The sequence below is a fragment of the Capricornis sumatraensis genome, chromosome 2 (assembly GCF_032405125.1).
Source record: "Capricornis sumatraensis isolate serow.1 chromosome 2, serow.2, whole genome shotgun sequence".
NCBI lineage: Eukaryota > Metazoa > Chordata > Mammalia > Artiodactyla > Bovidae > Capricornis > Capricornis sumatraensis.
Genome location: NC_091070.1, coordinates 210,007,134 through 210,072,997, shown reverse-complemented (window position 1 = coordinate 210,072,997; position 65,864 = coordinate 210,007,134). Strand labels below are relative to the sequence as shown.

Below are 65,864 nucleotides of genomic sequence, written 5' to 3'. Positions count from 1 at the left end.
TTGGACAGAGCTCCCCCGGCCTTGGGCCCTGAGCGCCGGTTTTGAATTTCTTGAGACCGGGAGGGTGGGCGAAGATCGCCAGGGCGGCCACCTTCTCCTCGCCAGGGCGGAGTGCTCACGTGCCCCTAAAGGAGGAAATTGAAAGTGTTTGTCGCCTCTGTCCTGCCGGACTCTGTGAGCCTGTGGACTGTAGCCCGCCAGGCTCCTCTATCCATGGGATTCTCCAGGCAAGATTACTGGAATGGGTAGCCGTCCCTTCTCCAGGGGATCTTTCCCATCCAGCGATCGAACTCGTCTCCTGCATTGCAGGCAGATTTACCCTCTGATCCACAAAACCCAAGCCGAACTCTTTTAGAGCAAACTCTGGGCTCTTACCTGGTGGCTCAGATGGTAAAGCGTCTGCCTACAATGTAGGAGACCTGGGTTCGATCCCTGGGTTGGGAAGATCTCCTGGAGAAGGAAATGGCAACCCACTCCAGTACTCTTGCCTGGAAAATCCTATGGAAAGAGGAACCTGGTAGGCTACTGTCCATGGGGCCACAAAGAGACACGACTGAGTGACTTTACTCACTCACTTGGGCAGACAGGCCTGTTGTTGTTTTTAAGTAATTTTTAATATGATCATCACATTAGCTTCAAAATTATTTATATCATGTAATTTTACCAACAAAAGCCAAAACACAATTTTCAAGTTAAATCAGATTTTCCATTCTAATAGACTTTCTCAGTAAGTTCAAAGGAATTGGCAGATTTGTGACCCTGACAAATATGAGAATCACTTGATTCAATTTGGTTAGAAGTCAGTTCCTTTTTACCTTTATTATAGGAAGCACTGAAACCGCCCACCCTGGCCAGGCACCACAGTAACCATTTGCATGAATTGTTTTTCGGCAGGAGGTTCTGGTAAGGAACAGGGAACTAATAAGCCTCCACCAAGCAAAAGAGTTTGGGAAAGGTCAAAAGGAGACACCACCTGTCTGACCACTTCCCAGAATCTTTCTCTCTGGCATCCATCTTGGCTGAACAAGGAGTGCACCACCAGGAAGGACTCTGAGTCAGAATGATTGGCTAAGGACAACCTGGAAACTAATCCCATCACCATAAAACCCGAGACTGGAAGCCATGTGACAAAGCTGTTCTCCTGGGTTCCCTTACCCTACTGCTCTCCACCCGGGTGCCCTTTCCCAGTAAAATCTCTTGCTTTGTCAGCACATGTGTCTCCTTGGACAATTCATTTCCAAGTGTTAGACAAGAGCCCAGTTTTGGGCCCTAGAAGGGGTCCCCCTTCCTGCAACACCTTCATAGGTGGTGGTTTGGTGGTTTAGTCGCTAGGTCATGTCCAACTCCTGTGACCCCCATAGACTGTAGCCCACCAGGCTCCTCTGTCCCTGGGGTTCTCCAGACAAGAATACTGGAGTGGGTTGACATTTTCTTCTCCAGGCAGACCTGGGTTTGAATCCCTGCTCTGCAGTTTCCTCGCTGGGTGACTTGGGGCAGTTGCTTTGAATCTCGACTTCCTCATACTGGAAAATGGAGGGGACAGCCATCTCCCCATGTTGCAGAGAGAAATCACTGAAATCATGCAAAATGCCAGGAAAGCCCTCAGCAAAATGGTAACTTTCAGGTGGGGGAAGTACCAGAGGTCCGTGAATTATTTGCATTTCCTCCCTAAAAGCCACTTGGCATGAAGCCCCTTGTTTCATGCACCAGGAAGCAAACCAGGCCTGTTCAGGATGCATGCTGTGCTCTCTGACGCTCCCGCACGGTTAAGCATGCCTACCATCCACGTCTCTGTTTTGAGGGCAGTGACCACGTTCTTCACCTTCATCTGGAGCTCCAGGATCACCTTCTCATCATCTGCTGTTTTTACATTTTTACTTTGATAAACAACCATTTCTGTAAATTTCAATGCTTCTAAAACCTAATCTTCCCCTCCAGCCGCTCAGACTTGAAACCTGAGCCTTGTTTTCCAGCTCCCTCCCCCTGGGTCTTATTATCTTTCACCAATTCTGCTTTTCCCACCAAAATCTTCCTCACATTTCTTTCCTTTTGTCTGCATTACCATGTTTCTCCATATTAACTGCTCTTTTCTCACTTCCATGGGCCTGGCTGCTAGGCTAAATTTCAGAAGACACCTGTCAGGCTTTTGGCATGACACCCCTTCGGTGGCTTTCTACTGTTTGGCAGATCACAGGTGAAATGCCTTTGTGAGGCATTCAACCTGTCCACTTGGGCTCTAACTGCCTTTCCAGAGACCTCTTCTGCACTCCCTTGATACTTCGCAATCCGGTTGAACTCAAACTCAGCGTCATCTCTTTGGAGCATCACCTCCTCTTACTGATAACTACACCCACCACTGGAAAGTCTTCCCTTAACATATAAGCTCAAGTCTTTCCCACACCTTCTGGAGTCCACTTTCCTTCCTTTCAAAGCCAAGGTTTTAAAAGAATAGTCTACTCTTGTAACCTCAGTTTCCCCCATCACCATCACCCACTTCATTGCCACTGGATTCAGCTTTCGCCACTCCACTGAAACTGCTTCATCATGAAGAGTTTTTGGTGCTTAACTGACATCTCAGTGGATACTATACAGTGATTGAAAGCTAGCAGCCCAGGGCTTTGATTTGATCTTGGCTGGTCTGTGCACTGTCTTAAAAGGGACTATAACTAGGATGGGAATGTAATAAGCAGCTTAGCATCATTATCTTACTCTTGGCCTTCATGCACTATGCTATCTGCCTGGTTGCTAAAAGCATTTGAGTTTGTTGGAGTGTAGTTTCCTCCCAGAGCTTCTCAGACCACTTTTCCCCCTCTGTTCAGTTCAGTTCAGTCGCTTAGTCGTGTCCGACTCTTTGTGACCCCATGAACTGCAGCATGCCAGGCCTCCTTGTCCATCACCAACTCCCGGAGTTCACCCAAACCCATGTCCATCGAGTCGGTGATGCCATCCAGCCATCTCATCCTCTGTCGTCCCCTTCTCCTCCTGCCCCCAATCCCTCCCAGCATCAAGGTCTTTTCCAATGAGGCAACTCTTCGCATGAGGTGGCCAAAGTACTGGAGTTTCAGCTTTAGCATCATTCCTTCCAAAGAAATCCCAGGGCTGATCTCCTTTAGAATGGACTGGTTGGATCTCCTTGCAGTCCAAGGGACTCTCAAGAGTCTTCTCCAACACCACAGTTCAAAAGCATCAATTCTTCGGCGCTCAGCTTTCTTCACAGTCCAACTCTCACATCCATACATGACCACTGGAAAAACCATAGCTTTGACTAGATGGACCTTTGTTGGCAAAGTAACGTCTCTGCTTCTCAATATGCTATCTAGGTTGGTCATAACTTTCCTTCCAAGGAGTAAGCGTCTTTTAATCCCTAGGCAGTGTGATATCATGAACAGAACATGGGCTTTGGAGTCAAGACAGATGTGGGTTTGAATCCTTGCCTACCTCTAACCAGCTGTGTGAATTTGAACAAATTGCCTGCGTTTCAATTCTCTCATGGTAAGATGAGGATAATTACGCCAATATGGCAGTAGGGTTGGCGGGGTGGGGGGGGGAAGCTTGGTAAAGGTGGCTTTAAAGATTATATGAGTTAATGTGACTAATGCAACATTTAAAACAATGGCTTTCCTGTAGAGCCTGTTCCATGACTCTGTGACTGTGTTCCTTTTTCGCCTTCTCCTCCAGCACAGCATCTCTAAAGTAGCTGTGTCTATCCAAGTCCTGTCCTGTAACAGGCATTCCCTCCTGTTCCTGGAGGTGGTATCTGACCCTTTCATCTCACTTCTGATTCCTCAGGACCCCAGGCACTCTGTTCCACCGTCATGTCACCTTCCCCTTGACCTCAGCTGCCCCTCCTGACTCAGGATACGCCCTCAGAAATTATCCTTCCCATCTGGACATGGTCCTGTTTTCTTCACTCACATTCCCTCCCTGAGCAATTTCACTCACACCCATGGCTTCACCTTAAAGGTAACTCCCAAACCTGTCTCTGGTTTCCAGCTGCTCTTTGGACCTCATTATAATGCGCCTTCCTTCCTTTCTGGCTTCCTTTCTTGCTCAGCATGAAATCTAAACTCTTTCCCCCAGTGTTATGTACTGAATATTTGTTCTTCCCAAAGTCAAAGGTTGAAGCCCTAACTCTCAATGTAATGGTATTTGGAGATGGGGTCTTTAGGTGGTCATGAGAGTGAGGTCATGAGGGTAGAGCCCTCATGAGGGGATTAATGCCCTTATTAGAAGAATAACTTTTCTTCTCCTTGGAAGAAAAGTTATGACCAACCTGGACAGCATATTAAAAAGCAGAGATATTACTTTGCCAACAAAAGTCTGTCTAGTCAAGGCTATGGTTTTTCCAGTAGTCATGTATGGATGTGAGAGTTGGACTATAAAGAAAGCTGAGTGCTGAAGAATTGATGCTTTTGAACTGTGGTGTTAGAGAAGACTTTTAAAAAATGTTTTCATGTTTTATTTTTTACAATATTGTATTGGTTTTGCCACACATCAACATGAATCCGCCATGGGTGTACACGTGTTCCCAATCCTGAACCCCTCTCCCACCTCCCTCCCCATACCATCCCTCTGGGTCATCCCAGTGCACCAGCCCCAAGCATCCTGCATCTAACCTAGACTGGCTATTCGTTTCTTATATATTACACGTTTCAATGCCATTCTCCCAAATCATCCCACCCTCTCCCTCTCCCACAGAGTCCAAAAGACTGTTCTATACACCTGTGTCTCTTTTGCTGTCTCGCATACAGGGTTATCATTACCATCTTTCTAAATTCCATATATACGCGTTAGTATACTGTATTGGTGTTTCTCTTTCTGGCTTACTTCACTCTGTATAATTGGCTCATTTCATCCACCTCATTAGAATTGATTCAAATGTGTTTTTTTTAATGGCTAATACTCCACTGTGTATATGTACCACAGCTTTCTTATCCATTCATCTGCTGATGGACATCTAGGTTGCTTCCATGTCCTGGCTATTATAAACAGTGCTGCGATGAACATTGGGGTACATGTGTCTCTTTCAATTCTGGTTTCCTTGGTGTGTATGCCCAGCAGTGGGATTGCTGGGTCATAAGGCAGTTCTATTTCCAGTTTTTTAAGGAATCTCCACACTGTTCTCCATAGTGGCTGTACTAGTTTGCATTCCCACCAACAGTGTAAGAGGGTTCCCTTTTCTCCACACCCTGGAGAAGACTCTTGAGAGTCCCTTGGACTGCAAGGAGACCCAACTAGTCCATCCTAAAGGAAATCAGTCCTAAATATTCATTGGAAGGACTGATGCTGAAGCTGAAACTCCAATACTTTGGCCTCCTGATGTGAAGAACTGACTCATTTGAGAAGACCCTGATGCTGGGAAAGATTGAAGACAGGAGGAAAAGGGGACGACAGAGGGTTAGATGGTTGGATGGCATCACCGACTCAATGGACATGGGTTTGAGTAAGCTCTGGGAGTTGGTGATGGACAGGGAGGCCTGATGTGCTGCAGTCCACGAGGTCGCAGAGTCAGACACAACTCAGTGACTGAACTGAGAAGGGCAAAAGCAATCTCTTCTCTTTCTCTCTCTCTTCATTTTCCTGCTTCCCTTCACATGTGAGGACACAGTCAGGATATGGCCATCTACAAGCCAGGAAGATTCCTCATCAGAAACCAAATCAGCCTGCACCTGGATATTGGAATTGCTAGCCTCCAGAACAGAAAATGAATCTGTTAAGCCACTCAGTTTATGGTACTTTAAAACAGCAGCCTGAACAGACTAATACACCCCAAAAGCTCCGTATTATCTGGTTTCTGCTAACTCCTCTGACCTCATCTCTTCCTACTCTTCTCTTTGCTGGCTCAGCTTTAGTCACACAGTCTTCTTTGGGTTTTTCAAACATACTAAGCATACTCAGGCTTCAAGGCCTTGGCACTCGAATTGGTGTAAATGGGTGGGCTTTGTGGGCAGGGAGTTGTCCGTAATGCCCCAGAATTTATAAGCAATGGTTCGTACCTGTGCAGTTTTAGGGACAGACTTTTTTCCGATTCTCAGTCTGAACACCAAGACCCCTGCCTCCCGCAGTTAATCGCTCCGCTCTCTCCCCGTCTTGTCCAGCTCCACACTGCTGCTGAGGATCTAGTGCAAACACAGACTTTATCATCGCTCCTTCCCAGCCAGCACATGCAGCCTCTCACAGCCCGGCTGGGGCCTACCTGTCAAGCTGTGCGTCCAGCTCTGCTGCTCTTCTGAGCGCAGCACACGCTCGTACACTTGTCTTTGCACTTGCAATCCCTCCTGCCTAGGACGCCCTCCTTCCCCACTCCCGCCTGGTGAACTGCCACTCATCCTTTAGGCAACTGTTTAGAGGCAGTTCCGACACTGGCCTCCTCACCCAGCAGCCAGTCAGCCTTGCTTCCTCTGTGCCACCGTGTGGTCGGTCTCACCTCCACTGAACGGCCCCTGGATGACAGGCGGTTGTTTACCTGAGCGTGTGTTGAGGTGTGTGATGAGAATGTGTCCTGTGGTGCCTGAGGGCAGGGACTCTGCCTCTGACACCCCCAGGACCCCAGAGCTGCATGAACGAGTGAATTCCTCCTTGTCCCAGGCCACAAGGAGCCCCACCTTCTCTACTGTTATTCTTCAAGGCAGCAAGACATGACTTTTATCAACATTTATTGGGTTTCTTTGATTGCCTCTGGTCTGGCTTCAGAAGGGCTCTCTGGGTTCCTCTGGCCTTGTTTCTGGGCTGCTGCAGCTGCAGTTTTTAAGGCTCTTTTTTGCTTCTTCCGCTTTTGAACCTCTTGGAAAACCTGGGGATAAGAGGGGATAGGATAAGCCTTTGTAATACTATGCAAAACTGCAGACTCGAAGCAGCTGAGGTGGGGAATGACTCGCTCAGATGGTCACCCCAGCCTTTCTCCATGGACTTGGTGGCCTGGGAGCCACAAGGCCTCAGGCCCAGCTCCATGCCTTGCTCAGACTCAGACGACCCCTCCCTCTGCTCTCTCCACCACAGTCCTGGAGTGGGACCAACCAAAGCAGCAGTTCTGAATCATACCTGAATGCACAGAGCCTTCTTGGTTGCCAAGCGTCGGTGGATTTTCCGGTGGTACGGAGGGGGAAAGGTGTACTCAATCCCCAGCTCCTTGCATGTCTTCTCAAACACAGGATAGTTGGTCTTGCGGAGGTTTTTGAGCATCTTTTGCCTTTGGTCAAGGCTCATCAGCAGATAGCGCTTGTGGGCTTTGTCCTGTATGAGAATCGGTATTACTTTGAGTATTATGTAAATAAGTGGGTGCCACTTCACAGAAACAAAGCGTGGTCATTTTACCATGGCACTGAAACAATCTTAGGCAATGTCAGCGCAGCTCTGAGCTAGGCAGTGTCATGCCCATTTCACAGATGGGAAAATAAAGGCTCAAAGATGTTAACTGATTCATTAAAGGTTTCAGAACTGTGCTGGGTCAGGACCTTGTGTGAGATCAGTCTGGAATCCAAGTCTGGTGGTCAGACTCCACATCTCATGCTCTTTTCCCTCCACCTACCCACTCAGCCTCTCCATAGCTCAGCACACTGTCAGCTGGGGTGGGAGGAGGGAAGGCCAAGGAAGACCCCTGCCGGCAGTGAAACACTGCTTCCTCAGTTGGGTTGGTGTTCCATACTCCAACTTTGAGCTCATGGAACAGCTCAACTAGCTTCAGGGAAGAGGTGCCAGGCATGGAGCCAGACCAGTTTGTGTTAACAACTGTGTGTTTATTAAAAATACCAGCAACTGCTTCATTACAGCAGCTCTGCGTCTGACACTGTGCTGAGATCTGGCAGACCGGTTAGGAATGTGGGTCTGGAGCAAGACCACCAAGTTTCAAGTCCCAGCACAGCATTTCCTAGTGGTGTGCCTGCAGGGGTAACTGAATCATGCCACGCCTAGATTATTCTTCCGTACTACGGGCTACAAAGAAGAGTATGAGGGTTAAATGAACTGGTGCACACAGAGTATTTAGTATGAGGCCTATAAATATACTTTATAGGCCTCGTGTTGGCTGCCATTATATTCATACGGTCCTTGCAATCCTCTCAGCAGGTACTAATTCAGTCCCCATTTGACAGACAGGAGAACCGAGGCTTAGACAGGTAACTTCCCCAGAGACCCACAGCTAGTCAAGTGGCGGTGGCAGAGCTGAGTTTTGAAGCCAGGGGAATCTGACCCCACTCATGCACTCACCAACTACTGAGCGCCCCTGTGAGCCACACACTGTGCCCTTGCTCTGAAGTTTGTGCTCTTTTTGACCATTAACGACCCGCAGCCCGCCCTGTAAGGCTCCCTCGTCTCCTCCGGAGGCGAGGCAGGAGGGAAGTGTTTCCCACTGCAGCTGAGGGGCGGGTGCTCTGCTGCTCTGGCCACCTGGCTTCTCAAGCTGCTTCTTCGGACCCGGAGCCCCTCAGTGCGCAGGCTCCTCTCCCCACAGCTGCTGACGTTTAGCTTTGAGTGAGGCCCAAGGTTACCTTGCGATGTTTCTGCATGTGTTCTTCATAACTGCGGATCTTGACAGTCAAGGCAACAACTGAAACCACAAACCACAGAGGATGAGAGACAGGCACAGAGGAAGGAAGGGCCAGACCTTGGTAATGTTTTAAAACCTCAAGGAATAACAATCACCAAAGCTCTTGTACAGCTCTCCACCATTCCCAGAGCAGTCTGAATTTTAAAAGTTCAAAAGACTTTGGAATATCTTGCCTTTAGAATGCAAAGCCTGAGGAAAGGAAGTTCCTTAATTTTACGAAGGTCTCATTGCCAAACCCCAAACCCCCAAATCAGCATTCTTAATGGTAAAACTTTAGAGTGTTCCTATTAAACTTAGTCTGGAATGCCTGCTCTCATGGTTACAGATTCAATACAGCCCAAGAGGTCCTTGCTGAGGCAATAACTGAAGGTTAACTGTCAAGGGTCTCCTCCTTGCCTCTTTCCCCCAGCTGCCATCCTTATCTCTGTGTTTCCACTAATGAGTTTTCAGAATTATCAGCTCCCATTCATCTCTTTAAGCCTCAGAACATCCTTCCTTCAGGTATCCTCTTGTGTGGCTCAAGCCTGTATTGCAGAGATAGGGACAAAGGCAAAAGCAGAAGATGGCCCCAAGGAGAGGCTGTCACTACAGAAGGCCCTTCCTGTATGCGGTACACTGTGTCCTGGGAGCACTGCAGAGAGTGCCGTGGGGACACTGGCCCTGACCACACGCCCTTTCACACCACCTTAGCTGCAGAGCTCAGAGAGGAACAGGCTCCTTAGGAACGTCACCTGAGCTCAAACAGAGATACGACTACAGCACGGAGCTCAGAAAACCGAGTCCAGCGTTCCCTGGTCCTCCTTCCCGTCTCTCCCTTTATCAAGCCACCTCTAATACCAGTGTATCTGCAGATGAGGGCCCTGAATCAAGTACCAGCTAGCAGACTATCCTGCACCCCGACTCCCCAAGGGGCCCCCCGACCAACTTCGAGCCTCCAGGGAGCTGGTGTCCTTCGGGTTTTCCACGACCTTGCTCATCAACTGCTCTTTCTTGATTTTTAGCATTTCCTTCTGTTGAAGATAGAGAGGGAGAATCTGTCAGGTCTGCCAACCGCTAAGAACTAGCCCTCACGCCTCCAAGTACAGGGCTGCGGTCACAGCAACCAGGCCACAAGGCTCAGGGACTGACTTCACTCAGCTCATCAGGGTATGGCCTCTGGCCAATCACATGGCTGTTCACATCTAGGTGAGCCTAAGACCAATGCCACTGACAGCAGAATGTTGGATGAATGTTGCTCACTCATGCAGGCATCAGATTTTTATTGAATCCCTACTGTTTGTCAGGTGCTAAGGGTACAACGAGGAACAAGCTGTACCCTTAGTCCTTGCCCTGGAGATGCTCAGTCTGGGGTACTGACAAGTGGGTACAGCCTGACAGTGGGATAAGCACTTTGACTTGAGAAGCATGGGCTGGGGGGTGCTACCAGGGTAGGAGGGAGTCTCCAGAAGAGGACAGAGAGAGGTCAAAGCTTGGCAAAGGCCACTCACCTTGTTGGCCATTTCCAAAGATATGAGTCTTTTCACAACATCATCAACCCTGTGGGGAAAAAACCACAGCAATGAGAGACAGGTGTGGAGGGAAAGGGGGAAGGAGAAGCAATGCTGTTTTCATTTTAGTTTGAGAAGCAAGAATGGTTAAAAATTTCTTTTACAACAGGACTCTCTCTGGAAGTGGGGTGCCATTTCTCAAGAATTAAGTCAGCATGGATCTGATTTGCTAGGCTGAGAACATGCAATGATGTGGTAACAGAAAACTGGGGCTGTCAGCTTGAGTGTTCCAGGCTCACTGCAGGGAGGGCAAAAAGAGGACTTCCATTTTAGCTGGGATACGGCTCAGTCTGTCTTGAGACACTTCAATTCGACAGTCATTGTTTCTTTCTCCTGTCACACTGCACTGTGAGAGGGACTGGACAGACTGCCCAGCTCCCACTGCACAGGACAGGGGCTGAGCACAGGGGCCTGGTTTTGATGTCTTTCAGCCCTGATTCCCCTTAGAAGCTGTATGACACTGGGGAGTCTGATAATCTACAAAATGGGAACACCATGTCTTCCCTCACAGGATTGAGAGATGCAAGATTTCTACAAAGACCTGTGAGGCACGGTGCCTCCTTGGTATCTAATGGCAGAGGGTCTTTACCCAGAGCATAAAAACAGCAGGCAGGTATGCTCCATCTGGCTCGCCTGCCCACTCACTCTCACCATGCCTGGGCTTCTCTGCCCTGTTTCACAGTCAAGCTTCAGATCCAGCAGGTATCTCCCTTCGAAGCCCTCTCCTTGCCAATCCTCCCAGGGCTCTCTGCCTCATCAAAGAGATTCTGTCCTGCTTACTTCTCAATTCCAGGGACATTCTGGTAGTCCTTCAGCAGCGTGGAAGGGGGCGGGTCATCTTCTTGGCTTTGCTGGACTGTCAAGAGCAAGGATGGGAAACACCCAGAGTCAGCTCTCACTGCCCATCCTCCTGGACCTGGCTCTTCCCATCACCTCTGTCAGAGACATCCAGGGTCTCAAGCAAGGCACTCGTATCTCCGGGTTCAGTTTCTCCTCTGTAAATCCTGTGGACATCTGCCTTGATATTTCATGCTGGGAGTAGACAGCCTTTCCCAAGACCCTGTACTGTGCCTGTGCTCTCACACACCTGTCTGGCTCTACAGTTATCAGATGTCCCACTAGGATGGGTCCTCCTGTGGACGGACTGAGTTCGACTCTCTTTGATTCCCCCCAAGTCTGGTCCTGTGGCTCAGCACAGAACAGGCACTCTACAAATACTCGCTGGCTGACCGCATGAATGAAATAAGGGGCTTACTTAAGGAGATGTCTGAAAGGTAAACACCAGACAGAGATCACAAGAAAGCCTCAGCCTTGGTGTGTGCCTGCAGGTGAGGGAGAGACAAGGCAGAGATCAACTTGTCCTCTCCACTCTGACCCTGCTCTGCCATTACACTAATAATATTAAGCAAATAATATTAAGATCTAGTAAGAGAGATCTGAACAGCTATGCAGACTGCCTGGGGATGGGAAACCAGGCTCTCCACCTGGGAAGGCCGGACACAAATTGCTGTATTTTAGGTACGCCTCGGTAGTGTCAGCCCCTTGCCTCTCAATGGTTCATTTCCACTCACGCCCACTCTAAAAGCTCCTGCTCCCATCCTCCCCTCCCCTGCCCTTCAAGCAGGATCCAGGCCCACGACTTTGTTGCAAGGTGAATGAGGGCTTCTTTGCAGGACCTCTGCACCATCACCCCTCTACCCCCGCCTCCGGGTGGCTCTAAGTAGCCACCTCAAGCCTTCAAGGCAATTGAATCTCTCTTCCGCCTCATGTCGCATCCAGTTCCTACCTGGTTTCTGGGTGGCATATCCGCGGGCGGCCTGCAGGACGAGACCTACGCAAAAAAAAGGGGGGGCTGAGGTCCGTCTCCTTCAACAGTCCAGCCGTGATTCTGGTCTATGGCCGTCGCATTACCTGTGCCGAACCGCCGCCGCATTTCTTCGGCATCAGGATGCACCGTGTCTCTCCCACCTCACCTCACTTCTTCCCACCCACCACTTTTTCTCCTGCCGCTACACCGTCCCCGAGTAGCCTCTTTCCACTCATACCCTCTATCTCCTCCAAATTCTATTTCTCTACTCTCGCTGTCCGGCTTCTCGGCTCACCTCTAGGACTTGAGGGAAGGTCCCGCTGGACGGAGAGAAGCTTGGCGCACCCTCCGCCCGGCAGCCCGAGGACTGAGGGCTGTGTTACCGCCTGGGTTCGAATCGAACTCAGCGCCCTCCACGCCGCCCTCAGCATGGTGACTTCTGACCCCCAAGGGACCCGCGCCACGGCCGCGTCGCCTTCGCGGTATGGACTGGGTTACACGGGCGCCGCCATGTTGACTCCGGCTCGACCAATCGAGTGCAGTTGCGAGACCGGAGCAGATGAGGACCGAGATGATGGATTGGCAGGTAGGCCTCCGTGATGACGCAGAGTTGGGTCAAGTGGAGAGGTCTGGTTAGCTATAGCGCTCCAGTACTCTTGCTTGGAAAGTCCCATGGACGGGTCGCTAAGAGTCGGACACGACTGAGGGACTTCACTTTCACTTTTCACATTCATGCATTGAAGAAGGAAATGGCAACCCACTCTAATGTTCTTGCCTGGAGAATCCCAGGGACAGGGGAGCCTGGTGGGCTGCCGTCTATGGGGACGCACAGAGTCGGACACGACTGAAGCGACTTAGCAGCCGCAGCGTGAGACTGGTTGCCTGGCCCTGTTAGTGGCGTGCGGTGCTGTATCAACTCTAATGCCACCTTTTCTTGTTCATGCATCCTGCCCTTAATCCCACTCCAGTTTCCTGACGAGTTATCCTAGGGGCTTCCTGTGGGGCTGTCAGTGGTCTTCTTTCCCCGACTTAGTATTTCCATCCCCTCTCTCCCTCTCCCCCCAGAGTGCAGGATGGGGCCCTGTAAGAACTGCCGGGTTTCAGCCTCTCCTCTGGCAGCATTGCAGCGTGGTGACTGAGGTCGGCGATTTTGGACAGCTGGAATACTAGCGCAGCTGTTTGCTGGCTGTGTCACTGTGCGCAAGTCACTCAACCTTTCTGGGCCCCAGTGTACTTACTCCATGATATTGGGGTGGTAATAACAGTATCTTTATTTTAGGTTGTTAGAGGGTTAACTGAGACAGTTGTGTGCAAAGCACCAGGAATATAGTAAGTATTCAAGAAATATTAGTTTTGATATTTGTGAAATGAGGGGTATAAGGACAAATACCAGCTTCACAGGTGGCTAAGTGGTAAAGAATCTGCCTGCCGGAGTTGCAGGAGACAGATCCCCTGGAGGAGGAAATGACAACCCACCCCAGTAGTCTTGCCTGGAGAAGCCCATGGACAGAGGAGCCTGGTGGGCTACAGTCCATGGGGTCACAAAGAGTCGGACATGACTGAGCCACTGAGCACGCAGGCATGGACAAACGCCAATTAAAAGTAGGAAAAATATACCTTAATTTCCCCCAGTACAAAAAAGAGAAAGACTCTCCTCCTCTTTGCTTTTCTTAAAGCATTTACTTTAGAATACATGTAACTGAATTCTTTTTCTGCCCTTTTGAGATGCATGTAAATCTTTTTAAGAGCTAAATAGGCCTCTTGCCAGTTTTACCACTCAGGGATGTCTTTCTCAGGGACCTGGGAGTGGTCTGTTTGAAATGTAATCATTAAGAAAGATAGAGCCCTTGTCTCCCAGTTTCTGTGGAAGAGCAGGAGCTGGTCTCCAGCTCCAAGTTGCAAACCTCCCTCCTCTTATAAAGATATGAGAAGTTTATTTTTCCTTTGGATAAAGGCAGTTAGCAAACCCAGGTTGGCTACCCCATTTCCCAGCTGAATGTAGGATGACCCTTGTGTGACAAATAGTGCTGTCAAGTCCTCTTGCTTGAGAACTAGTTATTGATTATCTTGAGAAAATGTATGCAGTGAGTTGTATCCGCTTCACTGTGTAAAAGTGTAAGACTTCTTTTTGTCTTTGCAAACTCTTGAGCTGCTTGCCCATGACATTCTGGTTTAATTCTCACCCAATTAAAAATTCTTTTTCTTCCTTGCCGACCCTTGTGGACAGGTTTTCTAGGCTGGTGGGAGATTTTGTTTTTAATTATATTTCCTTTACAGGGGTTACTTGTTTCCGAGGTCTGTTCGCCACGGCCCCAGTTATCTGTGACTGCCTTGGTAACCCTGGCCACTGTGCCCTGGTGGTCATTTTTCAGGGTCTCTGTCACTAGAATGGGAACTCTTTGAAGATGGACTAAGCCTAGTCATTTTCGAACCCTGCTGCCAGCACAGTGCCTAGGTGCTAGTTGAATGAAGGAATTACAGAAAAAATAAATAAATAAACGATTCTGAGGAGCACTCCACCCCTACAATCGCTTGGGCTCCGAAAAAGAAAAAGAATAGAGATTCAGGCACACTCAAGAGTTGCTCAAAATCAAGCCAGACCAAATTAGACCATAAACCACTTTAAGAGACTGGAATTATAGGAATCAAGTACCGATAATAGGAAACAAAGGCTAGTGAGCAGGCTGGACCAAGCCTTGTCTGGCCTTTGAAGTGAGAGACCCAGTCCATGGAGATTGGGAAGATAGGGGAGGGATGCCGAGGGTCAAAGACAGGAGGAGGCTGGGAGCCTTTCTGCGTTTCCTGGGGCTGAGTGGTTTTTTAGTGATGGGCTTACTGGCATTCTCTTCTCTGGATAGCCCAGGCTTATCAAGGAGCAGGCCCAGGTGGGGAGTCCCAGGAAGCCCTAGAAGCCCCCAAGACCCTCCGCCCCACTGACCCGGAGTCCTTGTAGTAGAGGGAAGTCAAGCAGAGGCTCAAAGATACTGTCATCCTCCGGATGTGGGACTAGGGGCTCTGGGGCCCCCAGGGGGCTGGTCTGGAACCAGACGTTCTCATAGGACTTGGGACTGGGGGTGAGGCCCTCCAAGAGGGGCTGAGTTGAGTCGCAGCGGAGGTAGTGCCCAGGCCCTGGGCCTGTGGGGCTGCCTAGCACCTGCACATAAAGCACCTGGTCGCTGTTGCCAGACTGGGGCGGAGGCTGAGTGGAAGGTACTCTTGGGTCCCCCTGGAGCACATAGGCCTGGACAAGGGTGGAGAGGCTACCGGTCCCTGAGCTGTCACTGGACTCGCAGGGCTGTGGCTTCTTCTCTTCCTCCTCCAGCACCGTGATCTTGGTGATGGGTGGCATGCCGGGGTCCCGAAGGCTGGGCAGCTGAAAGATATCCTGACATAAAGATGTGTGGTGAGGGCCTGGTTCGTTTCAGATGTCTGTTCCAGCCACTGTCCCTTCCTGCACTGGGGTGGTGGTGGGGCATTCCTGCTGTTCCTTGCTGGAACGCAAAGGGTTACTCAGAGGATGCAAAGCACCTCATATGTGCCGGACGCGTGCTATGTGCTGTTCAGACTTAGCCCGGTGAATCTCCCCAGTGCTTTTGTGTGTGATTTGTCCCATTTCACAATGAGGTGACTGAGGCTTCAAATGGGTGGAGGTGGGATTCACACTTAGGTCTGCTTTGCTCTATAAAGAGGTGAAGTGATGGGAAGGCCTGAGTACTCATTCTTGGGGGAGTATCCCTTCACTTTGAGCCTGGGGCAGGAGCCTAACCCTCAGACCCATTTCCCTCTCCCTCCAGTGTTCTCACCTCTGCCGTGATGGATGGCACCCAGGAACCCAGGCTGCTGCGGGCTGGGTCCGGAACACTCGGCCAGAGGGAATACTTCCTGCTGGAGAAGAGGGCAGGTGAAGGCTGGGTCAGCATGCCCGCCCGTCCTTCCAGCATTTCTCCCACCTACTCCCAGCAGCAGAAGGGATGACCCCTTCGTGCAGAGAGGAGGAGGGGGGCCTGACTCCCAGACCTGAACCCTGTGGCCTGGCAAGTCTGAGAGGAGCCAGCCTTGCTCACTTGGGCCTTCAGTTCCCTTAGGCAGGGTTACCTGGGTGTCAGCTCTCTCAGAAGGACTCACCTGGGTCTGCAGCAGAACTGGGCAGCCCCACAGAGGCAGATGAGCAAGACCAGGAGGCCAAACAGGCCCAGGAGGATGTGCAGCTCAGACTCCTCTGCGGTGAGGGGAAAGCCAGGAGAGGTAAGAGGGCATGAGTGAGACTGAGCCTCTGCCCTCAGACTGGGCTCCAAGGGCAGGGCTGGGCCTCCGCCCTCAGACCAAGATCCAAGGGTAGTGCTGGCTCTCCCCGCTCAGAGGACCCAGGCAAGGCTTATCTAGTTTCACAGTGGCAGCCTTTGGGGTTAGGCCCCCTCCCAACAGCTTTGCCTGACCAGGCCCCATTCTCCCCTTACCTAGAGTCAAGGTCATCAGGGTGAGGCTTGTACTGTTGGCGGCCCACGCCTGGCTGGCAGCCACGAGTTGAACATGGTACAAGCTGGAAGGCTCCAGGCCACGGAGGACAAAGCTATGGGTGGAGGCATTCAGGACAGTGGCTGGGAGTAGAAGAGACTCATGAGCCTGGGCCTGGCTGCTGAACCTCCCCAAGGCCTCTGAGCACCCCATCCCAGGCCTTCTGGGGCTGCGGGTCACTGAGGATAGACTCACAAAAGGACTGGTCCTGAGTGTTGGTCCAGAAGATGGTGTAGTGGGTAAGGGGGCTCTTCCCCAGCTCAGGGGCCTCGGGCACCCACTCCAGCTGGGCCCACGTCTTGCCGATGTGCCTGAGATGCAACTCTGGGCCGTGGGAGGGGGCTGCCAGAAGAGAGATGCAGGGGCTGATGGGGAGTGGGGTGGGGATGAGGGAGCCCAGTTGGACTTCTTGTGGCTCCCCAGACCCAAGAACTGGGACACTTTGTGGGGGTGGGTGGTATGAGAAAGTTCAGGGGGACTCATATCCAAGCCTCGTTTTCCCAGGAACTTTCACTGAATCCCACTGGCTGCTAATAAGTGGCTGAGCTGGGATTTGAACCTGCTTTTCTTTGACTCCAAAGCCTTGCTTCCTGATTTCTGCCAGGCCTGGTTTTGACTGGTTCACTATTTGATTTCTGCCACTCATGTGACATCTGACCAGTTTCTGCCAGCCTTGCTCCCTGAATTCTGCTGAGCTTACTTCCCAGTTTCCGTTACCCCACCACCTGAGTTCTTTCCAGCTGCAGGGGTCTAGTGTAAGCCAGGGGTAATCTTAGGATTGAGAGAGACCATTTTTCTGGGCCAGAGGTGGAGGGGGGAGCAGAGAAAAAGTTCTCTCCTAATTCCAGATTTTGGGGGGCGTAAACAGGCCTTGAGAGAGAGGAGGGAATTCTGAAAAAAAGACTTCGTGGCTAACGAACCCATCTCTTGGGAGTAGGCATAGATGTGCTGGGAGGGTCCCTTGGTGTCCTGGTACAGGGGGGTCACAGTGACCTCGTAGAGCTGAAAGGGCCTGATGTTCTCTGTAGAGAGAAAATGGGGTGGGTGCTCTGGTTAGGGGCCAGCCTCTGATGATGGCTGGGGGCTAACCTTAGACTTCAGGGATAACCTGAGCCTCGTTCTTCAGGGCTGGCCTCTGCAGTCTCTTCTTCAGATCATTTGGTGAGGGTAAGGGGCAACAAGTGGGAGAGAGAGAGCTAGAAAGCTGGCAGAGTCAGGGCTAGAAAGAGAGGCTCCAGTTAGACTGCAGGAAGAGCTTCCAGATTCGGAGGACGTGAGATGAGAATGGTGCAAGAACAAGGTAATATACATCTTTAGGGTGGTTCAGGCAGATAAAATGCTCCCTCTGCTCCCTGGCCCTGCCCATCTGCCCAGCCCCCAGGCCTGTCTCACCCTGCAGCAAGGTTCCTGCAATGCTTCCGTTATGCTCCATCCTCCAGGTCATAGGACTGCCGTTGGGGCTGGGGGGACTGAGGCCCCACTCAATCACATAGCCCTGAGGTTGAGGACTGGGGGGCTCCCAGCCCACCCAGAGGCTATGAGGGTCTCGAGCGGTGGTGTGGAGTCTGCCCAGGGGTGGGCCTGGAGATAGAGTAGGAGATGATGTGAAGATGAAAAGAAAGGCTTAGAGCTAGAAACCTGGGTTCAAGTCTGGCCTTTGCAACTTACAAGCTGGGTGACGTTGGGTAAGACAACATCTGAGCCTCAGATTCCTCATCTGTAAGGTGGAAATGATGATAATAAAGTCATGGTGCAGAGTAAGTGAGATGGTACATGGAACAGGCCTGGTGTGGTAATTAATAATGAAAGCTCACCCTGTGTGGTTCTCTGTGTGTATTAGTTCATTGAGTCTGCTAACCGTCCCACACTGGGGGCACTACTACTGCCCCCATCTTAGCAATAAGAAAATGGAGACAGAGGTTAAGTGACTGGTCTCGGGTCACATGGCTGGGAAGTGGGAATACTAGCTATTGTTGTTGTTAATCTCACTTCATGAAGACCCATGTTCAGGGGCCTCTGGGGGTGATAGTGACTGATCCCCTGAGAATGAACTCAGGGACTATTTTTTTTTTAAAATATTAATTGGCTGTGCTAGGTCATAGTTAAAGCATAGGGGCTCTTTGATCTTTGTTGCAGCTTGCAGGATCTTTAGTTCTGGCATGTGGGATCTAGTTCCCTGACCAGGGATCAAACCTGGGCCCCCTGCATTGGGAGTGTGGAGTCTTAGCCACTGGACTGCCAGGGAAGCCCTAGGGACTATGTTTTAGCTGGAAAACTTTAGAACTTTCTCTCCCATTTCCTTGGCAGAATAGACTGTGTGTGTAGGCACTGCCACCAGCTTAACTTGGTTCTGGTTAATGATAATAATAGTCGCTAACACATACGGAAGTTACTTTGTGTAAAGTAACTGTTTACATGTCTAAACTCATGTAATCTTCACAGCAATGCTTTGAGTTAGACACTGTACCATTCCCATTTGCTAGATGAGTAAACTGAGGCCAGGGAGGGTAAGCAACTTGCCCAGATCTCATTGCTAACAAGTAAGAGGATTAGATTTGAACCCAGGCAGTCTAGCCTCTGAATTTACATACTTAACCCCCATACTCTACTAGCCGTGGGCCCTTTCTACCTCTGCTTTCCAAGAAGACCACGCGGGTGGGATGCGAGGTCCCAGCTGTGTTATAGGCCTTAAGGATCACCTCCCGGGCTTCTGAAGGCAGTTGGAAGGTACAGTTCAGCTCCGTGGTGTCACAGAGGATTGGCTCTGCCCCAGCCTGGTCTGAGGGTCTCCAGGAAACCAGGTAACCTTGGATCTGCCCGCTGTCTTCTTCCAGGGCTATTGGCTGTTAGTGGGCACAGGAGGAAAAAGACGAGGGGATGCGCAGCTCATCTTGAGTGGGGGAGAGCTTCTAGATGGAGCGTCCGTGTCCCCGGAACTGAGCCACCCAGACTGGGAGTCAGTCCTCCTCCCTCCCTCCCTTCTCCCCCTGTGCCAGGTCCTAGAAGGGAGGAAAGGATAAAGTAACTCAGTGTGAGCAGCAGGCACCTAACAAGGTGAGTCCTGCATTGTAGTCCCTGCAGAAGGGCTCTGCCCAGCAAAGTGTGTGCAGATCACATACAGATGCATCCAAGCCTGCCAGGCCTGCTGGAGTCCTGAGCCCCAGCTTGCAGGGGTCTGTTTGAATCTGAAGAGGTGGAGGGATGGCCTTCAGAGGGGGTTACCTTCCAGAACAGCTGCACGGCCACCGTCTGGGGGTCCAGCTGCCTCTGCCGCCACCACGTGTCCAGTCTGACGATGGGGGCTGTGGAAGGAGTGGGAGGGGAGGGTCAGGGAGGGCCCCGGAGGCCAGCCTGAGTCCTGATGGCTGCTCCCAGCCCCTCACCACCTGCTCACCCCGTTGTGCAGTGGTCAGCTCTAGGCTGGGGCTCCATTCGCTCCAGTGGCCGGGCAGGCGCCAGCGGGTGCAGCGCATTTGCAGGGTGTAGGCTGTGGATGGGAGGAGCCCGCAGAGTTCATACTGGGGGGTCCTGGCGGGCAGGCCGCTCATCTGGTGGAAGACAGGCATGACTGTTGGCCTGGACCTCTGTGCCCTTCGGGGCCAGCTCAGCTTACCCTCCCCTCAGCCACCCCCACCCCAGGCCCCTCAGGTTGCCCTCTGCCTCACCAGGTCCCAGCCGGCTTCTCCAAGCCGAGGCTGGTGACGCAGCTCACACTTCTGTTCTATGTACAGGCTTGGCTTCCAGGTCTCCCAGCGCAGCCTCAGGCAGCCTGGCTGGGGCGGGGCCACCGCAGGACTGGGCTCCAGGGCCCACAGTGTGGGGGGCTCCAGTTTCACTGCAAGGAGAGGAGTTATCGGACACTTTCTCTACTTCATCCTCCAGGGCTCTGTCCTGGCTTCCCCTTGTCTCCCTGTCTGTGGTTCCATTTCTTCTCTGGGTCTCCAATCGTGGGATCTCTATATCTTTCCATCTCTCTCTGTGTCCCTTCATCTCTGCGTCATCCTGATTCTGCACGTCTGTCTCTGTCCATGAGCCTGCTTCTCTCTCTCTTTCCTACTCTTGCCCCAGGGCCTTTGCACTGGTTGTTCCCTCGGTCTGGAGCACTTACCTTCCGAATATACAGTGTCTTGCTCCCTCATTTCCTCCAAGGATCTTCTCAATGAGTGAGGCCTTCCCTGACTGCCTTCTCCCCAGCTGTCCCTACCCCATCCCCGGCTTAATTTCCTCATCACACATACCATTACCTGACATTTTATTATTCTTTGCCCACCAGAATGTAAGAGGGCAAAATTTCGGGGGCACGATTTTTGCTGTGTTATTTACTGCTGTATTCCCAGCCCCTAGAACGGTGCCTAGTGCAGAGTGGGCGCTTCAGGAAATTTGCTGAAAGAATGAATGAGTGTGTCTCCTTGCTTGTGTTTCTTCCACATCCCTGTCTGTGTCTCCATAGCTCTGTCTTCAGTTGAATCCCACTTTGTTTTTCTCCCTTCTCTTCCTCCAGGTCTTTCAGCATCTTATTGTCTGTTGCTGGGTCTGTGTTTCCCTCCCTGTGCATCTCTGAGTCTGCTCATGGCGGGGATCTCTTTCCTCCCCCACACCCAGCGTCACCCACCAACGTCCATGGGAGCAAGGCAGAGCTTCGGGGAAACGCTGGTCCCCAGTGCGTTCCTGGCCTGCACCCAGATGCTCATGTTCTGGTACAGCTGCAGGTGTTTGCGGGGGATGGCGCAGTGGCTCTGCCCGTCCTCCGGCACGCAGTCAGGGATGGAATCCTTCTGCGTCTGGCATTTGTCCTGGCTCCTGCCAATGGGCCAGGCTTGGATGTAAAGTGGGGGCAGAAAGCCAAGCTCCCTTCTCCTCCCCATCTCTGCCTTGGCTCTCCATCCCAACAGTCCTACCTGTGGTCTGTCCCAGAACCCAAAGTAATGGGGCTGGCATAAGGACCCTTACTCACTTGAAGCTCTTCAGGGTGAAGCTTGTGGACAGGTGGGTGTCGGGGCCTGGCTCCCACTGGCAGATGAGGCTGTTGGTTGTGAGGTTCATGAGGCAGGATAGGTTGTGGGGTGCAGTGGGAGGGTCTGTGGGTAGGGTGGAGAGAGTGAGGGCTTCAGGTAAGACCACTCAGAAAGCTCCCACTGGGATCAGCTGGGCATTTCCTTGCCCTGGGTCTCCATGGCAAGTGGGTTGCCAACCCATCTGCCATGCCTTTGTCTCCATGCAGGGTGACCCCAGAAGGGCAGCCCTGGGGTAAGCTAAGTTATCCACACGTACACGGACAAGTAAACAGAGCCTCCAACCCTCTCAACTCCACCCTTTTTGACAGTAACAATGTAGTGTCTGGGTTTTCATCCTGGTTCTGCCACTCATTAGTGGTGTGATCTTGAAGTCACCTAATGGCTCTGCCTCAGTTTCCTCATCTGTAAAATGGGGGTAATGGTAATATACCTACCACCTAGGGTTATTGTGAGGGCTGAGTGGCTTACTAGGTATACAGTGCTCAGAGCAGTGCCTCGCATATATGCTACTGCTGCTAAGTTGCTTCAGTCGTGTCTGACTCTGTGCAACCCCATAGACGGCAGCCCAACAGGCTGCCCCATCCCTGGGATTCTCCAGGCAAGAACACTGGAGTGGGATGCCATTTCCTTCTCCAGCTGGCATATATGAGTGCTCTGTAAATCTTAACTTTCACTATTACTGATTCTTAAACAAGAACCTTGGTCTCTTTTTCATTATGCATTGGCTCGGCACAAATCCATCCTTCTCAGTTTGAGCAGAAGGCTAAGACTAGGGTAGGGATAGAATCTAGGAGCATGCCCACCTCGTTGAGAATGTCCTCCCTGGAGATACCTTCCTGTGGCTGGGGAGTTGGGCTTACTCGGCAGCCATATGCAGTAGTGGTTACTGGTTTTTGAGCCACACTGCTTGATACAAATCTAGATTCCATCCTTATTAATTTGGGATCTCTAGCATGCAACTTTGCTAATGGTAAGGAACCCATCTGCAAATGCAGGAGACATAAGAGACATGGGTTCGATCTCTGGGTCAGGAAGATCCCCTGGAGAAGGAAATGGCAACCCATTCCAGTATTCTTGCCTGGAAAATCCCACGGACAGAGCAGACTACAGTTCATAGGGTCACAAAGAGTTGGACACAACTGAGCAACTAACGCACACACAGCATGCCACTTACCCTCCCTGAGCCTCAGTTTCCTCATCTGTGAAATGGGGCTATGTAATACTACCCACTGGTAGGAAAGATGTGATATCATGCCTGTAAAGTACTCATTGAGCAAGAGCTCAAGAAAGAATAGCTCTTATTAGTACTGGCAGGAGGGCATTGGGGGCAGAGCGGGGGGATGGCCGCAGGGACTCACAGCCCGCCTGCAGCTCAGCCTGGTCCAGGATCTGCAGGCTGTTGCCCCAGTGCAGGCAGCAGGAGAGAAGGACCCGAGAGTGGCTGACGTGGGGCAAGGTGATGGTGGACTGCAGGGCCCCATTCGGCAGGTGCCGCTGCCTCTCCCTGGGATGAAGCTCCGGTTCCAGTTTCCATACAATCCGCCATTCGGTGCCCAGGTGGCTGCAGTTCTGGGTGATGACGCAGGAGGCCGTGACTTGATCTCCCAGGCGGATGGTGGGGGCTGAGAGGAGGATATGCCCACACTGCTCCAGGCCTGGGGTGGAAGAGAATGGGCCGTGACTCCTCTGTCTGGCAGAGCTGGCCTCCTAGGCTCGGTACTCCTGGACTTAGTACCTTTACCTTCCTGCTTTACCCTCCAAGATTCGGGGGGGTGGGGCAGGTGCTGGAGTGGCAAGGATGTGTGCAGAGATTGGGAGAGGCTCTCGAGTTGAGATGGAGATAGTGGTGTGGGGGTAAATGTTTATCAACCTGCTATACCGAGAGAAACGGGGCTTGGCTTGTAGCCTGGGCTGCTTTCCCTGGTGTAAATATTCCCACCGGGGCTGATTTCAAGCTACCAGGCTGACGTTACTGAATGTGAACTTGGGAAGAGAGGTACACAATCAGTGCTTGCAAGCCAACACCAGCACGCCACCAGATGGAGACCAGTCCCCTCCCCAACAATGGTGAAACAATGGTTAGAATGATAAGAAGCCCGCGGTCACAGCAATCTTTCCAGAATTCATATCTGATTGTTACCCCATCATGACCACAGCACTTCAATGGCACATTATTCTTCTGAAAGGCAGTACGCTGTGATGGATAAGAGCATGGATGTTGGAACTAGACTGCCTAGGTTTAGAACCTGGTTCTACTGCTTAGTAATTTTGTGACCTTGATGTTACCCAGACTTTCTGTGCCCTGGTTTTCTCATCTGTGGCATGAAGATAAAAAAGTCCTTAACTTAGTGATGTTGGGAGGATTAGATGTGAGAATATGCATAAGGCACTCAGAACAGTCCCTGGCATGTAAGTATTTGCTGCTATGATTAGGTTACTTAGATCCTTCTCACAACCCCTGTGGCCTGGCCCCTGCCTAAACCTCCTGGTTCCAGCCCAGACCACTGCCTCTCAGCTCCAGTCCCTCTAGCCTACATGCTATTCTCTGAAAATGCCACGTTCCCTCCATCTCCCGATCTTCGTACCTGCTGATCCTTTCAGAGGTGCTCCTTTTCCTTTCTGCCACCCCTCTTTCACCTGGTTGACATTCAGGCATCTTGTGAGGAACCAGACCGGGTTCTGACCAATCAGACCATGCCAGGGCCCCTGAACTTTCCCAAAGCTCATATCTTTTGTAATTATAGAGTCATGTGATAATTTGCTACTCTGTACCCCCAGCTAGACCATAGGTTCTGCGAGGCCAGAATCCCTGGCTCTTTTGCTCACTGCTGCATTCCCAGAGCCTAGTGCCATGCAGGCCCTTGGTGAATATGTGTGGAGTAAGAACGAGCACTGGACCCTGCCCACAGTGCCTTCTCTCCTCTCCCAGCTGTTCTGCAGCCCATTTTGCTGATGGGGATGCTGAGGCCCCAAGAGGAGGAGCAATTTGTTCAGGGTCACAGAGCAAGTTTATAGGGCTCCTATCACATCACAGACTCAGAATTTCAGACCAGGACTCTTGCAACTGTTTACTTCAAAACGCCACGTAATACCAAGTCCTCTACCACAGGGCTAGGATGATCTGTTTTTGTATGGCTTGCCAGCTGAGAACATTTTTTATGTTTCTAGAGGGTGAAAAACCAAACCAAACAACAAATAAGCAGGAACATGCCACAGAGACTGTATGTGGCCTGCAAAGCTGAAAATGTTTGCTGACCCCTGTTGGGCCTTGGCTTGCATACCCCTAGAGATGGGAGGCTCTGCACCTCTCGAGATAGTTTCCATAGTCTGGAGAGCTCTGCCTGGGATTCATATATATTTTTAAAATTCTTATTATTTTTTTGGCAACACCATGTGGCAGGTTGGATCTTAGTTCCATGACCAGGAATTGAACCTGTGCCCCCTGCAGTGCAAGTACGGAGTCCTAACCACTGGGGACTCTGACAGGGAAGCCAGGGAAGTCCTGGAGATTTCTTGCTTCAGGATTAAAGCTGCCTTCTCACGGCTTCCACCCTGATCCCTCTAAGCCCACGAAGGCTGCACAGGACTCAGACACAACCCGGTAGAGATTTGCAGACAAGACCCGGGTCTGTTGCACCTTCCCCACGCTGGCTAGCCCAGGTCCTCTCACCTTTCCTCAGAGGTGGTGGTTTGCCGGCAGAGGTCTGTGCGTGGGAGCCCAGCTACCCTGCATCTGTGGCCCAGTCGATTCTCTGGGAACCGCAGGAGCACTGTGACAATGCAGGGAAATGACCCCTCCTCCACCCCCAGCATCTCTCCCTGTGATCCCCCCACCCCATGGCACCCTCATCCCTGACCACACTCACTTCTGGGGAGCAGCAGGATGATCAGAGCAGCTCCCACCAGGCTCCAGGCTCCCAGCCCCACCATCGTGCTGGCTTGGTCCTCACCTGGAGACAGAGGGGGTGGTGAAGGTCATGGGCTTTGGAGTCAGAGCTGAGCTTAGTCTTTGCTCTGCTACGGTGTGGCTTTAGCCAGGTTACTTGACCTCTCTGAACCTGGTTGCTCTGCAAAATGAAGGTAACAAAAACCTATACTGCATAGGGTCTGGGGAGGAAGACCCAAAATGATGCAAGTTAAGGGCATCGCATGGTACCTGACACATAGGAAATGACTCTTTTTTTTTTTTTTTTGGAAATGACTCTTAAATGACTGTTATTATTATATGTGCCTTTAAGGAGAGAGCAGGGAAGGGAGCCACAGGGAACAGCATTCTTCCCGTTCCCTTCTGTTTTAGCCAGTCTCCCAGCCTGCTGAAAGCAAAGCCTGAGATGAAGGCTTGCCTGCAGGTAGTTTATTTGGGGGAAGACTCCAGGAACAGAGGGGAGAGGGGAGAATGAAACGCTTAAGAAGGAAAGCCAACACAAGGGTACGTCATCAAACTGAGTACAGCTGGGGCTCAATCCTGTTGGAATCTTGCAAGGAGCCACACTGAACATGCCTCAGAACTTGGCTGGCAGACAGGATGGGAACATTGTCCACCGGTTCCTGCCCCTTGTTGGTCAAGGGCTGTTCCTTGGGGTATTAACTCCCTGGCACGTGTCACATTGCACATGTCTGAGTACCGGGCAGGTCCTCCAAGGTGAGCCATGCTCAAAGTGTCAGAAACGCTCACTGCCTGGCAGAAAGGGACAACCCCACGGAACAGCTGAGGACAGGGTGCACCTTGAAAAGCTGGCTTCCACAGCAATGGCTAAAGGGAAGGGTGGGTTGGGAGGATACCCCAATTCTGGGCACAGACCTCTGGAGGCCTTCTGGGACCAGATATCCTGTGGTCATGGTGACAGTGCCCAGCTGGAGGGAGCATTAGTACATTAGTCTCAGGAAGTAAGCAAAGGTTTCTATCGCTGGAGTGGCTTCCAGCCTTTCCACTCTGCTCCCACTGGGGTCTTGGGGCCAGACACCTGGTCCTCTGGCACTAACTGACATCTGGGTGGCAGATCAGTGGGAATCGCTGACCAGCTTTTGCATGTACCTACATGAACACATACATGTAGGTGGCGTCCCAACCGATCCCCTGTGCTCAGAAAAGATTAAGCTTCTTTTGCTCCAAGACAGAGGAGTGAATAACTGCAGATACCCAAAGCTGTTTCTGCCTGCAGCGGTCTTACTTAAATCCCTGGTCCCTCATTATATGTTGCAGTATCAGGATACCAGGTGAATGCTAGCCCCTAAGTCATCTTTTTGCAAATCAGGAAAAAAGCATCCCTTTCTCTGGACAAATGCAGCCCCACACAAGGACCTGGCAACTAGAGAACAGGCTGGATTTCAGCCTCTACTTTCTGGGCAGCTTTGTGCAGTGAGAAACCTGCACAATTGTTCAGAGGACCCCAGTCTACCAATTAGTGGTTGGCAGCCTTGTTCCTACAGCATCCAGTTTGACTATCCACCAATGCACACTTGTTGGGGAAGAGTTCGTCTCCTTGGCTCAGATTTCAGGACACTAGTGCCCGTTCCTATGTAGTTTTGATCATTTCCTAGCCCTCCTGCCTGGTGAGGCACCACTTATCCCTTTCCACGGGCTCCCAGTAGGCAACCCAAACCCAAATCCCAAGGGCCCAGGCATCTTCTCCCTGGGTTGCCAGGGGTTGGCACAGGGTATCAGTCCCTGGTCACCCATGGCAACCTTGGATATTCCCCACCCCAGCCGAGTGGGATCTGGGACCAGGTGGAGCATGGCGTCACTTTCTGGGGGCCCAGCTTTGAGTCATCTGAACCCCAGGTCCACCACTTACCAGCTTGGCGACCTTGGACAGATTATTCCACCTTTCTGAGCCTCGGTTACCCCATCTGTGAAGGAAGGATAACAATAGCTCCTGCCTCTCCGGGTCGGGGTGAGGATGAAATGAGATGGTCCGTGATAAGGGCACTTAGCACGGAGCTTGCGTAGAGGAAGCACTCCATAACCATGTTACTTTCATGCACCATAAAGCAGGACACCCCCTCATGGAATCAGCATGGTTTAGTACCTCTCTCCCCCGCTTACCAGCTGTGTGGTCTCTGCCTCCTAGGACTGCCACCTCGCTTTTGTCTCTGTCACATTTCATGTTTCAAAGCCCCGTTTCTGGGTTCCCTGCGCCTTGGCCCCCCGGTCTCCCCCTTTGCTTCCAGCCATCCCTGCTCCCTCCCTGGACTCTGGAGTCCCAGCACGCCATGTTGTCCCCTGGGGTCACTGCATCACCAACCCCTGCTCCCCGCCGCCCTTCTGCTTCCCTCTCCTTTCCATCCCATCACACTCCGCCTTCTCGCCTCCCCCTTCTCCAGTTCACGCCCCTGTCTCCCCTGTTCTTTCTACTCCCCTTCACGTGAAGATCCTTTCCTTGGGAAGACGGTTGGGGAGAGGAGGGCGCTGGGACAAAACAGGGAGAGGACTTCCTAGATGTGGTTCAGACAGAGAAAGACAGGTGGAAAAAGCAGGAAAGTGGGATGCACAGACCAAAACGCTGGAGAGAGATCACAGAGAGAAAGACTGAGGGGGAGAGAGAAAGGAGCCTGAGGCAAGGGATGGTGATACTCAGAGACGGAGGCACTCGGAGGCTGAGAAGAAAGAGATACTCAAGAGAGTTTAAGACTCAAGAGACAAACGGACCCTTGAGAGACAAAAAGAGAGGCATAGAGAGACTCTGAGACAGACAGAGAGGAGCTCAGAGCCAAGCAAGCCAGAGAAGGGCTGAGGAGGAAAGAGTGAAATTTACATGGAGACTGGAAGCAGTTAAGACACAGGTTGTCAGAGAGACTTGGAGGCAAATAATGAGTATAACTTTCCCTGAATCCAGCCCTTTCTTGAGCCCAGCTCAGTGTCCCAAAGAGATAGGTGTCTGTCTGTGACTTCCCAAATGCAGCACCCACCCCCCGAAAAAGTAGGGGCACCTTGGGAAAAAAGACTCAGGGTCAAGGGCTCCTAGTTCCCAAGGGTAAATTCTTAAGGCTGGAGTGCTGGTCCAAGGTCACCAAGGGCCACGCGCCCCTGGCAGAGAGAGGGGAGTGGACCTGAGACTCCAGGGTCCCATCATTCCCAGGCCCAGCCCTCCCAGGGGCTCCCCTACTCACGCTGGAGCCTGCGGCCGGCCGGGCACACGCCCGGCCTCCCCGTCTCTGCTCTCCTCTTCAAGGCAAGTTCCTGAAAACAGCCGCAGGCGGGCTTCTGTCCCCAACCCTGTCGTTAATGGCTCCGTCTCTGACAGGCGCAGGGGCTGCCGATTGCAACACCTGCCCAACTCCTTCCCTCCCTTGCATTGTTGACGCGGGCACGGGCAGCCCCTTCCTCCCAGGAAGGAGCCTGGGAGGGAAGCTGGTGAGGCCTGGGCAGCCTTCCTGCCTTGGGGGTCTTGAAGGGGCTGAGGGATGTGGCAATGTCGTCCCCCACCTCTGCCTCCGGATTTCCTGACTCAAAGCTTTGAGGCTGGCAGGGCCCAGGCTCCAACCCGCCTGGGTGCCATTCCCATGCCCCCATGCCCTGGGGGAGCATCACTTGGAGACAGACCCTGGCTCGAAGGCTCACTTGGCCCTAAGCCTCTTTTTGGCACTGGCTTTGGGGCCCTGATCCTCCCAATATTCAAGGGGTGGCCTCCAAGGTTACAGGGAATTCTGGACCACGGTGCCTTCCTCCCTGCTCCCTCTGCGCGTCATGTTCCCCCTGCTGCCCGAAGGCCTTGCAGAAGCAGAAATACGGACTCTGGGCACAAGGCAGGGGACGCTCATGAGGCTCCGGTCTTCATAGGCTCACGAGACATTAATAATGTTCACTCTCAGTGATTCTGCCAAACTAAATGTTTTTTCATTGAGTGAAACAGACTACATTTTATGTCTTTCATGGTCTGTATCCACAAAACCTTGCAGCTGTTTACGAATAATTTTCTGTGCATTTTTCTGAAGAGAGTTCAGATTGTTCACAGTTTCTTGGATTTATGACTCAATAAAGATTAGGCAAAAGTAGGAAGTCAAGAAACACCTGGAGTAACAGGCAAATTTGGCCTTGGAATGCAGAATGAAGCAGGGCAAAGACTAATAGAGTTTTGCCAAGAAAATGCACTGGTCATAGCAAACACCCTCTTCCAACAACACAAGAGAAGACTCTACACATGGACATCACCAGATGGTCAACACCGAAATCAGATTGATTATATTCTTTGCAGCCAAAGATGGAGCTCTATACAGTCAACAAAAACAAGACCAGGAGCTGACTGTGGCTCAGATCATGAACTCCTTATTACCAAATTCAGACTCACATTGAAGAAAGTAGGGAAAACTGCTAGACCATTCAGGTATGACCTAAATCAAATCCCTTATGATTATACAGTGGAAGTGAGAAATAGATTTAAGGGCCTAGATCTGATAGATAGAATGCCTGATGAACTATGGAATGAGGTTCGTGACATTGTACAGGAGACAGGGATCAAGACCATCCCCATGGAAAAGAAATGCAAAAAAGCAAAATGGCTGTCTGGGGAGGCCTTACAGATAGCTATGAAAAGAAGAGAGGCGAAAAGCAAAGGAGAAAAGGAAAGATATAAGCATCTGAATGCAGAGTTCCAGAGAATAGCAAGAAGAGATAAGAAAGCCTTCTTCAGCGATCAATGCAAAGAAATAGAGGAAAAGAACAGAAGGGGAAAGACTAGAGATCTCTTCAAGAAAATCAGAGATACCAAGGGAACATTTCATGCAAAGATGGGCTCGATAAAGGACAGAAATGGTATGGACCTAACAGAAGCAGAAGATATTAAGAAGAGGTGGCAAGAATACATGGAAGAACTGTACAAAAAAGATCTTCATGACCCAGATAATCATGATGATGTGATCACTAATCTAGAGCCAGACATCCTGGAATGTGAAGTCAAGTGGACCTTGGAAAGCATCGCTACGAACAAAGCTAGTGGAGATGATGGAATTCCAGTTGAGCTGTTTCAAATCCTGAAAGATAATGCTGTGAAAGTGCTGTGCTCAATATGCTCAAAACTCAGCAGTGGCCACAGGACTAGAAAAGGTCAGTTTTCATTCCAATTCCAAAGAAAGGCAATGCAAAAGAATGCTCAAACTACCACACAATTGCACTCATCTCACATGCTAGTAAAGTAATGCTCAAAATTCTCCAAGCCAGGCTTCAGTAATACATGAACTGTGAACTCCCTGATGTTCAAGCTGGTTTTAGAAAAGGCAGAGGAACCAGAGATCAAATTGCCAACATCCGCTGGATCATGGAAAAAGCAAGAGAGTTCCAGAAAAACATCTATTTCTGCTTTATTGACTATGCCAAAGCCTTTGACTGTGTGGATCACAATAAACTGTGGAAAATTCTGAAAGAGATGGGAATACCAGACCACCTGACCTGCCTCTTGAGAAATCTGTATGCAGGTCAGGAAGCAGCAGTCAGAACTGGACATGGAACAACAGACTGGTCCCAAATAGGAAAAGGAGTATGTCAAGGCTGTGTATTGTCACCCTGCTTATTTAACTTCTATGCAGAGTACATCATGAGAAATGCTGGACTGGAAGAAACACAAGCTGGAATCAAGATTGCCGGGAGAAATATCAATAACCTCAGATATTCAGATGACACCACTCTTATGGCAGAAAGTGAAGAGGAACTAAAAAGCCTCTTGATGAAAGTGAAAGAGGAGAGTGAAAAAGTTGGCCTAAAGCTCAACATTCAGAAAACGAAGATCATGACATCTGGTCCCATCACTTCATGGGAAATAGATGGGGAAACAGTGGAAATGGTGTCAGACTTTATTTTTGGGGGCTCCAAAATCACTGCAGATGGTGACTGCAGCCATGAAATTAAAAGACGCTTACTCCTTGGAAGAAAAGTTATGACCAACCTAGATAGTTTATTCAAAAGCAGAGACATTACTTTGCCGACTAAGGTCCGTCTAGTCAAGGCTATGGGTTTTCCAGTGGTCATGTATGGATGTGAGAGTTGGATTGTGAAGAAAGCTGAGCACTGAAGAATTGATGCTTTTGAACTGTGGTGTTGGAGAAGACTCTTGAGAGTCCCTTGGACTGCAAGGAGATCCAACCAGTCCATTCTGAAGGAGATCAACCCTGGGATTTCTTTGGAAGGAATGATGCTAAAGCTGAAACTCCAATACTTTGGCCACCTCAGGCGAAGAGCTGACTCATTGGAAAAGACTCTGATGCTGGGAGGGATTGGGGGCAGGAGGAGAAGGGGACGACAGAGGATGAGATGGCTGGATGGCATCACTGACTCGATGGACGTGAGTCTGAGTGAACTCTGGGGGTTGGTGATGGACAGGGAGGCCTGGCGTGCTGCGATTCACGGGGTCGCAAAGAGTCGGACACGACTGAGCGACTGAACTGAACTGAACTGACACACTAGTGAAGTGTCCACACCGTATGACACATTTCAGGAAAAGTGAGCTTCTGAGTCTGTTGCGAGGGGGCAGACCTGGGTTTTGGTTCTGGTTCCAGTTTGAAATATCCAACTGTCGGCAGCTACCTCTCTGAGGTGCCCCATAGGATCCACATGCTCAGCAAATCCCATCGACTCTTCTTTCAAAATATTAGAACCAAAATCCTGAGTAGATAGGTATTCACTGTAAAGTTCAACTTGGCCATATGTTTGGATATTTCCCTGATGGAAAGTTGGAAAATATAAATATCACTTAAACCAATAGCAGCCAGCTCTAAGCCATCCTTTCTCTTACCTGGATCACTGCAATGGCCCCCCTTCCCCTCCCCGTTCCATTCATCCTTGTACTGACCTCTGCCCCCAACCATCTATTGTTCCTTCAGTGGGCAGTGTGATGCTGATCAAACAGAAGTCAGGTCGTGTCATCCTCTGCCCCAGCTCCCAATGGCTCTCATCTCACTCAAGGTCAAAGCCTTTTCAACAACCTACAAAGCCCTTTCCAACTAGGGGTTCCCTCTGGCCCTTCTCCTGTGACAATTCTTCCCCGTGCTGCTATGCTCCAGCCATTCTGTTGTACTTTTCAGGCTCCCTCCTGCCTCCGGGACTTTGCACTTGCTGTTTCCTCTGCCTGGACTAATTTCCCCCAAGTGACTATATGGGTCACTCCCTCCCCTCCATTTGAGCAGGAAGTGATTGCTCAAATGGCACTTTCTCATTGAGGCCCTTGCTGACCACCCTTTAAAAACTGCAACCACCCCTCACTCCCTCGCTCCCTTTCTGCTTTAATATTACCCCTTCATCGTCGCACACTGGCTGTCCCTGCCGCCTAGAATGGAAGTTCCATGAGAGCAAGGGTTTCAGTCTGTTTTGCTTAAAAACTTATCTCCAGGATCTTCACCCCGTCTGTCACGTGATGAGCCCCCGATATAGGTTTGTCGAATGAATGATTGAATGGATGCACCTCCCCTCCACTTCACCAAGTGAAAGTGAAAGTGAATGCGCTCAGGCGTGTCCGACTCCTTTTGACCCCATGGACTATACAGTCCGTGGAATTCTCTAGGCCAGAATACCGGAGTGGGTAGCCTTTCCCTTCTTCAGGGGATCTTCCCAACCCAGGGATCAAACCCAGGTCTCCTGCACTGCGGGCAGATTCTTTACCAGCTGAACCACAAGGGAAGCCACTTCACCAAACCTGTCCCCAATCCCTGCATACCTCATCTTGTTAAATGACACCACCCCAAACCCCCCAACACACGGACCCGGGAGTCATTCTTCACACCCCTCCCTCACACCCTCACCTCCAGTTAGTTCCTAATGAAGGAGAGTGAGTTTTTTGTTCATCATTCAGAAAGCGTGTTCCTCGAGCAAGCGCAGGGGCGTGATGGTGCCTTGACGGAGCTCTCAGGCTCATGAAGAGCTGTGAAATCCATCTCTTCTCCCTGGCTTTGTTGCATCTCCCAGCCTTTACCTGGGTACCCTGCCGCCTCCCTGCCTGGCTGATCCCCTGTCACTTCTGGCTGCCTGAGTCTTGTCTGCCCCGAGCATCGCTCCAGGCTGGGCTGGGTGCACCCCACCCCTTGGTGATCTTATAATGCACCAGGGGCTGCTGGCACTATGCACTCCTTGAGGGCAGAAACCACTTCTCCTCTCTGCCTCCAGCCTCAGCCCCGGCGCATAGAGAATTCTCAGCAGATCTACTGGGCTGTGGACTCCTGGTGAAGCTGTTTACCTCTTCAAGCCTCAGTTTCCTGATCTGCCACAGGGATAATAACTCTTCCCAGGGGGCGCTGTGAGAGTTAAATGAGCTATGGGAGGTGCAGAGCCTCGCACAATCATGTAGCAGGGTAACGATCACGTAGTAGGCGTTCAAAAAAATTGCTTCCTGTGGCGTTCAGCATGTCAGAGCAAGGTTTGACCGATCTCACCTGTGCTCCGTTCTCCACTGAGAACCTGTACCAGGCAATGGAGCTGCAGCCACTGAAGTGAAAATTGGACTTAAAGAAGAACTCTCCTTAGGTAAGAAGCACTAGCATATAGAAAGGTTAAGAGCAGGGGCTGAGGAGTAGACGGCTTAGATTTCCCTCTTAAGGCTGTGTGACCCTGGGCAAGTTGTTTGACCTCTCTGAGCCTCGGTTTCATCATCTTTAAAATGGGGATGAGGTTAGTATTTACCACAGGGGATCCTTGAGCGAAATCAGGGAACTAATGTGTGTGAGGCTCACAGTAAATGCTCAACAGATGTTTACTCTGAGGAGCTGGAAAGCACGGGGCAGATGTGGGCTCACCCGTCCCTCACACCTAGTGTCTGCTTTGAGGACACTTCCTCCTCCATCTATCCTGCCCCGCCCCCTCTTCCATCAGACCGGGTGGCCTCTGTGGGCTGGAAACCCCAGTCAGGGAACCTTGCTAAGCGGGGGGGGGGGGGGAACCCCATTCTCCGCAGCCCTACTGAGGGTTGGGTGGTTTCTGTTTGTTATTGCCTGTGAGGTGTGGGGCTGTGGGGTTGGTCCAGGAGCTTCCTGTTGCTGAGGGGCCCAGGCAGAGGCCAGGTGGGCCACCCCTGGTGAGGGTCTGGAAGGAGAGGCTCTGCTTGTCCGCCAGGGGCTGGTTTGTCTGGAAGACAGCAGCCGGCTAAGATTGTGCAAACAGGTCATTGTGCAAACACACCCCCGTGTGTGACCTCGATTGTGCAAACAGGTGTTTACTGGAGGGTGCTCAGCTTGGGCTGCCCGCTTACAAAAAGCGCTGGAGCTGTTGACTCAGAAGGAACCGGAATCTGGACACTCATTCTTTCTTGAACACACCCTGAACTTTCTGCCTCCCAGCCTTGGCTCGGGCCGTCCTCTCTGCGTGGAGTGCCCTCCTCCCTCCTCGGTCTCCATCTCTACTTGTTGAAATTCTACCCATTTTGCAGAGCTCAGAGAAAATGTCAGTAAATCTTTCTCCATAAACTTTCTCCTCATTTGCATACTCGGGGCATTTGATATTTCTCTGAAATCACAGGTCACTTTTTTACCTGATGGCCCTTTCTGGACTGTGAGCCCCCTGAGAACAAGAACCTTTCCTTATTGTCCTCTGAAAGGTTAGCATCTGAGGCCCAGAGAGGGAAGGTGACCAGCCCCATGTCACACAGCTAGTTCTCCACAGAGCTCTAAATCAGGTCTCTGCACTTCCTGCCACACTCACTGCCTCTCTTTCAACCTCACCCCTCTTCTGACCCTGGATTTTGCCTCCCGACCCCGGTTGTGATGTAACTTCAGCTGGAAGTTGAGGGATGGTGGGATTTGCACAGAGGAGGGAAGGGTATTCAGGGCTGGGGAATAGCAGAAGCAGAGGCGTGGAGGCTGGAATGGGAAGAGTGTGGGGGCCGTTAAAGAGGTAGGAAGAGGTTGCAAGGGCCTGGGAATGGGGGAGATGGGGTAGGGGCAGGGCTGCATCCTAGACTCAGAGACGACATGAACTCTGTGCCACCTTGGGTAGCACCTCAGTCCTGCCTCACAGGCCCCTGCCTCCTCCTAATACTCTGCAGATACCCCAGCTAGACACGCCCTCACCTGGCCTCTGCTACCTCTTCTCCTGGACACCTTCTTCTCAGTCCTGGTGAGCGGCATCTGGATACCTGGACTCCGCCTGGACTCCTCCCTGCCCCGCACACCCCCATCCAGCCTGTGGCCCCTTCCTGTGGGTCCTGCCCCTTCTTCCCCTCCTCACCGCCATGGCAGGAGTCAGGCCCCCATCATCGCTCTTCAGGATGACGGCAGTGACCTCCTCCTGGTCTCGCTGCCTTCATGCCTGGAATAACGCCCTACTCAGCTGGAGGGCTTCTTCCAAAATACAAGTCCCAGCATGCCACTGACCAGCCCAAATCCTCCATTGGCTCCACGCTGCCCGTGGGATAAAGTTCCGAGTCACCCGCATGGCCTTTGAGGCTGTCATCCCCAGCCCCTAATCCTCCCCAGTGCTAGAGTCTCATCTCTCCACACTCCCTTTCCCAGCCTCCTCTTCCCCTTCCCAGGCCCGAGACTGCAGCCATTCTGTTTACCATCACTGTCCAATCATGTGCTGCTTTCCTTGCGGCTCCAGGACTTCTCCACACCGTGCTCTTTGCTTGGGATGCTCATGCCTTTTATCTTTGTGTCTGAAGACATCCCTTTTATCCTTTAAAATTCATCTGTGGGGTCTCCCTGGTGGCTCAGTGGTAAAGAATCTGCCTGCCATTACAGGAGACACGGGTTCGATCCTGATCCGGGAAGATCTCACATGCCATGTAGCAACTAAGCCGGTGCGCCACAACTATGGAGCCTGTGCTGTAGAGCTGAGCGCTACAATCACTGAGCCCACATGCCACAACTACTGAAGCCTGTGTTCCCTAGAGCCCCAGGTCCACAACAAGTGAAGCCACCACAATGAGAAGCCTGCACCACCACTGGCCCCTGCTTGCTGCAACTAGAGAAAAACCGTGCAGCAATGAAGACTCAGCACAGCCAAAAATAAATAGAAAAATTATATATATGCATGTATATATATATATATATATTCAGCTGAAATGTCACCTCCTCTGTGAAGTCTCCTTGGATTTCCCAGGCTAGGTTATGTGCTGCTCATTTGGGTTCCCAGGTGCTCTGTGACAGCTGGGACTGGATCTGTGACCCCAGTATGCCGCATGGGCCTGGCAGGGAGGAGGTGTCTGTGAAAGAGTGCTTAGCAGTTTGGATGTGGGACCTGGGTCGTCAGGCTCAAGAGATTCCCAGTGGCCATCAGTTTACCTGCCAAGAAATCTGGAAGAGTCCTTCCTATGCAGTGGCCGCCCACACTGTACTCTCCTGCTTCCCTGGTGCTCAGATGGACAGGGTTTTCTGCCTTTGATTGGTTCCCAAAATGAGAGGTAAATCAATTAGGATATAATCAATGCTGAATGCTGGAGGGCCAAATGCAGGGCCCCAACCTAAGTAGCTGAGAGGGCTGCCCAGATGCTCTCTTGGGGCCTGCTTCTAGGGAAGGAAGCAGAATTCTAGCTTTGGATGGATAAAAAGAACACACCCCCGCCCCCAACCCCATCTCCTGCTTGTGGTCTGCTGGCCAGGAGGGCCTTATCTGTGCTTCCCCGGGCCTTGGCCTGCCATGGTGTGGCTGGTGGGGGATATGGTCCTGGAGATGGCGGTGGGGGGGCGGAATCGGAGGGTGAGGTGAGATAAAGCTCAGATGCTTATCTTGGCTTGGAGGAAGAAGCCTCTCTGGTCTGCAGCCCTGTGGCTGGCAGAGAGTCCCTAGGCCGGGCCAGCTTCTGCTCTGATCATGGATTCCCTTCAGTGAGGGAGCTGGATCCAGGCAGCTGGTTCAAATCCCCATGCACTGGGGTGGGCAGGTGGAAGGGAGAGAGAAGATAGGGGCATTTTCCCTAAAAATCCTGCCCGCAAGAGTAGCCAGGAGAAGTCAGATAACCTGGTTAAGACAAGAGCGGGGTGAAGGCAGGCCCATAACTTCCTAGATGAGAACCTGGAATCTGCATTTTTTCTGCTGCTCTCTGGGGTGCCTGGCCTGGATCCTGAGAGGAAGAGGGGTCATCAGGCTTTGCCAGTCTGTTCTCTTGGTCCTATGTCCTCTGTCCGTCTAGTCTGGAGCCAGGGGCCACAGATGGGTGCTTTTGCCCATAGGTGAGCCTGTGGGCTGGGGGCCCCCAGGAAGAAGCAGAGAGATGGCGGCTTTCGCCACCTCCTATGGTTACAGCTGTTCTAATGAGTGGTGTAGACTTCTGGGGCAAGGCCTGGCCTATCAGCTCTGTCACCTCTCTGATGGCCCAGGCTTCTCCCGTGTTTACTGGAATGTCCAGTTCATTCGCTTATTTATTCACCTCGCTCCCCCTCCCCTGCCTGCATATCCCTCCATCTCGCTTTTCCTGTTCATCCTCTCACTCACTGGTCCATCCACACATCCATCTATCCATCTGCTCACTCATCCACGCATCCACGCCCCCTCATCCACGCATCCGCCATCAATCCATCACACTGCCACCCGTGCACTCACCTGCCTGCCCACCCCCTCATCAATTCAGCAAATGTTTTTCTGTGGGTGTAAACCTTCCACGCACTCAAGCTCTTCATGCAACCTCTGGCCGCCTCCCGTCCCTCCCATCCTGCGTCCCTGTGGCCCTTATGAAAGGAGGCAGCTCCTCCCAAGTTCCAGGTATGACAGGAACGAGGACTATGGTGGGATTTCCTCTTGATCGCAAGGTTGTATCCAGATGTGGCTCCTGGGTCCTCATCTGAAGCCGTAGCCCGTGGAGCTGTGTGGCCCTCAACCTTTCCCTGGTATGCGTCTTCTGGCCTCACACACTCTTGATTTGTGTCCCTGCCTCATGGTCTTCCTCTCCATTCCCATTCTGCCACCACCTGGAGGCACCTTACTGGCCACATGGATGGTGCCCCGACATCCGGGTTCTTCATTTCCTTGACCAGTCACCCCATGGCTTTTCCACTTTATCCACCAGTGCTGTGGTCACACTGTGGACCTCCGCGTCACCTGGAACTACTCAGCCTCTCAAACCTCACACTCCAACACCCATCTCTTTGCCCACATCCCTCCCTCCATCTAGCTCTCACCCCTCCTGCACAGCTCCTACAGTCTCAGCTCAGAGAGTTCAGGCCTCGGCTTCCTCATCTGTCAGCCTCCTCCTCACCTTTCTTCCTTTCCTTCTCCCTGGGGGGCCCAGTGACGACTCACTGATGACTCTCTGACTGGAGGAAACCTTCGGTACCTTTGCAGCCCTATCCTCTCTCCTCCGTGGCTAGGAGAGCCTCATGGATCATGCTCTCACTGACTGTCTCCCCCTCCCCAGCCCACCCTGTCCTGACGTGGGGCCTGTGAAGACCCCTCATGGAAGATGAGACAAGGGCCTGGTCCTGGCTCCAGTTTCTCCTGGGCTCTCAACTGTCCCTCAAGCTGTATTCTTGTCCTGTGTCCCCAAACTCTCCCTTCAATGCTTGTTGAGGCACTTGAAGGCCCTTTTCAAGAGTTCCCTCCCACCAATTCTCAATTGGCCAGTAAGAGAGTCTCACCTTGATTTTCTGACCCCCAGACCTGCCTGTCCTGGCCTTTTTCCAAAATGAGGCATCTCTCCCATGGTCCAAAACCAACTTCTCCTTCCACCCTTCTGCCAAGTTCCTCCTATTTCTGCAGTGATCTTCACCACCATTTCTGCCTCTGCTTTTGTGCTAATAATAACACCGTAACTTCCTCTACTGCGCGCGTCCCGGGTGCTGTGCTCTGCGTTAAACACTCTGCATTCTTTCATGCGTCTAACCTTCATGGCTGTTCTAGAGGGCAGGGTCTTTGGTCACCATTGCCCCATACCAAAGGTGGGAAGACTGAAAGAACAGGCCAGTGGCAGAGCTGAGGTCTTGTTCTGAGCCCCAGAAACCTGACTCCAGATCCTGTGCGCATGCCCACTGTGCCTCTGCGACGCTGTTTCAGGCTTTCCTTGCTGCAGGGCTCTGCCAGACGCACTGCACCGTGGTCCAGTTTCTCCCATTCCTTCAACATAATTTCTCTTTGGTACTGCCCTATCTTTCTCCTCCCCCATGTCAGTTGCTCAGGTGTGTCCGACTCTTTGGGACCCTGTGGACTTGTAGCCCTCCAGGTTCCTCCGTCCATGGGGTTCTCCAGGCAAGAATACTGGAGTGGGTTGCCATGCCCTTCTCCGCTTTCTCCTCCCACTCACATTCAAATGATGGTAAAGAGTTGTCAACATTTGCTATTTCCACTTCCATACCGCCCAGTCGAACCTGGCTTCCACTCCATCGCCCCATAGGGATGTCTCTCTCCAGATCACCCACAGCCTTCTGATCATCAGGTTCTTCCCGTTTCTCTCCTGACTCAGCTCCGCTGCTGTATTTGCCCACATCAGCCTCCTATTCCTTTTGATTTAGTGGGTTTTTTAAAGTAAACTTCTAATTGAAGAATAACTATATAGGGACTTCCCTGGTGGTCCAGTGGTTAAGAATCCGCCTGCCAGTGCAGGGGACATGGGTTCCATCTCTGGTCCAGGAAGATCTTACCCGCCACAGGGCAACTAAGCCTGTGTGCTACAACTACTGAGGCCCACATGCCCAGAGCTGTGCTCTGCAGCAAGAGAAGCCCCTGCAGCAAGGAGTTTGTGCACTGCAGCTAGAGAAGAGCCCCGGCTCACAGCAACTAGAGAAAGCCCACATGTAGCAATGAAGACCTAGCGTAGTCAATAATAAATAAATAGAATTAAGAAAAGAATAACATATGTACCATTGTAAAACTGTAATTGTAACTTTTATCCTTATTATAAGTGTATAGAATTATATATGTTTGTGTTTTAAAGTCTTAATTTTGAGGTCATTTCAGGTTTGTTGAAAAATTGCAGAAAGAGTACAGAAAACTTTTGTCTCTCCTTCACCCAAATCCTTAGCAGTTTACCAGATTTGTTGTCTATCTATCTATCTATCATGGGCAAAATTGTGTCCCCCAGAATTCATATCTTGAAGTTCCAACCTGCAGCAGAGAGTGACTATATTTGGAGATAGGAGCTTTAAAGAGATGATTAAGTTAATACGAGATCATTAATATCACATGTCACAGGCTGGGATGAAGATTGCCAGGAGAAGTATAAACCTCAAATATGCAGATGATACCACTCTAATGGCAGAAAGTGGAGAGGAACTAAAGAGCCTCTTGATGAGGGTGAAAGAGGAGAATGAAAAAGCTGGCTTAAAACTCAACATTCAAAAAACTAAGATCATGACATCCAGTCCTATCACTTCTTGGCAAATAGATGGGGAAGAATGGAAACAGTGACAAACTTCATTTTCTTGGGCTCCAAAATCACTGCGGATGCTGACTGCAGCCATGAAATGAAAAGACACTTGCTCCTTGGAAGGAAAGCTATGACAAACCTAGACAGTGTATTAAAAAGCAAAGACATCACTTTACTGAACAAGGTCTGTGTAATCAAAGCTATGGTTTTTCCAGTAATCTTGTACGGATGTGATAGCTGGACCATAAAGAAGACTGAGTGCCAAAGAATTGATGCTTTTGAATTGTGGTTCTGGAGAAAACTCTTGAGAGTCCCTTGGACTGTGAGGAGATCAATCCTAAAGGAAATCAACCCTGAATATTCATTGGAAGGACTGATAATGAAGCTGAAGCTCCAATACTTTGCCCATCTGATGCGAAGAGCTGAGTCATTGGAAAAGACCCTGATGCTGGGAAAGACTGAGGGAAGAAGGAGAAGAGGGCGGCAGAGGATGAGTTGGATAGATGACATCAATGGACATGAATTTGAGCAAACTCCAGGGAGATAGTGAAGGACAGGGAAGCCTGTTGTGCTGCATTTCATGGGGTCACAAAGAGTCGGAAATGGCTTAGCTACTGAACAACAACAAATCCAATATGACTTGTGTCCTTAGAAGAAGAAGAAGAGACACCTAGGGTGCTTGAGTACAGTGAAAAGACCATGTGAGGACTCTGGGAGAAGGTGGCTGTCTGCAAGCCAAGGGGAGAGGCCTGAGAAGAAACCAGCCCTACAGATACCTTGATCTTATACTCTCAGCTTCCAGAACTATGGGATACTAGATTTCTATTGTTTAAGCCAGCTGATTGGTGGTATTTTGATACATACATGTGAGTGTGATATATACATATTCATGCATATACATATGTGCACTTTTTCCTGAATCATTTGCGAGTAAATTGCATGTCATTCATTACTCATAAGTATGGCCACCGTGTATTTCCTAAAAACAAGGACATTCTCTTGCCTGATCATAGAATGATGATGAACATCAGGAAATTAACATCATTGCAATAATATTATCTAATCTATAGCTCTCATTCAGATTTCACCAATTGTGCCTAGATATATACTTTGAAATGTATTATATATGTATATATATATAATATATACTAAAATGTATTATAGAATTTGATATGTAAGAATGCTTAAAAATTACATACTAATAAAATAATCATCTGCCAATCAGTCACACAACTAAGATCTAGAACACGGGTCAACAAACTATGGCTGGCAGGCTAAATTCAGCCCACCGCCTGTTTTGATAGTTCAGTTCAGTTCAGTCGCTCAGTCGTGTCCGACTCTTTGCGACCCCATGAACCGCAGCACGCCAGGCCTCTCTGTCCATCATCAACTCCCGGAGTTTACCCAAACCCATGTCCATTGAGTCGGTGATGCCAGCCAACCATCTCATCCTCTGTCATCCCCTTCACTTTCTGCCCTCAATCTTTCCCAGCATCAGGGTCTTTTCAAATGAGTCAGCTCTTCACATCAGGTGGCCAAAGTATTGGAGTTTCAGCTTCAAAATCAGTCCTACCAATGAACGCCCAGGACTGATCTTTAGGATGGACTGGTTGGATCTCCTTGCTTTCCAAGGGACTCTTAAGAGTTTTCTCCAACACCACAGTTCAAAAGCATCAATTCTTTGGCACTCAGCTTTCTTTATAGTCCAACTCTCACATCCATACATGACCACTGGAAAAACCATAGCCTTGACTAGATGGACCTTCGTTGGCAAAGTAATGTCTCTGTTTTTTAATATGCTGTCTAGGTTGGTCATAACTTTCCCTCCAAGGAGTAAGCGTCTTTTAATTTCAAGGCTGCAGTCACCATCTGCAGTGATTTTGGAGCCCTGTTTCTACTGTTTAACAAGGATTTGTTGGCTCACAGTCACATCTACTTATTTACATCCTGTCTGTGGCCACCTCTGAGGTACAACAGCAGAGCTGAATAGTTGGGACAGAGACCTATGTTCTGCAAAGCTGAAAAGTTCACCATCTGGCTTTTTACCAAAAAGTCTGCCAAACTCTGGTCTAGAACAGAAGTGTCCAATAGAACTTTGTGTGGTGATGGAAATGTTCTGTAGGTCTGTGCTGTCCAGTAGAGTAGCCACTGGCCACATGTGGCTATTTAGCCCTTGAAATTTGGCTGGTATGACTTGCAGAACTGAATTTTGAATTAAATTAAATTTTAATTTGTTTAAAAACAAATCAAAATAGCCACATAATAATTACTGTATTAGAAAGCATAGATCTAGGACATTATCCATGTATTTTCATCTACATGAAAATCCCTTCCTATTCTGTTTAAAAATATAGTTATTCCTGGGACTTCCCTGGTGGTCCATTGGTTAAGACCCCATGCTTCCATTGCAGAGAGCATGGGTTCCATCTTTGCTCAGGAAACTAAGCTCCCACATTCCGTGCAGGGTGGCTAAGAAAACAAGACAAAACAAAAAACCTGTGGAAGAGCATAGTAAAGTATTAAAAAATAAAAATACAGTTATTACATCTGTATGTTTTAATAAACAATATATTGTTTTGTTTGATTGCTTTTGAACTTTCTAACAATGCTGTCATCTCTGTAACTTGATTTTCTTCTCTCAACATTATATTTCTGCCATATTGCTACGGGTGACTGACGCTTTTTCATGTTTATCTCTGAACAGTTTATTATGTAGCTATACCAAAATTAGTTTTATCCATTTCTTATTAGATGTGGAGGTAGTTTCCTTTTTTTTTTTTTTTTTTGCTGCTAGGGATACTCATATATCTTTCTTGAGGTGTAAGTTCATGAGTTTCTTTGGATGAGTTGCTGCTGAGTAGGATATATAAATATTCAAACTTACAATCGGCACCATCTTGTTTTCCAATATGATTGTGCTAATTTACATTCCCACCAGCCAAGGGTAAAAATTTCTCTTGATCTAGATTCTTACCAACCCTTGGTGGTGTCAGACTTTTTCTTTTTTGTTTTTGCCAGCATGGTGTAAAATTGTAGCTCATGTTGTCTTAATTTGCATTTTACTGATTATTAATAAGATTGATGTTCTTTTCATACGTTGATCAGTCTTTCATATCACACTTCTGAGAAATGCCTGATCGTGTCTTTTGCTCACGTTTTTAACTGGGCTGCCAGTTGTGTGCGCTGCAAACAATTTCCCCCAGTTGATGGCTTGTCTTTTCATTTTCTTTGTGATGTCTTGATGGATGAAAGTTCTTAATTTTAATGTAATTGAATTTATGAATATTTTCCATTATTGTTGGTGCTTTTTACCTTATTGAAGGGAACCTGTCCTGTTTGGAGACCATAAAGATATTCTCTTGTATTTTCTTTCAGTTGGAAAGTTTTGCCTTTCAGATTTAAGGCTTTAATTCTCTTGGGATTTATCATTTATGGTTTGAGAATAGAATGCAGTTTCATTTTTTTCTTCTGTGTGGATATCCTATTATTCACATACTGAGTAGCTCTTCCTTTCCCCACTGATTGGCAGTGGTACTTCTGTCTATGAGTGAGTGAAAGTCACTCAGTCTTGTCAGGTTCTTTGCGACCCCATGGACTATATAGTCCATGGAATTCTCTAGGCCAGAATACTGGAGTGGGTAGCCTTTCCCTTCTCCAGGGGTCTTCCTGACCCAGAAGTCGAACTGGGGTCTCCTGCATTGCAGGTGGATTCTTTACCAACTGAACTGTCAGGGAAGCCAATTCTACCTATGTCATGTATCAATTTTCCATGTGTTTTTGGGTTGAGGCTTTCTATTCTCTTGGTCTTGTTCCATTGGTCTTTTTGACTAGTCCATCATGGAAAAAGCAAGAGAGTTCCAGAAAAACATCTATTTCTGCTTTATTGACTATGCCAAAGCCTTTGACTGTGTGGTTCACAATAAACTGTGAAAAATTCTGAAAGAGATGGGAATACCAGACCACCTGACCTGCCTCTTGAGAAACCTATATGCAGGTCAGGAAGCAACAGTTAGAACTGGACATGGAACAACAGACTGGTTCCAAATAGGAAAAGGAGTACGTCAAGGCTGTATATTGTCACCCTGCTTATTTAACTTATATGCAGAGTACATCATGAGAAACACAGGGCTGGATGAAGCACAAGCTGGAATCAAGGTTGCCGGGAGAAATATCAATAACCTCAGATATTCAGATGACACCACTCTTATGGCAGAAAGTGAAGAGAAACTAAAAAGCCTGTTGATGAAAGTGAAAGAGGAAAGTGAAAAAGTTGGCTTAAAGCTCAACATTCAGGAAACTAAGATCATGGCATCCAGTCCCATCACTTCATGGGAAATAGATGGGGAAACAGTGGAAATGGTGTCAGACTTTATTTTTTGGGGCTCCAAAATCCCTGCAGATGGTGACTGCAGCCATGAAATTAAAAGACGCTTACTCCTTGGAAGGAAAGTTATGACCAACCTAGATAGCATATTCAAAAGCAGAGACATTACTTTGCCGACTAAGGTCCGTCTAGTCAAGGCTATGGTTTTTCCAGTGGTCATGTATGGATGTGAAAGTTGGATTGTGAAGAAAGCTGAGCACTGAAGAATTGATGCTTTTGAACTGTGGTGTTGGAGAAGACTCTTGAGAGTCCCGTGGACTGCAAGGAGATCCAACCAGCCCATTCTGAAGGAGATCAGTCCTGGGTGTTCATTGGAAGGACTGATTTTGAAGCTGAAACTCCAATACTTTGGCCACCTCATGAGAAGAGTTGACTCATGGAAAAGACTCTGATGCTGGGAGGGATTGGGGGCAGGAGGAGAAGGGGACGACAGAGGACGAGATGGCTGGATGGCATCACAGACTCGATGGACATGGGTTTGGGTGAATTCCGGGAGTTGGTGATGGACAGTGAGGCCTGGTGTGCTGTGATTCATGGGGTCGCAAAGAGTCGGATATGACTGAGTGACTGAACTGAACTGATGTCAATATCATATGTCAGTACTGGGCTTCCTTCACAGCTCAGTCAGTAAATCATCTGCCTGCAATGCAGGAGACCCGGGTTTGATTCCTGGGTTAGGAAGATCCTCTGGAGAAGGAAATAGCAACCCACTCCAGGATTCTTGCCTGGAGAATCCCATGGACAGAGGAGCCTGGCAGGCTACAGTCCATGGGGGTCGCAAGAGTTGGACTCAACTTAGTGACTAAAACTACCATGTCAATGCCATCCCATCCTAATTACTTTACCTTTTTGTAAGTCTTCATTTTTGGTAGAGCAAGTACCCTCAATTCATTTTTCTCTGTCAGCAGCGTCTATTCTTGGGCTTTTGCACTTCTAAGGTATTTTAAAATAAGTTTGTCTAGATCTGCAAAAATTCTGCTGTAATTTTGATTGGAATTGCATTGATTTTATTGATTGATTTAAAAGGAATTGTTATCTTTAAATATTGAGCTTCCCTATCCATAACAAGTTTTAAAAAAATTTATTTACTGTCTTCAGGTTCTACAGTTCTTTCCATATAGGTCTTACACATCTTTTGTTAGATTTATTCCTATTTCTGTATGCTTTCATTGAAATTGTAAATGATATGTATTTTAAAATGATATCTTCCAAATGCAATTGATTTCCCCCCTTCCCCACAGTAGGAAAAATATCTTTCTTTTTTTATTTTAATTTTTTAATTTTTAATTTAAATTTATTTATTTTAATTGGAGGCTAATTACTTTACAATATTGTATTGGTTTTGCCATACATCAACATGAATCCACCACGGATGTACACATGTTCCCAATCCTGGACCCCCCTCCCAGATATGTTTCTTTTTACCTCTTAAATATTGTTTAAAAATTTGGCAACTTTGTTAAATCTCTTTTTGTAACACTTTATTGTAGATTTTTTAATTTTCTATGTAAACAAACAAGGCTTTAATAACCTAAATCTAGCATAACATAAAAATGTTAACATATTATGGCCAACTTGGTTTTATCCTAGAATTGCAAGGAGGTTTAACATTCAGTTCAGTTCAGTTGCTCAGTCATGTCTGATTCTTTGCGACCCCATGAATCGCAGTACGCCAGGCCTCCCTGTCCATCACCAACTCCCAGAGTTCACTCAGACTCACGTCCATTGAGTCAGTGATGCCATCCAGCCATCTCATCCTCTGTCGTCCCCTTCTCCTCCTGCCCCCAATCCCTCCCAGCATCAGAGTCTTTTCCAATGAGACAACTCTTTGCATGAGGTGGCCAAAGTATTGGAGTTTCAGCTTTAGCATCATTCCTTCCAAAGAAATCCCAGGGTTGATCTCCTTCAGAATGAACTGGTTGGATCTCCTTGCAGTCGAAGGGACTCTCAAGAGTCTTCTCCAACACCACAGTTCAAAAGCATCAATTCTTCGGCGCTCAGCTTTCTTCACAGTCCAACTCTCACCTCCATACATGACTACTGGAAAAACCATAGCCTTGACTAGACGGGCCTTTGTTGGCAAAGTAATGTCTCTGCTTTTGAATATGCTATCTAGGTTGGTCATAACTTTTCTTCCAAGGAGTAAGCGTCTTTTAATTTCATGGCTGCAGTCACCATCTGCAGTGATTTTGGAGCCCCCTAAAATAAAGTCTGACACTGTTTCCACTGTTTCCCCATCTATTTCCCATGAAGTGATGGGACCAGGTGAAAGTGAAGTTGCTCAGTCGTGTCCGACTCTTTGCGACCCATGGTCTGTAGCCCACCAGGCTCCTCCGTCCATGGGATTCTCCAGGCAAGAATACTGGAGTGGGTTGCCATTTCCTTCTCCAGGGGATCTTCCTGACCCAGGGATAGAACCCAGGTCTCCCACATTGCAGGCAGACACTTTAACCTCTGAGCCACCAGGGAAGCATGTTGGGACCAGATGCCAGGTTATTCATCACATTAGCAAATTAATAAAAAATTACATTATGTTTTCAATAATTGGAGTAGGAAGCATTGGATATGATTTAACAGTTATTCATGATTTTTTTAAAACTCTTAAACTAGGGCTATAAGGGAGAGTTCTCCTTTTTTTCCAGTTTTATTAAAAACTAATTGACGTACATCACTGTATAAGTTTAAGGCATACAATATGACAGTTTAATTTATACATATTGTGAAATGATTACCACAATATGTTCAGGTAATATTTATCTTCCCATATAGATATAATACAAAGAAAAGAAAGAAAAAGGGAAAAAATTTATCTTCCTGTCATGAGAACTTAGCATTTACTCTCTTAACTTTCTTATCTATTTACTACACATAGAGTAAAGAGACAGATCTCTGCATTTAGAGAGATTTATAATATTAAGCCTCCTTGCAATTCTAGGATAAACCCAAGTTGGCCCTAGATATTAGCATTTGTATGCCTGCTAGATTTAGGCTCTTAGAGCCTTGTTTGTGATTTTTCGCGTCAGTGCTCTGGAGTGAATCCCTTCCTCATGCTCTCAGTTTTGGGTTTTGGACTCGAGGTTCTACTGTCCCTTGGGAATGAGCTTGAAAGAGCTGTGTCTTCTGTAAATTTGTCTGCATTGGAATGGTCTGTTCCTTAACGGTTTTTCGTGGTGTTCACATTCTCTCTGCAATCTGTATAGAAAGGTTAATCTGTAACATTTTCCAGCACAAAATGTTGGTGACTTCTCTCTTTTACCTGTTGTTGTTTTCCATCACTAAGTCTTGTCTGACTCTTTGTGGCCCCGTGGACTATAGCATGCCAGGCTCCTCGTCCTTCACCGGCTCCTCGAGTTTGCTCAGATTCATATCGATTGAGTTAGCAGTTTGTCTTTTTGTTAGTATTTTCAAGAAACCAATCCTCAGTTGTTGATTTTTTTTTTTTTTGCTTTGCTTTGCATTAATTTGATTTTCCTTGCTTTGTATCAGTTAATTTCTCTTCTTAGCTTTATTATAACTGTTTTGGGGGGGGGGTTGGTTTCTTTGAGTTTATTCTATGGTTCTATTTATAACTTCTTAATTTGGTTGTTTAACTCATTAATTGTCTGGCTTTTCATCTTTGCTAACAGAAACTTTCAAGGTTCTCTATTAGAACTAGAACTCTATTAGAACTACTTACTAGAATTATTACTTTGGTTCTGTCCCACAATTTTGATAGGCACTATTTTCACTATTGCTCTCTTCTAAAGTGCTTAAAATTTTCCATTATGGTTTCTTCTTTGACTTATAAATTGCTTGGAAGAAAACTTAAAAATTTCCAAATATATGTGGGTTAAATTTTTTTCTGTTTTATACTGAGTTTTAATTTAAAGGCATTGCCTTTAAATGATTTGTGTGATGGTGATCTTTTGGAACTGAGACTTGCTTCATAATCTAGTACGTGACCAATTAAAATCATTTAAAAATATTCATTTATTTGGCTGTGCCGGGTCTTTGTTGTGGCACGCAGAATCTCTTTAGTTGCAGCATCTTTAATTGGAGCATTTGAACTCTTAGTTGCAGCATGTGGGATCTAGTTCCCTGATTAAACCTGGGCGCTCTGCTTTGGGAACCTAATCTTAGCCACTGGACCACCAGGGAAGTCCCTAGAATAATTTTTAAAAATGTGTGCTTGAGAAGTGTGCTGTGTTTAGTTGCTCAATCGTGTCCGAGTCTTTGCAACTCTATGAACTGTAGCCCGCCAGGCTCCTCCGTCCGTGGGGATTCTCCAGGCTAGAATACTGGAGTGGGTTGCCAGGCCTTCCTCCAGGGGATCTTCCCATTCCAGGAATCAAACCCAGGTCTCCCACATTGCAGGTAGATTATTACCATGTGAGCCTCCAGGGAAGCTCTTGAGAAGTGTAGTTGGATGCATTAAACCCAACTTGTTATATTGTTCACAACCTCTTTGAATTACCAATAATATATGTTTGACTTCCCAAAAATGGGGAGATGAGTATTCAAATCTACCTCCATGATAGTGGGTTTTTCTGTTTTCCCCTGAAGTTTGATCAATTTTTGCTTTCTATTTTTCGAGGCTATTTTCATTAGGTTTAAAATTGCTGTGTTTTCCAGGAAAAGTGAGTTTTTAATCTTTATGTACCGACCTTTTCCATCCCTAACAATGTTTTTCATCTTAAGTTTGTTTTTTCTTCTGATTTTAGTGCAGCTATCCTGGCTTTCTTTTGCTGCATGTTTGTGTGGTCTTTCAACCCACCTCCTTATGTTTTAGCTGTGTCACTTTAAACAACAAAGAGTTAGATTAAAACCCAGTCTAACACTGTGTCTTTTAAGTGGTACATTTAATCCTTTAAAGTTTATCATGATTATTGATATCTTTTGACTTTTGTTTTCTTATTATTTCCCCTATGCTTTCTCCCCTTCCTTTCTTGCTTCTCCCCGCTTTGGATTTACTGAGTTTGCTTATTTTCTTTTTCTGTCTTTTGCTACCTTCTTTATTGATTTGGGGTTTATACATTCTACAGTATTTCTAGTGGTTGCTTTTTTTAAAAAGCATGTGGGATCTTAGTTCCCCAAACAGGGACTCAAGCCACACCCCCTGCATTGGAAGCAGGAGTCTTAACCACTAGATCACTAGGGAAGTCCCTAGTGGTTGCTTTTTAAATTCTATTTCACGTACTTAATGAAGTCTAGGATTGTTAATATTTCTAAACCCTTTTCCAAACCTTGCAAACAGCTTTGAACCCTTCAACTTTGACCTCCTGCAGGTTTACATATGTTTCTGTGCAGTATTTTGGTTCTTTTCTTTCTGTTCCCGTGTGTTGTTATTATCTTATACAACATTTGTGTAGACTTATCCCTTACATGTTTATCCATTTCTTTGTCCACCATTCTTTCTTGTACACCAGACCTTCCTTCTGGGATAATTTCTCTTTTTCTTATATCACATCCTCCAGAGGTCCCTTTAGTGAAAACTTGTAGATGGCAAACTCTTTCTGCTTATCTGCAAACACATACGCACACACACACACAAACTCCATTTCATCCTCAGCCTTGAAAGATAACTTTTCACAATTCTAGGTTATTTTCTTTCAGTGCTTTGAAGATATTTCCTGTCTTCTGGTTTTCACAGTTGCTATTGAAGTGTGTTGTCTAATTATCCTTCCTCTGTAGGTGGTATTAATATGTCTTTCTACATAGCTGCTTTTAAGATCTTCGTTTTTGGTGTTAATGCAGTTTCAACACGCTGTGACTAGATGTGGATTTCTTTTTACTGAGCTTGTTAAATATATGTTGTGCTCTCCATATCTGTGGACTCATGCCTTTCATCAGGTTTGGAAAATTCTCAGCCATTGTCTCTTCAAATATTGCTTCACTTCCCCTTTTCTCTCTGAGACTTTCATTTAATCCATCATAACTTTTCACTTTCTTTCAGATTTTCCATTTGCATGTCTTTGTGCTGAAATCTGTGTAATTTCTTCAGATCTACCTTCTAGCTCACTCAGTTGCGTCTAATATACTGTTTGTTTAACTCGTTCGTTGCCTTTTCAGTTTTGACAGTTGTCATTTTCATTTCTGAAAGTTCCTTTTTTGTTCTTTTCCAGGTCCCACTAGTCATTTAAAAATTGTCTCTTCTTAATTACTCTTCTGGTGTCATCTTTATTTCCTTAAAAATGTTACTCTGTTATTTCATATACTATAAAAATTATAATTTCTTAGGGATCCAAACATATTTTTTTTTTCTGTTCTCTCTCACCTCCTTGAGTATCTGATTTTTAAAAAATTGTGGGCTTATATGTATATTCTTTGGGAATGCCTAAGTTGAGGATGCTGTCCTCCAGAGAGGGTTTTTACTTTTATCTGGGTTCATGGGACCCCACTGATCTGGGGTTACTTTACCCTCTGCTGAACTTTCTGAGTTAATGTTAAGGTGATGGTCCCCATGTTGACTCCATTCTAGTCTTGGTCTCCTGACAGTAGAGTTTGCTTGTTTTCTTATAGCTCCCTTTGCATACACATGGGAAAAACTCAGTTTTTTCCTATTTCTCTGCAGATGGTGCTGGCAGTCCCTTGTTCCAGCATGCCTAGCAGTGCTTACTTTTAAAAAAAATTTTTACTGAAGTATAGTTGATTTATGATGTCATGTTAATTTCAGTGTACAGCGCAGTGATGCAGTTACACAGCCTAGCAATGCTTTTAAAAGGCACTTTCTTTCAAGGAGCAGGTTATTCGTAGTGTGAGTGTCCAGTATCCATAGTGTTGCTGAAAGAGGTTTTCCCTACTCTCTGTGTGGCCTGTCTGTTCTTCCTGTTTCCAGGTTACTAAACTGTCCTCCATATTGACGCTAGAGGGTAGTTCCCAAAGCACAAATGTGATGAAGTCACCTCCCTGGTTAAAACCTTCCAGCAATCCCCACTGCCCCCAGGATAAAGATCAAGCTCCTCAAGTCTTTCCAGTCTCACCTTCATGGCTTCTAGCCTTAAACTGTATGGTCTAGTAACTTCTTTGTGATTCTGTCCTTTCCCCGAGTCTCTTTCCATGTTATTTGCCTATATCCTTTCCTAAGAGCCCAAGCTCTTTGTACTGCTTGAAATTCCCTTTCAGCTGTCTCCCCTCCACTACTTTTTCCACCTGGATGCATCTTTAGTTCAGTTGAGTTGCTCAGTCGTGTCCAACTTTTTGTGACCCCATGAATCGCAGCACACCAGGCCTCCCTATCCATCACCAGCTCCCGGAGTTCACTCAGACTCACGTCCATCGAGTCACTGATGCCATCCAGCCATCTCATCCTCTGTCGTCCCCTTCTCCTCCTGCCCCCAATCCCTCCCAGCATCAGAGTCTTTTCCAATGAGTCAACTCTTCACATGAGGTGGCCAAAGTATTGGAGTTTCAGCTTTAGCATCATTCTTTCCAAAGAAATCCCAGGACTGATCTCCTTCAGAATGGACTGGTTGGATCTCCTTGCAGTCCAAGGGACTCTCAAGAGTCTTCTCCAACACCACAGTTCAAAAGCATCAATTCTTCGGCGCTCAGCTTTCTTCACAGTCCGGCTCTCACATCCATACATTACTACTGGAAAAACCATAGCATTGACTAGACGGACCTTTGTCGGCAAGGTAATGTCTCTGCTTTTGACTATGCTATCTAGGTTGGTCATAACTTTTCTTCCAAGGAGTAAGTGTCTTTTAATTTCATGGCTGCAGTCGCCATCTGCAGTGATTTTGGACCCCCCCAAAATAAAGTCTGACACTGTTTCCACTGTTTCCCCATCTATTTCCCATGAAGTGATGGGACCAGATGCCATGATCTTCGTTTTCTGAATGTTGAGCTTTAGGCCAACTTTTTCACTCTCCTCTTTCACTTTCATCAAGAGGCTTTTTAGTTCCTCTTCACTTTCTGCCATAAGAGTGGTGTCATACTCATCCTATAAGACTCACCTCATGTGCTTCCTTTTCCCAGAAGCCTTCCCTGGGCCTCTTGCATGTTGGAGGACTCTTCTGTCCTCCAGGGAAAACTCTGCTGTCTTCCCAAAGTTCCTGGGCTTGCCTCACTCTTAGCACTCATCAAATCATGTTGAAAGTTACTGTTTACAAATTTCCTTCTCCACTGGACTGGGGGTTGCTTCTTGAGGTCAGGCATGGCTTCTCACTGTTTGAATATTCGCACTGCTTGGCACAGGTCCTGGCTTGGAGAAATTGTTCCATAAACATTTGTTGCATTGAACAGAGGTCCCTTTTCCCATCCTGAAATTTCTTGTGCCTGAAATTACTTAAAAAAAGATTTGTTTATTTATTTATCTGTGCTGGGTCTTAGTTGTGGCATTTGGGATCTTTAGTTGTGGCATGTGGGATCTAGCTCCCTGATCAGGGATTGAACCTGGGCCCCCTGCATTGGGAGTGTTGCATCTTAGCCACCAGGCCACCAGGGATGTCCCTGAAATTACTTGTTGATAATGAGCATTTTTATATGTGAAGACATCGTTTGATATTGTTGATGTGGGACTCCCCACCAGGGCTTAGAATAAGAAAGTTCTTGAACCAGATGAGGTCTTTTGAAAATGCAGGGGCTGCTGGGTCTTTGGCCTCTTCGTTGGGCATATGCCATTGTGTGGGGTGCAGTACTGTGGGGCTCCGTTTCTGTCTGGTCCTGTGCTAGGGCTGACAATAATAAAACTTATGGCATAGGTTTGTTAGAAATATTAAACGAGATCCTATATGCAAAGCACTCACCTCAGTGCTTGACACATGTGTGTGCATGCGCGCTAAGTTGCTTCAGTCGTGTTTGACTCTGCGACACTGTGGACTATAGCCCACCAGGCTCCTCTCTCCACGGGATTCTTCAGGCAAGAATACTGGAGTGGGTTGCCATGCCCTTCTCCAGGGGTTCTTCTGGATCCAGGATTGAACTCTTGTCTCTTTCATCTCCTGCATTGGCAGGCGGGTTCTTTACTACTAGCGCCACCTGGGAAGCCCACTTGACACATAGTAGATACTAAAAAAAAGTTCTTTTTCCGTTAATGATTAAATTCTTTGAGGTCAGGAACCCTGTGTGATTTATTTCATTGGTTCTCGCTCCACCCAGTGCAAAACCTGGCACAGAAAGAACACAGTAAATATCTGATAAATGAATGTGTTCCTGAAGCCTCAGCTTTCAGAACAGAGCTACCTTCTTGGGTCATCTCTGGTTTCCATAGCCTGTGGCTCTGCCCCACCCCGACCCCAGAGTACTTTGGGACCTTTCAGAAAATCAATACAGGTTTCAGTTCTCAAAAGACAAAACTTGTGTTCTCCCTCTCTTGCCATGTAGGAAGTTGCACGTGGCTTGTCCATGGTTGCAGATCCTGAATTGCAATTCTTTGCTGATCTTAAATAAACCCACCTTTGTTGAAGAAATATCTGGCAGTTTGAAAAAAAAAAAGAAAGAAAAATGAAACACAGCAATAACTGAGACACACAGGGGAAAATTCTAGCTTTTTCAGAGCTCTGAGTTGAAGTATTAATTGCTCAGTCATGTTTGACTCATGACCCAGTGGACTGTAACCCACCAGGCTCCTCTGTCCATGGAATTCTCCAGGCTAGAATACTGGAGCGAGTCACCATTCCCTTCTCCAGGGGATCTTCCCAACCCAGGGATCAAACCTGGGTCTCCTGCATTGCAGGCAGATTCTTTGCTGTCTGAGCCACCAGGGAAGCTCTGGCCTACAGGCAGTCGACATGTTGGGGACCATTTTTGTTGTTTTTAGAGGGTCCTCCGTCTGCTCTTGCCATCGAATCATTTAGAAGATTGCTTTTTTTTTATTATGTCACACCATGTCCCAGACATGAAGCCTCATATGCGAAACCTCTTTCAGAATTAGTTCCTGGAAATAGTTGTCCTTGCGGAGGAACTGATCTGTTTCCTCCTTTCTGATAATAAGACTGTCAAAACTTCATGTTTTGTGTTTTGCCCTGGCTTCCAGGAAGCTCGAAGTCAGATTTCAGGATCAATCACAGCACCTATGACAACTCTCAAGATGGCTTCCCCCCTGCCCCTGAGCAATATGAATCTGTCAAATGAATTAATCTTTCCTGTTATACAGCCATCCCATGTCCTTTTGGGAAAAAGGTGAAGCACGCATGAGTTTCAAAACTATGTCAGCAGCAGTGGCAGCAACAAGAGGATGTGGGGGAACAGGGGAAGAAGTGACCATCAGTCCAGCCAAGGTGGGTGCTGGTGAGGAGCGGGGCTTCTGGGGCCAGACTGCCTCCACATGAACCTTAGCTCTCCTTATCACCCAGTCAGGACTCTGATGCAAACTACAACTTTTTTCCTGAATTTCCTCAGTTGTGAATAGGGCTCTTCATTGTATCTACTGTAAAAGGTCACCATGAGGATTGATGAACCCAGCTCCTACAAACTCCATTGCATGGGGTCTGCCCCAGAGTAAATGTTCAGTATATGTGAGTTTGAAGATTGCACTGAGTTTTGAAGATGGCACTGAGCCTGGGTGGCTGGAAAACAAGACCAGAGCCTCACTGAGAGAAGGATTTGGTTTAAAGGGACTCAGGATGTTTAGTCACCCGACACTTTGTCCCTCAAGGTCTCACCAAGCCTGGGAAGGTTTCAGTGAGGTCGCTTTAATAGTCACGACCTGTCCTTGGCCGGCTTCTAGTCCCATCTGGTCACCGGGATTTCCTGCAGTTCTCCTCCGGTTATTTCTGGAAGCCTCCAGGGGGGTTTGCTTGGTATTTCTGGAAGCCTTCAGGGGGGTTTGCTTGGTGTTCGTGAAAGAACCGACTGACTTGAGATACCCTGTGGCCTCCGTCATGTCCTCTAGCTCCTGCCTCCTGGATGTCCACCATCTGTGAGGTCACCCAAGGCTGCCTCACCGTGTGCCAGCTGCCAGGGCCCTCCGAGGGGCACCTATACCTGCTGAGACATGGGCGCTCCCTTTGGACACTCCCCAAAGCCTGAGTACTGCCAGCATTCCTGCAGACTTCAAGGCATCAAAGTTATATTGAGCTCCTTGAAGAAGAAACAAGTCCAGCCCTCCCCCTGGGTCTGGGTCACATTTTGGGTGGTGAAGTCAGCCTGCTTTGTCCCCGCAAATCACAGAAATCCTGGGGACAACTGCTTCATTGGTAACCCTTACACCTGTTCTCAGCTCCAACGTGAGTCCTGGGGACAGACCTGGGGACTGGCAAGCTCAGTGTGGTGCCCCTGAGGTTCCTTCTCCCCTGCAGCCAAGAGGGAGGGACTGAAGGGAAGGAAGTGGATGAAACCTATGGGAGACAGAGGGGAGAGGAGGAGGGATCCATGACCCTTGGATGGGACCCAAGGAAAGGTCTCTGAAGCAGACAGAGCAGGTGCAGCTGTGGTGCGGGAAACGAGGGAGCGCTGCCCAAAGAGGGCAGGGGGAGAGAGAATTTGGAGGGACAGAATGTGGGCAGGTCATCTCACTTGATGGATAAAGCCTTTGTCTGGGGCTATGCAAGTGTCTTGGGGACCCCAACTCTTCAGCTAATGAACCAGGGGACCCACGACTAGTTGCAGCCCTCTCCGGGCCTCAGTATTACATCGTAAAATAAATGCGTAGAATTCTGAGGACAAGCATAGGAGGATCAAGACAAGGGCTGTTTCCAGGCATGGAGGAGAAGAAGAGGACTCCTAGGTCAGGGGGCTGACCTCTGGGGTCGGGGAGGATGGGAGAGAAAGAGGAAGAGAGAAGTCAGGACTTCCTGCTGGATGGGGTGGAGGGAGTGCTCTGCACTGGGAGTGAGCTGCACCCTCTGGCTGGGTCTCTCTCTCCAGGCGCCCCTATGGATGGAAGCTCTACCCAGAGTCACGCCGTTCATCTCTTCCTGGGTCTGGTCTTCGGTGGTGTCACCAACAACTTGTTCGGTGGTGTTACTGAGCTACATGGAGGTGAAAGTGGACGGGATGAATCTGGGGAAGCAGGTCTGGAGAAAGAAAGATGCTCCTTGCTGTTGAGGGCAACCACTGGGCGATCTAACTGGGCCAGACACGCAGTCACAGGAGGAACAGCATCAGGGACAACAGGCTGAGCCCCTGAGTGTCCAGGGGGCTGGGAAGAGGGGGGGCAGCAGAGCAGAGGTGCCTTCTCCAGGAAGCCACCCAGTGGAGGAGATTTCAGAGGTGGGAAGGGGCCTGGGGGCGTGGAATGAAGGTGAATGGTCCACGCCTGATGCAGAGGGACAGAGACTCTATGGGTGATGGGGACGGCTGTTCTGTTTCGAGGGCGCTTTGGGGTGAGGCCCCTGTACAGCACTCCTCCCTTCCCCCCATGTGTGTGGCCCAGAGCAGGTCCCTTGGCAAACCTGGCTGAGTTTGGAGGATAGGGACCCTCAGGAGTTGGTTTATTGCAAGGGTTATTGGCAGTGATGGAGCTGGGGTAGTTGAAGGCTAATCGAGAAGATGGGGCCCCGTCTTTCTGCTTGTGCTTCAACTGTCCCTGGTCCTACCATACGGCTAATATCCCTGCAGCACTGGGACGGCCAGAGGCATTAATACCGGGCCCCAAGCTTTCTAATGGCTCCCGTGGTCTGATGGATGGATGGGTCCAGGAAAGCCAGCACCAGCCGGTCCTGTCTGTGACTGGCCTCCTGGGGACTGATAAATCCAGCTCAAGGTCAGCTGTCCCTTTGGGCCAAACGCTGGTACTTAGGCCTCAGAATTTTTCCAACAGGTGACATAGGGAACAAAACAATCAGAGGGGTTATTGCTAGGTCAGAGGTTGGGTGCTATGGGGTTGGCCAAAAGGGGAGAAGAAAAAGAGCTGGTGTCACAGTGGCCCTGGGCAGAGAGGCCACTGTGAGCCACTGCCCTGCAGAAAGGGGGTGAGGAGGAATCTGGGGAAAGGAGGTGGAACAAGAGGGGAACTTCAGCCCTGGGACTTGTCCAGAGAAATATGGAAGCAGGGAGAGCACAAAGAGCTGCCACCCTTCTGGTTGGAATTTTCCATAATATAATGGTTTTTGGAAAGATGAAGGGCACAGTCATTTGGCTACAGTCACTATGGTGGGTGAGAGAGCTGCTGTTGGGTCTCTGCTGGGGATGCTAATGGGCAGGATCAGAGATTGCAGCAAGATCTGCACGTTCATGGCAGTTTACATGGGTCCAGGCCTCTCATCTGGCTCAGATGTCCTAGCAGCCCAAGTCCGGGGCCAGCGATGCATCCAGGGGAAATCCCCCATAACCATCCTGCTGAGTGGCTGCCAATACCCTTAGGGTTTTAAGAGCCCCAGGGAGTACCACAGGGTGTCCTCTAGGGAAGCCAAGGAGCTTAAGAAGCAGAGAGGTGACAAATTGGGTTACACTCAGGAGAGGTCTAGAAGATGGATGGGTGAGGTCTTAAAACATGGAAGGGTGATGGGTCCACTCACATGATGAGCAGCCCGAGACTGAGGTCAGTTCTATGTCCAGCAAGTTCTGGGCCTTCAAACATGTCAAAGCAGATTCAGGAATGAGGATACTTTGTATCGTGGGACTTGTTTATAGGCCACTGAAGTGACTTCCTGGGTAAATGGGACTCTTGAAGGAGTGGAGGTTTCAGAGGTGATGAGGAACTGCAACTTTTCACCACGTGATGCCCTGGTCCTTATCTGCACCTTCCAGCTTCAGGGAGGAAGGAGCAGTGGACTGATCAGGCCCCTGGATGAGCCTGAGAGTCAAAGGGAAGAACAGGGCACCTGACTGGAAGGAGCGAGGCCCTCCCCATGGCTTCTCTATGTTGCTCTGGGGACTGGGGTAGACAAACTCACTAATGAGAAACTGCCAAGGGCAGTGGGAACCAGCGGGGAAGACCTGGTTGCCCCTAAATACTGCCCTTGGCTCTTCTGAGCCCTGCAGGACGGCTTTGACTGCCTGGTGAGGGGCAGAACTCTAGCTGGGCTTATTTTTCCCTGGTCCAAGATGGCAGAGGATGTCAAGGACCAATGGCAAACCTGATTTCTGATGGAAGAGCCCACACGAGAAACTCATCAGGGAACATTTCAGGCCTGCAGCCTCAGAAGTTTGTGAGTCAAAAACCTCTTGGTTGGAGTTGATCAGCTTCCTACAGCACCCGGGCTTGTCCTTCTGGGTGAGGATCACGTGGCACTCTGATGGCCTCAGTGGTGTGAGGGAGGCATCCATCAGCATGTGGAACTGAACTGGGAGATTTATGAAGGCTGCTGACTGCGAGAAATCCTCCTCCGCTTGGAATACCCAAGTCCAGGGCACCCAGTTCCATCTACATGACAACTGAGAAAGTATATTTATTTGTTTGGGGGCTTAAACAAGAGAGGCGTTTCTTTCTCTGTCATATAGAGGTCCAGGGCTGGTGAGGGGCTTGGGGTGTTTATGGAACAAGCTTCTAGCACGTTATTGCTCCTTACCCTCTGGGAGTAGCTCTCATCCTCGTGATTGCAGATGGCAGATCCATGTTTTAGGAAACAGATTGGAGGATGGGGTGATGGGCTGCAAAAGGCAAGTTCCAGCTTTCTTTCAAGTAAAGTCCCAGAAGCTGCCGCACCACACGGCAGAGCCTGGGCATAGTGATGTCCCAGACCAAGTGAGGTTGGGCCATGTGGGGTTCATTTGGGGGAAGGGGACCTCTGTCCACAGCAGGTGGTGGTTAATGGAACCTGGATACATATGTGGAGATATCTTGACTTGAGCAACAGGACAGGGGAACCAATTGATAGCATTTTAAAAGAAAATTTATTTGTTTTTGGCTGTGCTCTTTGCTGCTGCACGCGGGCTTTCTCTAGTTGTGGCGAGTGGGGGCTGTTCATGGTGGCCGTTTCTCTTGTTGGGGAGCGCGGGGTCTAGGCACTGGGGCTCAGTTGCTCTGCAGCATGTGGGATTTTCCTGGACCAGGGATGGAAGCCGTGTCCCTTGCATGGTGGATTCTTTTCTATTCTATTTTCTATTGGAGTGTAGCTGATTAACAATGCTGTGATAGTTTCAGGTGGACAGCAAACAGACTCGGCCATACATAAAGATGTATCCATTCTCCCCTAAACTCCTCTCTGGTTGGCAGGTGGATTCTTAACCACTGGACCACCAAAGAAGTCCCTGATAGCATTTAAAACATTTTTTAGCTCTTTATTTAGCATACATAGTATCAAGCTGGTTACCAAAATAATAATCGAGTTACTGTAACACTTCATTACTGAAAAGTCACTCTTGACAGCCTCGAATCTATTGTGATTTGTAATAGGTTGAGTTTTTTTCTTTTCCATTATGGTTTACTACGGAATATTGAATATAGTTCCCTGCGCTGCACGATAGGCCCTTGTCGTTTCTCCATTCTTTTTTTTTTTTTAACTTTTATTTTCATACTGGAGTTTCAGGTGAACAGTGAAGGAATTCAGCCACATATACATGTATCCATTCCCCTCACACGGGCAGGCAGATTCTTAACCGCTGGACCACCAGGGAAGCGTTTTGCATTCATGATGGCATGGATTCATGTCATGTTCTTATATGGCTTGCTTTGTTCCAGTCACTATTCTAAGCGCTTTATTTGTACTAACGCATTTAGTCTTTATCAGAATCGACGAGGCAGGTACTAGCAACGTCGCTGTTTTAGAGAAGAACAGGAGAAGTAAAGTAGCCAACGTGGAGTTGCCCAGAAAGTGGCTGAAGGAGGATGAGCACCCACGCAGCCTAGCTTTGAAACCAAATGTGTGCTCTCAGCTCCTGGGCTGGTCTGTCTGTTGCTGCCCCGGGGCCGCTGCTCTCGGCTTCCTCTTCTGCTGTCCTTCACTGGGGGGTGGGGTGGCTTAGCAGGGCCACCAGCCTCGGGAGTGAGTAGGTTAAGGGATGGAACAAGTTGACCGCGGGTACCATTTGCTGCATCGTAAGCAGGGCAAGCCCTGGGTGATGCTGAACTGTCCTCAGCACGCAGTGTCTCAGCCCAACCTGGGGCTGGAAGCATAAAACAGATTAGGCCCAGAAGCTGCCCCTTACCTCATGGCAAGCGAGGAGACTTGGGGTTTTGCCAGTGTTCACGGGCAGGCTGGGGCAAACCCCAGAAAAAGCGATGACTTGCCTGAGGACGAGAAGTTTCCCCAGTGCAGCTCAAGGTGCTTGTGGACCATCGTGGCAGGCAATAGGGCACCCATAGATTGAACGCGAGGACTGTGACCCACCTTCCAGAGAACAGGAGGTGAGGATAAGCCAGCAAGAGTCAGGTCGTGCTGTGAGGGCAGCGACTTCTCAGGCAGGGCATTGGGTTCTGCTCTGCTTTGAGAGTTACTCACCGAGGGGTCTGGGGGAAATGGGGGAACTTGAGTTCTTCCACACAGGGGAGGACCTGGGGTCATGCAGATACTGTCTTAGGTGGCCCAGGCCATGGGGATAAGAGAAAAGCATGGGCTGGAGAGATTTCAAGGAGGGAGGATCATGAGGACTTGGACACTGATTGGATGTGACCCGGGACGCATGACATGGGACACATTTTCTTTCCAGTGGGAGAAAGAGATGACAATGATCCCAAGTGTGACTCCGGCAGCCACACCCTAAGAGGGCTTTCTGGGGGCAAGTCCCCACATTGCAGACCATGCTCTGGTTCAGAAAAGGCTTCCGGGCAGAGGCAAGGGGTGAGCAGGTTCTGCTGGAGGTCAGGGGTGCCCTGGAGCCTGCCTCCTGCCCTCTTCCAGGCTGTCGGAACTCTGGAGTCAAGGGGCATGTGGGTGAGCCTAGAGGAGCCCCACACCAGGTAGAGGGCATGAAGGAGTCCTCGGAGCTCTGGGCCCCCCCTCTGATAAGGGCAAGGCTTCCCACTCAAGTCTGAGCCTGAGGACAGAGGCCTCAGCAGGCCACAGACCTGTCCATTGGGCTGGTCCTGGACGCTCTCCAGGGTCCCCAGACACTCTGATTGGGCTCCTCAATCACAGAGACAAGACCTGCTGGTCTGATGCCTGTGTTTACTTCCTGGCCTAAGGGTATGCTGGTCAATTCCTTCCTCTCCTGCTCAGACTCTGGACTGATTGACATCAGTGCCTCCTCTTCCTGCCCAGCTTCTGATTTCACTGCCATTCCTGTGAAAGAGGAATTACCAGCAGGTCTCAAAACAGCACGGCTTCCTCCTGGACATGAGAAAGCAGAAATCAGAAGTGGCACCGTTGGGCTGTGAGCCCTAAGCTCGGGATACAGACCTGGGTGCCCCCTGCTTGTGCCATTTCACAGAGAGGGAAACAAGAGACCCAGAGAAGGGTAACATTTACAGTCACTGGACAGAGCTGGGAATAACCCTGTCCGCCTGCCTGGCCCTTGGAATCTCACCACGTTAATGAGAGTCTGGATGGGGTTCCCCTCGCTTACAGAACCCCCCGGCTGCACCCCACACTCCCCAGGCTCTTTCTCACCTGCAGACCTTGGCTTATGGGTCCCTGTCTAGCCTGCCTCCCAAGCCCTCCCCACTGCAGGTTCTGCTTTTACCATCTTCACACCAGCCAGACTATGGTCCCCCGAGTCGGGAACTGGATTTCCTCTTCTCTGAGACCCAGATCCTCAGCAAAGCCTTGCAGACTTGAGTTGAACATGTTCCTTTCCCGGTGCGGGGTCCATACACTGGGGCTTGGCGGGAAAGCTGCCTCCACTGTAACCCCCAACTTGGAGTCCTGTGCCCTTGTCACCACTGGAAGATCTGGGTGGTCCCTGAGCCAGGAAGAAGAACCCGGGGTCCAGTTCAGGGTCAAAGCTGGTGCCCCTGAGGGCTGGAGAAGCTCGTCTTCTCTCTCCCTGGTCGGTCTCTTATGTATTTCCCATAATGGCCAGCAGGGGGCACAATGCCCCCAGCTCTGCCCACCTCAAGTCTTGCTCTGCAAATTCTGCTCTGTCCTTGCTGGGGGCAGGGTCGCAGCTCAGGAAGATCCCATGAATCCTGCCAAGGTCCCTTTGTGGCTCTCTTCCTGCCTCTGCTGAGGGTTTCTGGTGGAGTGGGATGTCTCTCAGGGCTGGCAGAATCAGGCCTTGAGAAGTTTGATCACAAGTTCATGGCAAGCCCTTTGCTCCTTGCTGTCCTGACAGGCCTCTCACTGCCCAGGCTGTCTGTTCTCTATGGGCCTGGGTGTTTCATTCCCCATCTATTTCCATGTGCCATGCACTGCGTGGGGGTGCAGCACATATCAACTCACATATTCATCACACAACTGTGTGAAGTAGCTACCCCTTGCACAGATGAGAACATCAACGTCAGGACAGGATACTCAGCTAGCATGCGGGCCTGTAATCTGGCGTCTGTCTGACCCACAGCAGTGTTCTTGCACTGGACTGTAGCCATGTCCTGGAGGAGTTACTGATCTTAGGCGAAGGGCTCCAAATGTGGGAACCTTCTTTCATCCTCCTCCACCCTAATCCCGGGGGACTTTGTCCATCCATGTGAGATCCTAAGATGAGCGAGAAGGGACAGCCTCGAAGAGCAGCGTGGGCCTGCCTGGTCAGCATGTCTTATCCTGACGACCCCATGCCTGCTGCAGGTGCAAAGGTTGGGGGTCAGGTGAGGAAGCGGCCGTGGGAACCACAAGGCAGAAAGGGTGCTCTCCCAGCCCTCTGCTCCCTCACCTGCTTCTCCCCGCCCGTCCCTCTCCCTCGCCCGACTGCACTCCTGTTCTCAGCTCTCTGGATGCCTCGCCCTCCTGACTCTCTGCCCCTTAGTTCTCCCTTTTCCTCTGTCTCTGCTGCTCTGTCAGCTCGTCCTTCTCTCTTTCTGTGTCTCTGTCTCTCTCTGGCAGAATCGGAGTTAAGTGACAAGAGAAAAATGATCCCCTCCTGCCAGGGTTATTAAAATCATGTTCTACAATTGAGCCGCCAGAAGAGCCCCGGTTAATGACGGATGGTGAGGCCACAGCTTCCCTGCAGCTGGGAGTGAGGCGATAGGCTGGCTGCGGGATTACCACCAATTACTCTGGGGCGGAGAGGGAGCAGCTCTGCTTCTCTCCTTCACATCACCTCCTTCCTGCTCCGGGGAGATAAAGTCTCACCCTTGGCAGGAAGGATGGAGCTGGGGGCGGGGGGTGGGGGGGTGGAATCCCCAGAAGCCAGCATGCCTTACATCTGCAGGGATTATTTCAGTTTACCCAGGGCCTCCACCTCTCCTCACAGCAGCCTTGGAGGCAGGCAAATTTCTGAGACCTGTGGAGATCAGGGCTCAGAGAAGTTAGGTAACTTACCCAAGGTCACACAGTCAATAAGTGACATAGCTGGTCCCTGAACTCTCAACTCCAGTGTCTTTTATTCATTACCCAACCTCGTCACCATGAACAGAACTTTGGAGAAGACTCTGTTTGGAGGAAAATGACAAACCTTAGTCAATCAGCCTTTGATTCTATTGGCATCACAGTAAGAGTAAACAAGTATATTGCAGCAAAGTGGATTCAAGTTAGACACTGGGAAGGACTTCCCAAAGAAGTGAGCATTAACAGAGACTCTGTGGTTTTGCCCTCTTTGATGTTCTTTCAGAATGAGAGGGACCATCTTGGCAGTCTTTTCTAAACTAGACAAGGTGCTGGAGTTATGGAAATCTGTCCAATGGAGGTCGAGGGTACTGGGAGGGGGATGTGCCAGAGTTGGGGAGACATGACAGGGCAAATTGCAGAAGAGATAAGGAGGCCATTTGTTAGACCCAACCCTGGAGCCCAGAGCGTGTGGGTGGGAGAAGCCAGGGCCCTTTGGGCTGCAGATGCTGCCGTGTGGGTGGGGTCACATCTCCTGAAAATCTTCTGTGTGCAGCTCATTAATGTTCCCAGCCTCTCTTTGGGTAGACAACTGAGAAATTATTGTCCCCATTTTGCAGATGAGGAAAATGAGTCTTGAAGAGGGAAGTGGGTTAGTTAAGGTCACATCCTAGTGAGAAGGCCACCAGGGGCTGCAATGGCCTCTGGCTGCAAGCCACCCTCCTGCCCAATCCCTCATTCTGCTCCAGCCTGGCCACTTGTTCCCCAGAGAACCCCAGAGGTAGGGGGGTGGGGGCTGATGCTGGCACTGCAATCTGTGTAGAATGAATGACTATCTCTTTCCCATCTGGATTCTATTATTTTTCAGTTTATCCCGGTCAAAAAGCACAAGATGAACGTCTGGAGGAAAAAAAATATAATCTTTGAGAAAATTGAAAATATATATCATTGTTTGGGTTTAGGGGCTCTGAGGCCCTGGTGTCTGAGTCTCCTTGGCCGACTGCTCAGGCCTGGCTCAGCCCATCTTGGCAAATGAGGGCACCCCGTGGCACCCCCAGCGGATCTTCCTCCCGCCTCTGGGGTCCATCCGGGACCTGGTCTCCTGGGTGTGTATGCGGGGGGTCCTCTGGGGGAGGGGAAAAGAGGTGGAGCCACAGCCCCTCTACTTCCTTCCCTGGGACATGGACCTGTTCTGGGTATTTCGGGGATCTCAGATTATTCTCTGTAGGAGAAAGACCCACTTCAGTGTTAATAGCTGAGGTATATTGAGCCTTTCTTATGCACCAGGTACTCTTCCAAGCACTTTTCATGTATAATAAGTCCTCCACATACGGACCTTCAAGTTGCGAACTTTCAAAGATACAAACATCCATGTTCATGTGTGAGTCTCTCCGACTGCTGACGACCCTTCAGCGCCACCGTCTCCCACCTCTCCCCGCTCCAGTAACTCTTCTTGCCTGCTCCCTCGATGCCAGCCCCTGTGTGCCAGCTGCTGTACTGCGCTATTGTACTTTGCAAGATACTGTATTGGAAGATTAAGCATTTCCTTTGTGTGTGTGTGTTTTAATGTATTATTTGGGTGAAAAGTACTATAAACCTATTACAGTACTATATACCTGTTTGTGTTAGATGGGTGCCTAGTCTCAATTTGTTGGACTTATGAACAAACTGGACTTACTAACA

At 49.2% G+C, this 65,864-nt stretch overlaps 2 protein-coding genes across 3 annotated transcripts; both read right to left on the bottom strand.

Annotated features, from left to right (window-relative positions):
- Positions 1-6,655: 6,655 nt before the first annotated feature.
- MRPS15 (mitochondrial ribosomal protein S15) lies at positions 6,656-12,408 on the bottom strand. Its single transcript, XM_068965770.1, has 8 exons — positions 12,195-12,408; positions 11,879-11,923; positions 10,873-10,948; positions 10,033-10,081; positions 9,471-9,555; positions 8,487-8,545; positions 7,042-7,233; positions 6,656-6,793 (listed from the first exon to the last, which is right to left on the bottom strand). Exons 1-8 carry the CDS (start codon positions 12,328-12,330, stop codon positions 6,656-6,658), a joined length of 780 nt encoding a protein of 259 aa, XP_068821871.1. The 5' UTR covers positions 12,331-12,408.
- Positions 12,409-13,285: 877 nt separating this feature from the next.
- Positions 13,286-28,642, bottom strand: CSF3R (colony stimulating factor 3 receptor). 2 transcript variants are annotated; one of them, XM_068963919.1, is made up of 17 exons: positions 28,540-28,642; positions 27,225-27,279; positions 25,296-25,379; positions 22,788-23,084; positions 21,369-21,492; positions 21,027-21,214; positions 20,080-20,249; positions 19,809-19,962; positions 19,637-19,716; positions 19,044-19,257; positions 17,807-17,995; positions 17,335-17,436; positions 16,610-16,756; positions 16,357-16,497; positions 16,025-16,118; positions 15,703-15,784; positions 13,286-15,284 (listed from the first exon to the last, which is right to left on the bottom strand). In XM_068963919.1, the coding sequence occupies exons 3-17, from the start codon at positions 25,357-25,359 to the stop codon at positions 14,805-14,807; spliced, it is 2,526 nt and encodes an 841-aa protein (XP_068820020.1). In that variant the 5' UTR covers positions 25,360-25,379; positions 27,225-27,279; positions 28,540-28,642; the 3' UTR covers positions 13,286-14,804. The 2 variants fall into 2 exon arrangements, with proteins under 2 accessions (XP_068820020.1, XP_068820021.1); XM_068963920.1 differs by having other exon boundaries at positions 15,703-15,781.
- Between the last annotated feature and the right edge of the window lie 37,222 nt (positions 28,643-65,864).

Bases quoted from the DNA above. Each gene is read 5' to 3' on its own strand.
- CSF3R (XM_068963919.1), bottom strand. From the start codon at position 25,359: ATGGTGGGGCTGGGAGCCTGGAGCCTGGTGGGAGCTGCTCTGATCATC. The intron at 19,717-19,808 runs GTGAGCAGGTGG...CTCCTTCCACAG, and splicing joins GCTGACCACTGCACAACGGG to CCCCCATCGTCAGACTGGAC. The intron at 16,498-16,609 runs GTGAGTCTATCC...TTCTACTCCCAG, and splicing joins CACTCAGGACCAGTCCTTTT to CCACTGTCCTGAATGCCTCC.
- MRPS15 (XM_068965770.1), bottom strand. From the start codon at position 12,330: ATGCTGAGGGCGGCGTGGAGGGCGCTGAGTTCGATTCGAACCCAGGCG. The intron at 10,082-10,872 runs GTAAGCAGGACA...TTTTCCCCACAG, and splicing joins AATGTCCCTGGAATTGAGAA to GGTTGATGATGTTGTGAAAA. The intron at 7,234-8,486 runs GTAACCTTGGGC...ATTCTCATACAG, and splicing joins ACATGCAGAAACATCGCAAG to GACAAAGCCCACAAGCGCTA.